The sequence below is a fragment of the Juglans microcarpa x Juglans regia genome, chromosome 4D, assembly GCF_004785595.1.
Source record: "Juglans microcarpa x Juglans regia isolate MS1-56 chromosome 4D, Jm3101_v1.0, whole genome shotgun sequence".
In the NCBI taxonomy this organism is placed as follows: Eukaryota; Viridiplantae; Streptophyta; class Magnoliopsida; order Fagales; family Juglandaceae; genus Juglans; species Juglans microcarpa x Juglans regia.
Window position 1 is genome coordinate 9891856 of NC_054600.1, and position 72089 is coordinate 9963944.

General features: G+C 38.2%; 2 protein-coding genes, 2 long non-coding RNA genes and 1 other non-coding gene across 7 annotated transcripts in view; 3 read left to right on the top strand and 2 right to left on the bottom strand.

The window, feature by feature from the left end:
- Positions 1-9514: 9514 nt before the first annotated feature.
- LOC121260876 (probable aldo-keto reductase 1) lies at positions 9515-14373 on the bottom strand. 3 transcript variants are annotated; one of them, XM_041162936.1, is made up of 8 exons: positions 14245-14373; positions 12647-12860; positions 12023-12190; positions 11647-11850; positions 11337-11509; positions 10959-11055; positions 10544-10700; positions 9515-9846 (listed from the first exon to the last, which is right to left on the bottom strand). In XM_041162936.1, the coding sequence occupies exons 3-8, from the start codon at positions 12164-12166 to the stop codon at positions 9668-9670; spliced, it is 954 nt and encodes a 317-aa protein (XP_041018870.1). In that variant the 5' UTR covers positions 12167-12190; positions 12647-12860; positions 14245-14373; the 3' UTR covers positions 9515-9667. The 3 variants fall into 3 exon arrangements, with proteins under 3 accessions (XP_041018870.1, XP_041018869.1, XP_041018871.1); XM_041162935.1 differs by lacking the exon at positions 12647-12860 and having other exon boundaries at positions 14245-14370; XM_041162937.1 differs by lacking the exons at positions 10544-10700; positions 12647-12860 and having other exon boundaries at positions 14245-14366.
- A 7393-nt stretch (positions 14374-21766) lies between these two features.
- Positions 21767-22174, bottom strand: LOC121259003. Its single transcript, XR_005939497.1, has 2 exons — positions 22108-22174; positions 21767-21925 (listed from the first exon to the last, which is right to left on the bottom strand). It is a non-coding gene; the product is annotated as an uncharacterized LOC121259003 (long non-coding RNA).
- Positions 22175-49593: 27419 nt separating this feature from the next.
- On the top strand, positions 49594-55795 carry LOC121261565 (disease resistance protein RPV1-like). Its single transcript, XM_041163991.1, has 5 exons — positions 49594-50240; positions 52174-53269; positions 53374-53706; positions 53796-54512; positions 55159-55795. The coding sequence occupies exons 1-5, from the start codon at positions 49720-49722 to the stop codon at positions 55747-55749; spliced, it is 3258 nt and encodes a 1085-aa protein (XP_041019925.1). The 5' UTR covers positions 49594-49719; the 3' UTR covers positions 55750-55795.
- A 10735-nt stretch (positions 55796-66530) lies between these two features.
- Positions 66531-66638, top strand: LOC121261770. Its single transcript, XR_005939990.1, has one exon. It is a non-coding gene; the product is annotated as a small nucleolar RNA R71 (small nucleolar RNA).
- Positions 66639-71268: 4630 nt separating this feature from the next.
- Positions 71269-72089, top strand: part of LOC121259050 — a 4753-nt gene continuing 3932 nt past the window's right edge. Inside the window, exon 1 of the long non-coding RNA XR_005939503.1 lies at positions 71269-71280. This is a non-coding gene — a long non-coding RNA (uncharacterized LOC121259050). The remainder of the gene's footprint in view (positions 71281-72089) is intronic.

A 72089-nucleotide genomic window follows, 5' to 3' on the forward strand; every position in this document is an offset into this window, starting at 1 on the left:
CCTCTGGTGCGCATGAGGCACGTGATCGCACTCTCCGGCTTTTCGTGGAGTGTGCGAAGTCCTTTAGCATCGGTTTTCGATGCCGTTTGCAGCAACATCTTCGTCTTGTCTAGACGAACCTCCTAGTGTGATTAAAATTTGGTTTTGATCAACTTGAATTTTTTGGGTAGCGAGAACCAGAGCTCTGATACCAATTTGTTGTGCCAGAAGCATCCAGAAACATGCCCACAAACAAGATAGAGAGAATATTTGAGTGGTTCGGCAATTTGACTACATCCATTGGAGTAGAAATAATTGATTTCAATATGTTTGTACAAAATTACAAACACTCAACAAAACAACCTCTTTATCTCTCAAATGGCTATTCTCTTTATTTCCTCACACACACGCACACACACCAGGCTACAAATGCACTTCGTTCCTCTATTGTGTCTTCAGACGGTCTCTCCAATTTATAGGAGAGGTTTGTACAATTATATGGAGGAAGTGGGAAGATGCGGCAATAGATGGAATGGGCTTCGAAAGCATTCTAGTTCTACTGTAAAAGCTAGACTCCACCCCATGCGCTTGTTCGATGCACATGTGGGGCACTGACTCAATAGTTTTGTATCGATCATTGGTTTGCTCCAAGTTGTTGCATACTTTGATTATCACGTCTCTTATAAGTGGCGTATAAATCGAATTGACATTGTTGACTGATGGTGCAGTATATGGCAAGCATCCATCTCCATAATGTCACATGTTGCTTCATCTTTGTAGAATTTTCCTAGAAAAAAAGGAATACGACAGAGGCTATTTATCTGTGTTTCAGCTTCCTTTCGAATCTAACTGAACTTATAGGGTTGTTGTAACCCCCGCTCATTTCTTCTTACGTAAGCTTCTCACTTTCTTACGTAAGACTCATTCTTTCTGACGTAAGCAAATTCCGATGACGGAATTATGCAACAGTCTGCCATTCTTTCTGGCGACTGCATGCATTGTCATGTGTGCCGAATCATGACGACGTGTCTCTCGAGATATTAGGTGACTTCTAAGGCACGCCCAGTGTTTTAAATGTACTGAAAATATTTATATGAGGTATTTCCAGTATCGTTCAGTTAAACTTGTTTTAAATGAGACAATTATAATATTTTGAAGAGCTCCAAAATATTATAATTGTCGGAGATCATTTTAATATTAATTATTAAAATGATTCCAGTTATTTGAAATATTATGGGATTTAAATTATGTTGAAAGTTTTAATTAATTTAATAGTTTTATTCTCTTAAATATATTAAATAAGACTTTATCATTTGATTAATGATGAAGAAATATTATTTTACAAACTAAAGTTAGTTTAAAATAATATTTACCTTAATTTCTTTAAGTGCTTTTAACTAAATTAACGTTTACACATTTTCAAATCAGTGTTTTAATATCTCAACGTTAGATTGTTTTGAGGACCCCAAGACAAAGGGACTGGATTATAAACCCAGACCCTCTCTCTTTCTCCCTCTCTCTCTCTCTCTCTCTCTCTCTCTCTCTCTCTCTCTCTCTCTCTCTCTCTCCTTCGGCGTATGCTGTACACAGCCCCTATGCCCGAAGCTTCTCCCTTGCAGCCCGGCGCCGCCGTGCGCCGATGACCGTCACCTCCACCACCAACGGCTTGCTCCCACTTCGGCGAGCCTCCCCGTGGCAATCTCTCCCTCTCACGCTCTTTTCTCCTCTCCCTTGGATGTGCAAGGCCCGAACGGGCTTGATGGCCAATACGCCGCCGTGCACCGCCCAATGGCTCCACCGCTTCCATGGCAGCTTCCTTTGCCACCGGCCACCACCCTCTAGCAAAACCAGCACCTCCCATGCAACCATCTTCCCCCTCTGTCGCACACACGCACGCACAAGGAGACCCATGCATGGCTTCACCGTGCGCGGCCTCTAGAGCCGCCGTGCGCGACACCCACGGCCACCCAACACCACCATGGACCTCCTCTTACCTCCCCTTCCTCTTCTCTTAGACCCGAGGCCCATAGCCTCTCCTCAATGCACAGGCACTCCTCTTCACGCACGCACGGATTGTGCACTTTCCACCGCCGTGCGCCGCCACCCACCGCAGATGGCTGCCACCTCCAGCCTCCTCAGGCCACCACCAAGCCAACCCAACCACCCACGGCCCTGATCTGTTACCCATGCACGCTCTCTCTCACTCTCCCACGGCTTCTCCTCCACTGTGCTGCTAGATCCACCGCCGTGAGCCACCGTGGCGCCACCTCGACGCCCCCACGGGATCCACCGCATTTCCCTTAGCCAAGCCCTAGGTCCAAACCACCACTTTATGTGGTGGGTAACCACTGCATGTGATAGATAGTCACTGCGTGTGACTGACCGCCACTGCATATGGCCAGATTCGTTGTGTTACGCTTCTCACAGCCACCAACACAAGGCCTTCACGAGCCATTCCAAGACCACACTTAGCTATCCAAACGCCCAAACAGTCAACGTACGTGGGTTAGCCGTCACGTACAACCCTTCCGACATCATCGGCTGTGACGATCAACGAGCAACGCACGGGTTGTCCCGTCGATGGTATAACCCTCTATATCTCGTTATTTATGTTAGATATTGATTAGTGGATTAGGTTGTGGACTGTGCTGTTAGTATTTGTGGAGTTCGCTGTATTGAGATGCGCTGTGTAGTGCGCTGTGAAGTGTTGGGCATATCTGTGTAGTGTGATGATGTGATGTGCCGTGTATGTGAAGTGTTGGGCTTATCTGTGTAGTGCGCTGTGATGTGTTGGGCATAGTTGGAAATTGTGCTGTGTAGTATTGTGGATTCTGCGGTGTAGTGTGGCTGAGGAGTATGTGTAGTATTGGTGTCGTTGCATGTGGAGTGGGAACAGTACACGCTGAGTGTACTTTGTGTGTGGCGTAGTGTGACATAAAGAGAGTGTATGTAGAATATACTCTCCTAGAATTGTATGGAATGGAAAGAGTACACGCTGAGTGTACTCTGTGTGGCCTGTTATGTATGAAGGGAGAACATATAGAATGTACTCCATATGGTGGAGCGATGCACCATACGGCGGGTATGCCTTAATGGTGATGTGGCGTAACGTGTATGGAGTATATGCAGAGTGTACTCCATGTAGTGGAGCGACGCACCATACGGCGGGTATGCTGTAATGATGATGTGGCGTAACGTGTATGGAGTACACGTAAAGTGTACTCTGTATGGCGTGATGTGTGTAATGGGAGGATGGAGCGATGTACCGTATGGCGAATATGTCATAATGGTGACGTGGCGTAATGTATGTGAATGGAGTACACGTGGAGTGTACTCCAAGTGGTAGAGTGATGCACCATATGACGAGTATGCCATAATAGTGATGTGGCGGAGTGATGCATAGTATGGCGGGTATGCCAAATTGATGATAGGTTGTAGCATGTGAAAATGGAGTACACACGGAATGTACTCTATATGGTGGAGTGATGCACCATATGGCGTGTACGCCATAATGGTGATGTGGTGTGTATGAACGGAGTACACGAGGAGTGTACTCCATGTGATGGAGTGATGCATAGTATGGCGGGTATGCCATATTGATGATAGGTTGTGGCATGTGAAGAGAGAGTACATGGGGAGTGTACTCTATATGGTGGAGTGATGCACCATATTGTGAGTATGCCATAATGGTGATGTGGCGTAATGTGTGTGAAGAGAGTGCACGTGGAGTGTACTTTATGTGGTGGATTGATGCACCATATGGCATGTACGCCATAATGGTGATGTGGTGCGTATGAACGGAGTATACGAGAAGTGTACTCCATGTGGTGGAGTGATGCATAGTATGACGGGTATGCCATATTGATGATAAGTTGTAGCATGTGAAGAGGGAGTACACGCGGAGTGTACTCTATATGGTGGAGTGATGCATCATATGGTAGGTATGCCATATTGATGATAGGTTTTATACGTGGAGTGTACTCCACGAGGTAGCGACACTTCGCGTGACGTATCGCAGAGATAAGGATGGTTGTGTAGTTGATGAGAGTGGAACATGATGAGTAGTGTCGGGAACTGTGAAACAGTGTCCCGAAGTAGTTATGGCCTAGCCTGTAGTCTGAAGTGACAAGTGTCACCGTGATGGACTTATGGCTAGGAGTATGCGTGAAGTAGCAAAACAAGTATAAGAGTACGTAGCGGAAGCATGACTGGGCAACGTCACGAAGTGACGTGGTTCCTAACAGTCAGGCTTATGATGGGTGAAGAGTTATTGTAGAAATGACATAGCAGGAACATGATGAGATGTCACGATGTGACAGGAGTACGTGAGGAACCGTACTCGTGATGAGTTAAGGGTTGATGTAAGAAATGACGTAGTGGGATATCAGGTGACGTGACAAGGTCATGGTATAGCTCAGGTGTAGTCCCAATCTATATGACGTGACATAAGGCGTAATGGTGAATGGAGCATTGTCATGTTAAGTGTTGGGATGAACTGTCAAAAGGGACGGATAGCATGAAGAGTCATGCTAACCGGGTTAAGAGAATGTTGGTATCGGAATATGGCCCTTATCCCTACGAGCAGGTGATCAACATGTTATATGTTGATCTTAGGTGATGAAGGAGTAAGGTACGTGTGTAATGGTTAGACACATGTACCGGACAGATTCACCATATGTAATGGGTAATCTGTCCTGAGCATAGTTACACAGTGCTTAAGCTTCAGAGTTGGCTTAGAGCCGTGTGGCTTGTATGGATGGGAATGAGGATTAGTATGAGCTAGGATGTATGAAGGTAGTGACGGGTGTATTGTCTAGGATTGAGATGCGTGACTTAGTTGGTCTGAGTCATGCATCAAGATGAGTTCAATAAAGAGAATAAGACGAATGTCTTAGTGTTTTAATCCTAAGATGAATCATGGGTTCACTTTAGGGGATGAGCACTCAAGGCTAGACGTCGAGTTTGGAAGAGGTAGTGACTGTAACTGGTCTCCGAAGGTTTTAGCATAGTAAATGGCACGTAAGTGCACGGGATAGAAGGAGAGTGTTTCAAGTATAATGTAGTTCTATTTCTAGTTCAGTTGCTTATGCATTAGATAGAGAATGACGTTAAGGTTATGTATGCATGTAGGTTGCCAGCTGACACGAGCATGAATGGACTGCATGGTATGAAAGTAGCATGGAGTCCAGATAAGTATTACATTCATGCCCTTCTAGAGTTTTTTAGAAATTACGAAAAAAAAATGAAAAGCTTTTCTCTTTAAGAAAATGCTTACGAAAGAAGATGCTAACCTTTCAAATGTATATGTACGTACGGCCCTTCCATGAAAGCCCATTTTTTTACGTACCCAAAGTTATTAATTGTACGCATGCGAATGGATGACTAAAAGATGTATCTATTGTACGTATTTTCTAAGAACGTCCACGAACTGGTATAAATGCACGAAAGAAGAGCTTGAGTCGACGCCTTCATGAATCCTACGAACCGACGCTGTCGCGAGCGCCACGAGGTGATGCTCGTGGATGCCGCGAAGGCCGATGTTCAAGGTGATGCTTACGGATGCCGTGAAAGGCGAAGTTTAAGCCCGTGCTTTATGTTTTATGGATGGTACGAACTGATACTTTTATGAATGTCACGAGGTGATGCTCAGGAATGTTATGAAAGAGGATGTTTAAGCCCATGCTCACGAAATGATGTTTTCTCACGAAAAGAAATGTTTTCTCATGAAAGGACTGTTAAAGGAAAGAAAGAACTGAATGAAAGCTCTAACTCTTTAGAGTTGACATGAATGAATGAAAGAATGAAAGGAAAGCATGAAATGTATGAAAATACGTAATGGCGACATGAATGAATGAAAAGGGGTACCCAATGAATGAATGGGCAGATTGCAATGCTGGACAGTAGTACTGGTAGTGCACCCAGTGCTGCACCCTAACGGAATGGGATTCCAACCCATGGCCACAGGCGAATCCATCAGCCATAGGGCCGCTAACCCTAATACACAGGGCGTAACAGTGTGTACTGGCCTATGAAAGTGAAAAAAAGAATGTATGTATGTATGTATGTATGTACGTATGCACGAATGCACTTTAAGAAATGAAGGCGCTGCACTCTTGAAGAAATGAAGGCGCTGCACTCTTGCAGAAATGAAGGCACTGACGGGGGACACGTTTTACGAAAAGAAAGTCCCTTTTAAAAAGGAAAATCCCGTCCAGTGACATTTTCAAATGAACGCACGCATGCACGCATGCATGTAAGTATAGTATGTACGAATGATAAATGCATGAATGAAAACCTATGTTATTATATTTTAACTACATGAAGTAATGCTTACGAGTCTTTGACTCATTTTAGTTTTTATGTATGTCCCTTCCCCCATAGGGAAGGAAATGAAGTGCACGCGTCGGGACAGATACGGCCCATGGGGAAGAGCACGGAAATCTAAGCACGAGCATTTAAGTGTAAGAGAGGCCTTTTATTATTAAAATTGATGTTTTTCGCTGTAAACCTCTTTTATTGCAAAAGCACATTTTATTTTATAAATGTGGAGTCTTGCACCTTGGGAAGAAAGTAAAAAGTTTTAAATTGGACAGTAATTCCCGTTGTCATTTCTCAAAATATTTTATAAAAAGACCCACCACAAGGACGGGCGTTACAGTTGTGGGTGTTTCTCCGTCTTCAAATCTAATGCATTCGTGGATGTTTCTCTGTCTTTAACTCTAATGCATTCACAAGAGCTTTTGACACAATATTCTCGTAGCTACCATTGTCTATGATCACATTACACACTTTGTTATTAATAATGCAATGAGTCTTGAAGATAGAATGTCTCTGGTTTCTCTCCTCGAGTTTCGGAGCAAACAACACTCATTGAATGACAATTTACTAGTTCTCCCTCATCAACTTCTACTAGTTCCTCTGCTTCATCATCCTTTCTGTCTTTTTCTTCTCTCTGATCCTCTTCATCTTCTTTTATCACATGGACTGATCAACATGTGGGACACTAATTGGAACAGTGTCCAAGTTGATTGCACCAGAAGCACTTCCTCGTCATGGGCTTAGTGTATAGGCTATTGTTGGTACTAACCTTTTGCAGTGTTGAGGTGGTTGGTGCCTTCAAGTTTTGATTGCTGTTGCCCCCCTTTGAGGCTGACTAGACGAGGGTAACTATGAGTTATTAGGTTGTGAGTGTTGGTCAGCACTCTTGGTTTGTTGGTGAAAGTTTACGTTCTTGGTGATGGTTGAGATAATTGTTTCGATTTTCATAGCTAAGTTGACAACTTCATATAGAGTCCAAACGGTGTGCAACAAGACCTTATCTTGGATGGCTAAATGTAAACCTCCAATTTACCTTGTAATCTGTTGCCCGTTAGTTTATGAGAGATTGTTCCAAGGTTCAATCGATAGAATTCCTCGGTGTATTCGTTGAAAGTCCTTATTCCTTGTCTACAATTTTGATATTGTTGGTATAGGATCTACTCATTATTTGGATGGAGGAATCTAGCCCTCATCAATCATTTCATTTATTGCCATGCATGTACTAGTTGTTTGCTCTGTCCCCTCCTATTATTTTGCAGAAAAATTCTTTTCATTAGCCACTATTTATCATCCCACACCCACATCTTATGAAAAACACTCCACATCTTATGAAAACACCCACCCTATGAAAAAGACCGCCACACCCTATAGGTGTCATCCCCACACCTTATAAGTGTGGGGTGTGTGATGTGAACAGTTTCTAATTTGTAGAAAAACTCTATTTTGCATTCGTTCCCATCAACTATGCACCCCACACAACTTATACACACAACTTATAGGCCACCAACTTTACTTATTGTGCCTTTGGGATTTGCATATAACCAAAGAAATTTTCTACTTCCAAAACCAATCAAGAAAATATTTAACCAACCAAATAATCATAAGGGTTAAAAACTTAACCAACCAAATTAATATGGTGGAATGTTTAATCCTAAGGGTTAAAGATTTAACCAACCAAATTAATATCCAATAATATTAAGATTTTTAGAAGAACGATGAGGCCCTTTTAACAATATAAAACCAACTTTTTTATGGCATCCCTGATAACTCATGAAATTTCCTACTTTTTTTTTTTGTTAGCACCCACAAAAAAAAAAAAAAAAATGATCTAAGAATTATTAAGTAGTGTTATTTGAAGGCATTTACACCACACACCATCTACATGTCATAGTTTGATTTGTAAGATTCAAATTTTAAAATTTATCTTTCAAATCAATATATGCCACGTGAATACAGTGTGGTGTAAAGATGTTCAAACATAATTATTATTACGAGTAATATCACATTAATGCTGTGATAGAAACATATTGATATAATAGAATATCAAAAATTTCACATATTAAACTATTATTCCACTTATCCAACTATTATAAGTTGACATTATTTGAATTTTTATTTTTTTAAATAAAAAATAATTAAGAGTAAGAAAAAGCGTTTTGCTACTCATTATTCCCGCTTACCACATACCACATACCATACTTATTTTTATTGAATCGAACTAAAAATTGAATCCATTTTTATATGCAGATAAACGAGTTTGAAGGAGCGGGAGTAGCAATCGAACTAAGTTGTCCACACAAGCTTGCAGACCCAACCTCTGCAACCCTACTCTTCAAGTCATGAGCCGAGACGTACCGAAGAGAACCTAACCCATCGAGCATCCACATTTCTTCAACTCCATGGCACGGCATGGCTGCCCAGTTCCTAACGTAAACACAAAATAGCTGAATATTATGCAGCCAAGTCCAAAGCACAGGCTTCCTCATTCAAAATGGCCACAGCCACCTTCGAATTTCCCACTTCAATCATCAAACAATGCCTCTCAGATTGCTCCGATTCTACTCCTTTTGATTTTCTAGCCGCATTCTTTTGGACACGTGTCACACGTTTGAAGGGGCCCCAAAAAATGGCTCTGCACACTCCCTGTCAATCTATATGACTTTAGCATTTGTCAATATTGTCAATGGAGGGAGGAGAGATGGGCGAGGGCGAGTTGGGACATGTTGTGTAGTTAGTGCACAGTCATATGTTGGGTATGGAGGATCCGAGGAGGAAGAGTTTGGTCAGTAATAGATTGGTTTGAAGCACCAAAGGGTAGAGGGAGGGAAATTTGCACCACTCTTTAGGATGTTTGGCCCTGAGCTGACGTGTATTAGCTTCGAACACATGATCATCCCTAGCGCGGTGGCAGAAAGCTCTGCTGCTAGGTCATCATCGATACATGCGATGTTCGACAAGGATAGAAAGATGGTTCACATCTCATATCATGTCAGAGATGTGGAGGGAGAAGGATTGATTGTGGTAACGCCTTCAACTGAAAAAGGGTTTACTGACTTTGATTGAGAAGGAATTGGTTGAGCTATGTGAGGACCAATCTATCCTGCGACTGGAACCAATAATGCTACTATGTGGTAAAAGACAGTCGCTTTTGGTTTCGATGGTTTTCATTGTACAACATTGGAGTTCTGAGGATGTGTTGATTTGCAAATGGTTTGCCCAATAATTAAATTTATTCCACAAGATCCTTAAAAGTAGTGAAGAACAAACGTCTGAAACATCCAATAACGTGTGATATAAGGCAAACAATACTAATATCATTCTCAAAACGTTTACATAAGCATGCTGCTAATTGAAGTGTAAGTAAAGAGGATCATTTCTTTGGTGGAGTGTTGGCAAACTTCCATTCTAAATGATCTGTGTTAGTATAGCTTCTACTACCGGCTACCTCTTCAATGGGTACAGCATTAGATATCTCTTTTAGAGCTTCTCTTGTAAGTTTGACCTTGAAAGAGCCAATATTGTTATCCAGGTTCTTGATCTTGGTTGTCCCTAAAAAAGTTCAAGGCCAATGTGAATAGTGAGGAAATGCAGGTAAATGTCTCAACTAGCTTTATTTTTTAAAAGGAGATATAAGCAATCATATTGCGTTAGTATCACAATTCCAGCAGAAATTGCAGTGTAAATTGAGCTCTGGATTCTAGAGTTAAAATTGCAAGGACCATGAAGGGATCTGGCACATAGGATAATACATCCTGCATAACAGATGCAAAGGGATCTGAAATCTAAAGCTACTGTATTTGTACTAAATGAATATGATTGAAAACTTGCAAATTAGTATTCTAACGTACTTGATGAAAGAGCGAAGAAGATATTGCATAAAAGCAGAAGTTATAAATACAAATGAATGGACCTAGCATTCTTTTCATCCCAACCATGTAATTCAATGTTTCCTGGCAGTGGGGGAGAGAAATTATGAGGGTATGACTGAGAGATAAATATTTCTGCTTACAAAATTGATGAGAAGGGTAATGGAGGACTTGGACTTAAGCTTTTCCAAAAGACAAGAAAACAAAAGACCTCACTAGTTTCTTTGCAGCTTTTCCAACATTGCAGCAGGTATTGGATAGAACTTAAGCTACTTTTTTTCAGTCACCATTTCAATCACATCTTTAAGGAGAAAGCATCATACAAAGCGAACTTTTGACCAATTTAAACTAATCAGGGCTAAAATGTGAAATTCACTCACCAGGTATTGGTACAACATCATCCCCTTGTTCGAGAACCCATGCTATTGCTAGCTGGGCAGGATTGCATTCATGCTTTCTAGCAAGGCTTTCTATCTGAATATAAATGGTCTTGTTCTTTACCAAATTCTCTCCTTGGAACCGAGGATGATGGTTGGCCTTAAAGAAAAAAGAGCTGGATTCAGTAAGTGTGGTAATATTTTTGCACAAAGGCAGAATTGTTGAAATCCTCAACTACTATATAATATGGTTCCTATAAGAATAAAGCACAAAGCATTTACACGAAAAGTTCTTTAAGGAAGAGATTCTTTAAGAAAAAGAATTAATACCATGTGGAATCAAGTGCTTCTAAAGGCAACTAAATAGCCATTTTTAAAGGATAATAAATGGAAGGGAAAACATTGGTGAAATTTATACCAAGCTGCTATTTGTGGCCAAAGTTTCCACAACTCCTTTGCCAGCCAAAAAGCCACGACCAAGAGGACTGTATGGAACTATTCCAATTCCAAGTTCCCTGTATGCACAATACCATTTAGGGAGTATTGTCATAATTCTAGATAAGATGATTATTATTTACTGAAATACAAAATCTACACAAACACACCTTCAACACAAGCAATAATCTTATATATAACTTTCACAGACAACAGATACTGAACAAGCTGTGCTAGATGGGATTCCTCATATCAAGAATGTATAAACATGTCAGCAAGGAAATTTTTCCAAGGTTTCTTTCAAGTGAAAGCACACATAAGACAATTTTCATAAATACTTGAGCTATAAATTGAACAAAACCTGCAAAGTGGAATTATCTCTTCCTCGAGATCACGAGCCCAGAGAGACCACTCCATTTGTACAGCTGTGATTGGATGGATAGCATGTGCCCTCCTTATTGTGTCTGGGCTGGCTTCAGATAGACCAATATACTTGACTTTTCCCTCTTCTACCAGTTTCTTAAGTTCACCAATCTACAAACCAATAAGATGCACCTAATGAGTTTTGCCACCTAGATCCCACCATCACTAGGCTCAAATAATCAAATACAAGAAAATTTGACGGTTTCAAACTGCAAAACAAAAAATAATACAGAGAAAAATTCACTTACAGTTTCTTCTATAGGTACTTTTGTGTCTACCCGGTGCTGATAATACAGATCAATATATTCCACATCAAGGCGCTTCAAGCTCGCCTCACAGCATGAGCGAACATATTCGGGACTACCATTCACAACCATATCAGAAAACACCAGACTTTGGATGCCAAATTTGGTGGCTATTTGAATTTTCTCTCTTGGCAATTGCTTCAAGGCCTGGAGGATATATAATTTTTGCAGTTAATGTCAGAAAGTTTTATTGTGTTCCTCAATTGTTAACAATTTGCTAACAACAGAACAACATAAAAAACCACAAATTTATTCTCCATTTACTACTAAAAAAATCCAACTTCTTGAGAAAGTAAAAGTAAAAATTGGTAATAAACACCTTCCCAAGAAGAATTTCATTAGTGTGAGGCCCATAAACGTCGGCTGTATCAAAGAAAGTGATTCCCTTACTGAAAGCATGCTTTATTACTGAGATTCCATCCTCATCAGAGAGAGGAGAATTATAGGCTCCACTCAGGCCCATACATCCAAACCCCACCTTTGAGACCTGGGAATAAAAGAACAAAAAAAATAAGAATTACAAAGAAATGAACAACATTTAGTCAAAATTAATGAATTGGAGTGACAAAACAGCACCAAAAAGTTATTCCAATAAAGAAAACTATGAAAGACTAATATCATGATTCCCAAAACTTGTTAGTGACACAAGGATATATATTTTCACATAAATCTGCTAATAGTCTTCCATGATTAGAATTTCTTTCTACAGGTCCAAACTTATATTGAGGCTCTTGGTGAAGGAAGAGCTGTTCGTTGATTACAGAATTTCCAAAAAAGAAAAAAAAAAAAAAAAAAAAAGAACTGGTGTATGCCCATCAAATACATCCAAATTTCTTGGTATTGTTGGATACAGAATAATAAGTACTCTTTTAAAGATCAACTCCAGATGATCTCCTTTGATCACAAGAATGCAGAACGAGACTATTAGGACCTAAAACTTTACCTCAATAGTTTGACAATCTCAATCTGTTTGGCAACATTTATATCTATACAAATCCATCAACACAACTGCCTTTTCATATCTCTTCCCCGAGGTTGATATAATTAAAAGCACCTATAGAAGCTCGGCCTTTGCAGGCTCATGATTTGACCATAGGAAACATTCTTAGAGATGATGCAACTCTTTCTGCAGCCAACAGTAGGAAGTTCTTCTTGAGCTGTTTAGAAAAGTTTAAGACATCATTATTGCAGCAACAGCCCAAGACCCATTTATTTTAACACTTCTCTACAAACTTAATCACAATCTACCCTGTAACTAAATAGCTTCGGATGAAAATCGTTCCTAATTTATGGTGCACTCTTCTATGTCTCCAAATAGATATTCTCATAATAGTTAACTTGTACACATGCTGCACTGTTTACAAGAAAATTAACGTCATAAAAATAACAATACAAAATCCTGATCACTGGAAGGTAACTTGGCAACTCCCAAAATCAGTTTTAATTTTCTTTCATCCTTTCCTTCATTCAAAGATCCAAGATTTCACATTCAAACTCATGGTTAATGAGTAAACTCATGTCTTCCAAAAGATAATGGCTAGGGATAGGCTAGGGATATCAAACTATCATCAGAACTCAGCCATTCAACGGACATGCACATTTGTACATCCCATGGAAATTGAAATTCTTTCTTGTATTGTACATTCCATTTTGTTTCATCATTCAGACTAATTCTGTCTAAGAAAATGAATGTTATTGTTGATGGTACAGGATCAGCTTTCAGATATCAGTGAATGGCATCCTTTTGACATTTTTTATGTCAATGATGGATTGTTCTCAAATTCACTTCCTTGGATACCATTTTTGTGGAAAAGTAAATTTGGCACCACATGTTTATGCTGATTTTGGAACCAGAAAGAAATACTTGTTTCCCAACCAGTCTCATCATTTCTTGTGTCACAAGGTCATTATCTCACCGTATGGGACGATACGCCACTATTTCAACAGAAAAGTAAAACAAAATGAAACAAAACATTATACAAAATGCAGAAAGAAGGATTCACATAGTTTTCCACAGTTTGAAACCATTTATATGTGTCTACACGCATGCATATATCATTTTCACAAGCACGGACCACCTCAGCCAAATAAAAACTTGGAAAGTTTGTCCATCAAAGACCATCTCAACCAGATAAAAATTGTCCAAAAACTATTCAATACTGTCAGTTCCAATAAATAAAAAATTCCAAGAAGCTAATCACAATCTGATCGATAGCAGAATTGTCATCATTAGTTTACAAAATTTTCAAAAATCCCTGGGACTTTAGTCTCAAACTATGCAGATTGGTATTCAAAGAAGAGAAATGATTTAACTAAAAAGAGATTTTATATAAATAAATTCATAAATTGACTAGTATAACTACTTTTATTATAAAATAGATCTAATAATGTATCGTACCAAACATCGTTAATTTATAAATTTATTTTTACAAGAGCCATTCGTGACTATAACACTTCTCAAATGCAATGAACAGATGCAAGTGCAACATTCGTAAAAAAATAAAATTGAAACGTGTATGCAGGACTGAAATTGGAAGTTACCTCCAGGCCCTGATTGCCCAGTTTCACCCTTGGAATTTGGACTTCGTTTCCTTGTGCTCCTTGTGCCATTATTTTAGAACTTGTGTCTCTCTCCTCAAGATTCGTGTCTCAACGTTTCTCAAACGCGTATTTATATTTGTGTGTATATATATATATATATATATATATGTAGAGAGAGAGAGAGAGAGAGAGAGAGAGAGAGGAGTAGGAGTGAGAGAAAGAAGACGCTCGCTGACTGTTATCTGTCCTTTCTCACTGGTAGTAGGATGATTTTTTCCCTCTTCGTTGTAAAATTGAACTGCAATAATAGCTTTGTAATATAAGGAAATTGATTCATACGTACTATTTTTTATAATATTTATATATATGTTTTAAATAAGAGATAAAATATCTCATAAAAATAAAATTATTTTATAGAGAAGCGAGGCTACTATCCAGCTTTTACGGCTAGATGTACTGTTCAGATATATTATTTATTTATTTATTTAATGCATTTAAATATTTTTAAAAATAAAAAAATATATATTAATATACTTAAAATTATTTTTTTAATCATTAAATAAATAATAAAAAAAAATTTTTGACTAACAGTCAAATAGAACTGTCAAATAAAGTGAGTAAAATACTATTTTCCTTTATAAAAATACCCATTCCTACAATATTATTATAAAATGTATCCTAGAATATTATTATAAAATATATTATTATGTATAAAATATTGTGCAACTAAAAATATCTTGTCAGCACATTTCCAACCCGAATTCCTCTCCTCGTACAGTTCTTTTATCCATTATATATTGAGTGTATAAAACATATAATTTATTGTGAAATCACTTCAATTATATAAATATTTTTAATCAATTGTTTATTCTTGTCCAGATTCCCGTTCTTTATTGCTTATGTGTTTGGCTTTTTCTGGACTCGTTGCTTGTGCCAGCACGTGATTAGCACATCGGGAATTACCTTGTGATCACGTAGTTGTGGCTACCTTGAAATTGTGGCTGATTTCAGGCCAGAAAGAAGGGCGGCCACTTTTCATTCTCTCTTTTCGTCATCGATTATTTCATCAGAAATGATTTTTATAAATTTTAAATAGATAAATTTTATATAAATTTTTATAAAAAAATGGATTTTACTTTAAAAAAGTGTAAAAAAAATTATTATTTATTAGTGAGACTTATTATTTTATAAAAGACTTATATAAAATTTATCTATTTAAAATTTATATCTAACATTACTCTTATCTCAATGCCATCTTTTCAATTTTACTTCAAAATTATAACAATTTTTTGTTTCGTTTGCAGTAAAGTTTTGGGAATAAAGTGCAGTGAAGTCCTCCTTTGCGAGTCCCACGATAAAGAAAGTACCCAAGAGAAATTTTTAGATTTTTTAAGAAAATTGAATTCCAATAAATTTTCAACTGTTTCAAGCCAAAAAAAAAAAAACATGACTTGATATGATTGATATAAAAGATTGTGTAAAAATAAATTATAAATTGACGTGATTTAATATGATTGATATATCAAATTGTAATATTATTTTTAATATAAAATAAATTTAATGATCAGATGAAATTATATTAATTTATAAATTTATTTTTATATAATCTATTTATATTTGTAAAAATTTTAATAAAGATTCCACTATCCATGTTGGAATATACAAACTCAAATTGAAGCTTTGGAGTTGAAGTCAAGGGAAGCTAAACAGAGAAGATATGACAGTGAAATTCAGTTCAAATGAAAATGAGATAAATAGTTAGAGTGCTAAGCAAATATCTTTTGTACAGTTAAGTTAGTTAGCATACGTGTCTATAATTAGAAATGATGTAAATGTAAATAAGCAATTCAATTACGGGAACTAACAGATTGATGATTGAATTTGCTCTCAATCTTTTCTTTGCATTTCAAGTTCTTTGTTTTTCTCAATCTTGAAGTTACAGAATTCAACATGGTATCATCGTCCATAAACATTCCGCTGCTTTCTTGATTTTCTTTACACAATTCTGGATTTCTTTCTTCTGCTTCTATGGCAGAATCCTCTCATAATTCTTCTGAAAATTCTTCGCTTCCTTTGGGGAATCCATCTGATGATTCCTCAAGTTACTACTACCTGCATCCATCTGATAATCCTGGAGCTCTTCTTGTATCTGAAATTTTTTCTGGTGACAACTATGTGGCTTGGAGTCGGTCCATCACAATTGCTCTCACAGTCAAGAACAAAGTTGCCTTCATCGATGGGAGTTTGCCTCAACCTAGTTCTACTAACTCTCGACTTAAGACTGCTTGGTTACGGGCCAACAATCTTGTGCTTTCTTGGCTAATGAATTCCATTGCAAAGGAGATTCGAGGTAGTCTTCTTTATTTCAACACTGCTGCTGATATCTGGAACGAATTAAAAATTCGATACCTGCGTAGTGATGGTCCAAGAGTATTTGCCTTGGAAAAATCCTTAAGCTCTATTTCTCAGGGCTCAAATTCAATCACTGAGTATTTTAGTGTTTTCAAAGCACTATGGGATGAATACATTAGTTATCGTCCCCTTCCAACTTGTAATTGTGGATTCTTGGAAAAGTGTACCTGTGCTGTGTTGAAGAACCTTGCTGATCAACAACAAGCTGACTATATCATGAAATTCTTGATTGGTCTGCATGATTCTTTTTCAGCAATTCGAAGCCAACTATTGCTTCTTTCTCCATTACCATCAATGGGCAAGGTTTTCTCTTTATTGATACAAGAAGAGAGCCAACGTTCCTTAACTAATGCAGCACATATCTCCCTTGATTCTCATGCTATGGCTGCTGCACAACCATATACACAAACTTATTCGAATGCTATTAAGTTCAGCAAAGTCAAAGGAAAATCAGATGTCATCTGTTCCCATTGTGGATTCTCTGGACATCTTGTAGATAAGTGTTTCCAGCTTATAGGCTATCCACCAGGATGGAAAGGGCCTCGAGGAAAGAGAATTAATTCTACACGATTGCCCAATGCAAACATTGCATCTTCTATGGAGCAAAACTTAAACAACCCAGCTATGTTTTTTTCTCAAGAGCAAATACAGAATTTGATCACTCTTGCAAATAGCCTATCCACTTCTCCTATCAATCCTAATCCTGCAGCTAACACTGCCTCTACATCAGGTAATAATCACATTCTTTGTTTAGCTAATACCTCCTTAAATCACATCTCTCCTTGGATATTAGATACTGGAGCAACAGATCACATGATCTGTTCTCCTCATCTGTTCACATCGATAAAAATCCCAAACAAACCCTCTTCAGTCCATTTACCAAATGGTCACTCAGTTCCTATCAGTTTTACTGGTACTGTTAAAGTCTCCCCTGATTTAATTCTACACAATGCTCTTTATGTTCCCTCTTTTCATGTCAATCTCATTTCTGCTTCCAGATTGACTAAAGAAAATTCTGTTGCCTTGTTTTTCTTTCAATCTAAATGTGTATTGCAGGACCTCAGCAAATGGAGGATGATTGGGCTTTCTGAAGTCAGAAATGGTCTATACCACCTCATCAATTTTTCTGCTGATACACAGAAGGAAATTCCTGATTCAAAAAGCTCTTTCTTGGCTAACTCATCTACCATTAGTCCTAACATGTGGCATTTTCGGTTGGGACATTTATCTTCTGCCAAACTAAAACTCATTAGTTCTATTGATTCATCTGTAAAAATATCTCACAAACATATTTGTGAGATCTGTCCTCTAGCAAAACAAAAGAAACTGTCTTTTCCTGTATCACAAAGCAATTCCAATAAAGCTTTTCAATTAGTGCATTGTGACATTTGGGGTCCATTCTCCACTATCTCTCATTCTGGCTATAAATTCTTTCTTACCATTGTGGATGATCATACACGTTTTTACTTGGGTTTTTCTTATGAAAGCTAAATCAGAAACTCGAGTTTTACTAGCCAACTTCATTGCATATGTTCAAACTCAGTTTGATACTCAAATACAAACATTTAGAACAGACAATGGCCAAGAATTCAATATGCCTTCTTTCTATCAAGAAAATGGTATAATACATCAGCTATCTTGTGTAGAAACTCCTGAGCAAAATGGTAGAGTTGAAAGAAAGCATCAGCATTTGTTAAATGTTGCTAGAGCTCTCCTTTTTCAATCTAAACTGCCTTTAACATACTGGACTGAATGTGTATTGACAGCAACACATCTCATAAATCGAACCCCCTCATCTGTGCTAGATAATAACACACCATATGCTCTCCTTTTTCACAAATCTCCTGCATATAACTATCTTAAAGCCTTTGGCTGTTTATGTTTTGCCAGCACAATCCATACCAGTCGAAGTAAATTTCATCCAAGAGCCTCAAAATGCTTGTTTCTTGGTTACCCACCAAATATCAAAGGATATAAAGTGCTTGACCTCCTTACTCTTAAAATCTTTGTTTCCAGAAATGTCATATTTCATGAGAATGTCTTTCCTTCTATTCCAAACTTTACTCACACACCTTTTGTCTTCCCTGATTTTCCTCAAATGCATGACTTCACAGTACCCATTAATCCACCAAATCCACATTCTGCAATTCCAGAAACTACTACTTCACAAAATCAATTTTCTGAAGTTCCAGAATCTATAACTTCACAAAATTCTTCTACCATTCCAACATCTGCTACTTCACAAACTAACCCTATAACCTCACAAAATCCATCTTCTGAAATTCCAGCACCTGTTACTTCACAGATTAATCCTGTAATTGTAAGCCTTCGAAGATCTGAAAGAATAAGGAATCCTCCTTCATATTTGCAGCATTTTCATTGTGGTAATACGGCTCAATCTACTTCAACAACTCAAAAATCTTTCAGCTGCTGCATCCCTTCTTCTGGTAAGCCATACCCTCTTGCTCATTTCATTTCAACACATAAATTGTCACCTAGACATGCAGCTTTTACTTCTGCTTTGTCATCTACTTTTGAACCTAAGACTTTCAAACAAGCCAATTCTTATCCACATTGGCAAGCAACCATGTTAAATGAGATCAAAGCTCTTGAATTAAATAACACATGGGAACTTGCAATATTACCTCCAAATAAGATTGCAATTGGATGTAAGTGGGTATATCGTGTTAAATTCAAAGTTGATGGCACGATTGATAGATACAAGGCTAGATTAGTAGCAAAAGGCTACACCCAACAAGAAGGCCTTGATTACTTTGACACATTCTCACCTGTAGCTAAAATGACAACAGTGAGAACAATGTTATCCATTGCTGCCATTAAGAATTGGCATTTACATCAACTTGATGTAAACAATGCTTTTCTCCATGGAGATTTAAATGAAGAGGTGTATATGCAACTACCACCAGGGTATTCTTCACCAACTGATCCGAGAGTTTGCAAACTCAAAAAGAGCCTATATGGTCTAAAGCAGGCCTCAAGACAATGGTTTTCCAAACTGTCATCTTCTCTACTTCAATTTGGTTTTATTCAAGGGAAGTCTGATTCCTCTCTATTCATCAAGCATAATTCAAACAGTTTTATAGCTCTCTTGATTTATGTTGATGATGTGATTCTTGCTTCTAATAATCTCGATGATATAGTCACTGTCAAAAAGTTCTTACATAACTCTTTCACTATCAAAGACTTGGGAGAACTAAAGTATTTTTTGGGGATAGAAGTGGCTCGATCAACCAAAGGCATAACTTTATGCCAACGAAAATATGCCTTAGATATCTTGCAAGATAGTGGTTTTTTAGGTTGTAAACCTGTGGCATTCCCTATGGAGTCTACACTAAAGTTGAGTGAAAATGACTCATCTCCTCCTTTGACAGATCCTGCACAATACAGAAGATTAGTGGGTAGATTATTGTACCTCACTATAACTAGACCTGACCTATCCTATTCAGTACAAGCACTAAGTCAGTTCATGGCTAATCCTAGTCGCAATCATCTTCAAGCTGCTGAAAGGGTCCTCAGGTATATCAAAGCAACACCAGGCCAAGGGATTTTTCTGTCTGCACATTCCCCTCTTCATGTAAAAGCCTACTCAGATAGTGATTGGGGTGGCTGTCTTGACACCAGAAAGAGCATTACTGGCTTCACAGTGTTTCTTGGTGACTCTCTTATATCATGGAAATCAAAGAAACAGCCAACAGTTAGTCGATCCTCAGCTGAATCTGAATACAGAGCCCTAGCAGCTACCACTTGTGAACTACAATGGTTGATCTACTTGCTAGCTGACTTCAAGGTTCCTCATCCACAAGCTATTTTGCTTTATATAGACAGCAAACCAGCTTCTGATATTGCATCAAACCCTGTCCAACATGAAAGAACAAAGCACATTCAACTAGACTGCCATTTGGTCCGAGAAAAATTGCAAGAAGGTTTGATCAAGATCATTCACATTCCATCCAAACATCAGCTGGCAGACATTCTAACTAAACCACTTGGTTCCCTTAGTTTCCACCATCTGATCCGCAAGATGGGAATGATCAATATCCATTCCCATCTTGAGGGGGGGTGTTGGAATATACAAACTCAAATTGAAGCTTTGGAGTTGAAGTCAAGGGAAGCTAAACAGAGAAGATATGACAGTGAAATTCAGTTCAAATGAAAATGAGATAAATAGTTAGAGTGCTAAGCAAATATCTTTTGTACAGTTAAGTTAGTTAGCATACGTGTCTATAAATAGAAATGATGTAAATGTAAATAAGCAATTCAATTACGGGAACTAACAGATTGATGATTGAATTTGCTCTCAATCTTTTCTTTGCATTTCAAGTTCTTTGTTTTTCTCAATCTTGAAGTTACAGAATTCAACAATCCATCTTTGAGAGGAAGTTTGATCTTCCAAGATTTCTTTCATCTCTTGGTTAGCATTTATTTTGATGACAAAAAATAAACATACACTAATATTATTTATATATATATAAATAATTAGATTTCACAAAATTTTATTTTCATATATTGCACTCTATTGTACTTTAAAAAGTGTCAAAAAAATCAAAATTCCCATTCTAAATATTTTCTCAATATTAGAAATCGAACTCTGATCTTTGACATGACAGTGATATATCATATTCTTAGCATTGGACCATGATGCTTTGGGAGTTGAATAAAAGAAATAAATAATTATCTTTTAATTACGCTACACATACAATGCAGTACAAAGGCCACCAAATTTTGAAATATATATATTTTTTATAGGGGTGTTCATCTGGGTTTCAATCGGGGAACCCGGATTTCAAACTCGGGCCGGAATTCGGGTGGATCTGAATTTTTGAAACCTGGAAATCCGGGTGCCGAGATGTACCTTTTTTTTTTTTAAAGGTCCATATAAAGGGTTTAAAAGCATAATTTTTATTTTTTTTATAAAAGCCTATAATTAAAATGTTGAAAAGCATAATTATTCTATATTTATGAAAAAAAATTTTAAAAAGTGTTGAAAATCATTATTTTTTATAAAAGCATATATTTATGAAAAAATTTTCTAGTCATCATTAAAAAGCATAATACTAACATTTTTCAGAATAACAAAAATATATAAAAATGAAAAACTAAAATGCATGCAATCCGCTACATATTACACTATTTTGTTATTTACACATTACATTACATTGCAAAATACACAACTATAAGATATGAATTACAAAATAATTCCAACAAGCAGCAACTTCAAGTGATCTGATTGAGAGAGATCATGCACATTCTGTAAGTAAAAAAGGTTAGCACAAAATTACTAGACATGGGGCTAATACAGAAAAAAGAAAAATACTAAAATGTGTAATGCAATTAAAAATCAGAAAATTAGTACAAAATTAAATAACTATGTATAACTTTAATTATCACCATATTGAACAGAAATTAGCATATATAGATTTCTGGAAATACCTTTATAAGTTGGATTCTGTAAAACTTCTATGCTCTACACATCTATAGAATTGGCTATTGCGGGATGAACAACATTCCCAGTACACTTAGTGCACTGTTGGTTCCCAAGTCACATTTCTTTCGAAGATCCACATTAAAGTTCAATGCATCTAGCTAGTTAGCTACTTTGAACTATAACAAAAGGTTATGATCTAGCTAGCAAGGTTGCATTCCCATTTTCTTTCTCAAAGGACATAAAATGCATTTGGATTCAAAGTGCTAGTTACTAGTGTGTGTGTGTGTGTGTGTATATATATATATATATGCTTATCATATATATATATATATATCTGTAATGATCTGAGTTTTGATCACCCTTATATTACAATCATAATCATAGAAACAACAACAATATCTATGCTCTACTACTACTACTACTAGGAGTACTCCTGCTGCAATATATAAGAGAAGAAATTAATACACATTGATTCAATAAGAATGTTGCATTATTCAAAACTAATGTGGAATCCATGACTTAATTAATGCAATAGCTACCGAGGCAACTTAGAACTTCTTGCTCTCTCTGTTCAGAATTGACCAAGTAAATGCATTTAATTAAGAGAGTATAAAACCTTCTGTTTTCTCAGCCATAATTTTCTTTCTTGTTTTAATTGATATTGTGTCCAATATATTGCAAGACAACAAACAAAAGCTTTATGAAAGATTAGCCTAGCTTAAAATGATGTCCAACATATATCGAAACCATCAGCAGAACAACAATATGTCAGTACTTGTGTTGTCTATCAAGTTCCAGAAGTATCATTTTTTTATAGGTAAGTTGATATTATATTTAGTTGAAACAATCTGGAAATGATTTAACATATCAGATTGAGCTGACATATAAGGAAAAGTTAGATTTCAAAGTTCATGTGAAGATTCGCAGCAAAAATCAGCATATGTAAAATCCATAGAAACAACACTTACAACATAAACATGGAAAATGCCAAGTTATAATGTCCTGCTTCCAATGCTCTGACAGATACGAGAAAAAGGTATGAGCCAATAAAATTTCATTTAGAAAAAAAAAAAAAACCCAACCACAACAATAACAACAATGTTATACACCAAAAGTCTTAGAACACAAATTGAAATGCGATGCTACAAACACCTCGAAGAAAAAACTCCAAAAATGAAACAAAGATCATCAAAATCTTTCAAATACCGAGACTTTTGATGTAACTTTCTCGAACACCCAGCAAACCTACCCACCACTCAGAGAAACGGTGTAACTTTCTTGAACACCCATCAAAAACTCAAAGAACCCAAAGATAGACTTGCCCATAACAGTCTCTCTGTCTCTCACAAAGACTCCACATGCCCACAGATCACAATGTTTAAAGTCACTCACTACCACAAATGAAGTCAACCAAAACAGAAAGAAAGACCAGATCTACTTCCATGAGAGACGACGACCAAAACTTGAAATAGAGAGACATGGCAGCTAGAAATGGACTCTTCTCTTCTGCCAAGTCCTCGCGTGAGAGAAAAAATAGCTGATCTAACAAAATAGAGAGAGAGACAGAAAAAATAGTAGATCTAGCAAAATAACAGCATATACTTTATACCCACAAGAGATTTGTTCAAAGGCATGGATCACAGATCAAGATCGATCGATCGAGAGAGAGTTATTGAAGTGTGAGAGAGAGGGTTACCAAAGTACCGACGTGAGAGAGAGAGAGAGAGACGACGTCAAAACTTGAAGGAGAACTCAGAAGGCTAGGGTTTCATAGCTCGAGGGGGAGAGACAGAGGAGAGTAGAGTTTGCAGAGAGATGAGATTCAAATGACACGGGTGGGGCAGAGCGAGGTAGTTTTTTTTTTTTTTAGTATTAAAACCTGGTACCGGGGTTAAAATCCGATACCCAGGTGTAATACCATAACCGACCCGGATTGGGGCAGTTAGGGGTGATGCGGGTTCAAACCCAGATAACATCCGAGCCAAAACCCGTAACTGGAGCCCTGTTATCTGGGTTCTAGACCGGGCCGGATAAAAATTCGGCCCGGATGAACAGTCTTAATTTTTTTATACAATGGGTGCGGATCGAACCTGACTGTCCCATTGAGAAACCCTAATTTCATACGTGATTAATTCATCAAAAGTTTGTTAAGGTAAACATAAAAAATACAAATAAATATTTTCTACCTTTTTTCGTACAAATTTAATTAGCAATATAATAGAAATTAGTAATGTTATATACAGTCTTGAAGTGTGCAGTCCATGTGTACTCCTAAAAAAATGAGGCCACTATTAAAGAAATAAGTTTTTCATGCTGGTCCTGGATTTACCCACCTTTTTAAATGAAGTATGCGAAAATTGTGCATTCCATGACTGCAAATATCATTTTTCAATAAAAATAAACCCACAAATAGAATAAAAAAAAAATCAAGCACCACACAAGCAAGACATCAAGATTTTTACATGAAAAACCCTCAAATGCAAAAGATAAAACCATGGGACCTAGTCTTTAGTAGATCTTCTTAACTGATTTTCTGCATGTGGTTCCAAAAGAGGTTGTTTTGCTTGTTGCTCTAATCTCATATCATCAATTTAGGTACACCACTTTCAACAATATCAACTGATTCTTCTTGTTTAAAAAAAACATCTTGTTCTTCTAATACATCTCCTCCCATGTTCATCATGCATCACAGAAGAAAGAAAATATAAATCCATATCAACAAGTTCTTCATTGAAAGACTTAAGGCCCACTTAGATACTAGAATATCTTAGAATATTTTTAAATAGTAGTGAAAAAGTTTGAGTTAAAGAGAGAAAATATTTTATTCAATTTTAGAAAAGGATAGAGAAAATGTTGAATAAAAAGATTATAAAGTTAAAAGGTTGTTTGAATATAATTTTTGTTTTAATATTTGAAAAAGTTGTATTATTTTTTATGTTTTGTTTAGAAGTTTGTGAAAATTGTACTAATTAGGTAATGATTAAATGAAAAGGTTCAGAAGTGAAATTGAAATGTTTTTCGAGTTTGAGTGATATTTGAAAATGAAATAGTTGAGAATATTTGAGAATAATTAAGAACAATTATGTTCCCAAACGGGCCCTTAGGCTTTTTACTCTATGTATCTTTAATAGTTTGATCTTCAAACAAAACATATCTGCTTCTTTGTGTTTTCTTCTTGATTGGATCCCAAAATGTGTAACCAAATTCTTCATCATGCATCACTGAAGAATAAAAAATCAATTCATATCAACAAGTTCCTCATTGAAAGACTCAAGCGTTTTACTCTGACTCACATCTTCAATGGTTTGATCTTTAAAGAAAACAATATTTCTGCTTCTCTAAATTTTTCTTCTTATCTAAATCCCACAATGTGTAATTAAATTCTTCAAGTGCAAAACTCAAGAAAATGCACTGCTTGGATTTGCTATCAAATTTGGACCCTATCATATTTAGGAATATGAACAAAAGCCTTATAGCCAAACACCCTCAAATGCTCGATAAATATCTTTCCATGTCCAAACCCTTTCAGGAATGCTACTATCCAAAGGAACTGAAAGAAAAAAAATGACCAAGTCAATTGTTGTCCACATTAACTCATCCAAAAAGGAATTGGGCAATTTTGCATGAGAGAGTATACATCTTATTCTTTCACAAATTATTCTATTCATTGTCTTTGCTATACCATTCTACTATGGTGTTTGGAGAACTATTTCCTCAAGTCATATGTCATGACTTCTGCATACTCTTCAACTGGTCCTATGTACTCACCACTATTATCTGCCCGAATATATTTTAATTATCTTCCAGTTTTCCTTTTAACTTTCACATGTAAGACCTTCAACACATCTAGTACTTGGTCATTAGTTCTCAGCACAAAAGACAATACTTTTCTTGAGTGATTATCAATAAAATTAATGTAATAAAGTTCACCACCAAGACGTTTAGCATTCATAGCGCAAACATCAGTGTGAAATAAGTCAAGAATATCACCATTTATAGTTGGAGGAAAATTATGAAAATAAATTTTTCATTGCTTTCCCGTAAGACAATGTGTGCAAGACATTAGTTGTATAACTTTTATATTGGATAGGATTTGTTTATTTGTAAGAATCTGAAGTCCCTTCTCACTAATGTGACCAAACCTTTTATGTCATAGCTCAGTGGAGATTTCATTCTTAGCAGCAATAACATCCTCATTGATCAACCTTGCATCTTTCTTGTAAATAGTGTTGGTTTTTCTTCCCTGGCTAGAATATGAGAAACCTTGCTAAGTTTCTACTTTCCACCTCTAAGATGATTATGATAGCCTTCACCATCCAATTTTCCAGTTGAAGTCAAATTAAAATGCATATCAGGAACGTGCTTGTCATCTTTGAGAATCAATTTGCACCCAATGCTGGTTTCCAATTGCATGCCTATAATTTCACACTTTGCATCATTTATCATCCTAGCCTTACCGAAATCACTACTAGTATAGGAAGAGAAGAAATCTCTGCGTGGGATAACACAAAACAAAAAAAAAAAAAAAAGAAAAAAGAAAAAAAGAAAAAGATGTTGTATCAATTACCTAAGAAAAATTCTGACAAGCAACATTAGCATGAGCATCATCGCAAATAATGAATGCATACCATTAAATGTAACCCTTGCAGTTTCTTTTTCTTCTTTCTGTTCTTCACCTTTTTCTCTCACCTATTCCTCTTTTAATGTTTTGCCCTCTTTCTTTATATGCCCAAGCTTACCAAAGTAAAAGGATTTTATCTCTTTTCTTGAAGTGGGCTTTCCTTGACTTGTCATTGTTGTAACAAGTGCTTTTATCCATGAGGTTTTATGCTTTTACTTCCTCTCTTACTTTTTTGTAACAAGTGCTTCTAAATAAGAAGAAATACCATGTTCTTTCTTTCTTGCCCCTTCATTGGACATACTATTTTTTTACCATACTCATATCATCACACCATTGGTAGTTGAATTAATGAGAGACACAACCAAAGCTTCCCAATTGGTTAGCAAGGGACTCAATAAAAGTAAAGCTTGAATTTCATGGTATATAACTTGTTCAACCATTCTTGAAAATTATTCAAATATTCTGCAACACTTTGTCCATCCCTGTACTTTAAATGTACAAGTCTTCTTATTATAAAAGCTTTATTTTGTGTAGTCTTTCACTCATAAAGACTTTCTAATTTCATTGAAAGATTGTAAGCTTGGCTCATGATGAAAGACACTTTGATAAACCCATTTCTTGATATGATCAAGAGCTTTGCTGTTCAATTCCTTCCATTCATCATTAATTTTCTTTTCTGGTTTAACATCAGCCAAATCAATAGGCTCAAATAACTTTTCGCAAAACAGAATATCCTTCATCCATGCCTTCCAAATTGAGTAATTGAAAGAAGTGAGTTTAATCATGCTACCATATGAATACTCTATTGCTAGGGTGAACATAGAAATAAAGTGGAATATTTTCTATCATTCTTTGCGCAAATTAAATTAGCAATCTAGCAAAAATAAATCCACAAATGGAATAAAGAATAATAGGATCTAATCCAATTAAAACTTCCACTACCAACAATAATAGGCTTACAATTTTTTTTCTCTAGAACAATCTCTAGAGGCTATCGGTATGAACAAGGTATTTGCAGTAAACAATAAGAGATGAATTTCAATGATCAGCATAATTCAAAACAAAGCTCTCATCATTAGGAATAACATACTAAAATTTCATCAAAATCAGACCATAGGTAATCCCTCAAAAGTCTGATGGAAGTGTGAGAAAAAGACAAATTCTCTCTCTCTCTTCATACATACGGCGGTGCACACCTCCCTCTCTTTCTTTTCCGTCTTTTCTTTTTGTCTCTCGTTAACACATATGACACATCACTTTTTTTTTAAAAAATTTACCTTTTAGAATTCCCGAAATGCCACTTAGGTGGCTTACATGGGCTTGTCTCATATGGAGGGACCCACCTAAAAAGTTATATATATATTGATATTTAGTGAATAATTTTATATTAGTAAGGCAATTATTATAACAAAAGGAGCCTTTCTTTAGCTAAATATATTCTAATGTAAAAAAATTATGATGTGTAAAAGAGTGTCCTATTATCTTACAAATGCTTTTTTCAGGTAGCTTGGTTGCACGCAAAAACTAGGCATTACACCTGAAATAATTGATATTGTCAAAATATTATTCAAACCACTAACTAATGATTAGTAGGATTGGTGTTGGATTTCTCTCAATAGATACAGAGAATTACCAGAAATTTGTTAGCCCATGAAGATTGGGTAACAAGCTGATGGTTGAATAAAATATTCTCAGAGATATATAACTCGAATGAAAAAGGTTTAGGGGTTTATCAATTGTTCACTTTTCCCTTTGCTAAATTGTCTCACTAATTGGCAAATGAGAATCTTGTATACTCATAATTACGGTTACCTCTGTCAACCCCCAAGCCCTTGGTTCTGTCTTTTGTCAAATCATGATCTTTGTAGTGGCTTACGCAAGGGAAAAGCATTCCTATTTCTAAATGCCTCTATAGTTTATTTGTGGGGATGTAACTGTTCAGGCATGTTTTGTAACCATTAGGTCAAATTCGCCGAGTGCCTATAGAGGAAGAAAATGTGGTGCTGGGGTGTGTTTGTAATACCTTCGATGCCAAAGTCAGAATGTATTTTTCAATGGAGAAAAGAGAGAAAGGACTAAGAATGGGTTTAGAGTGATCAACTCTCATGTATTGTATATTCCCGACCATCAGGGTCTTGTCTGCTCAGACTGTCATACTGTCACATTTAATGCAACAATCTCTTGTATGCAACAGGATCCTCTGTAGGAATCTTGGGCTCACATTTCATGTTGGCACATTAAATGCAACACGACTCTTATGCGTCACTCTAACCAGGGCCTTCTTCTTGCGATACTGGACTAGTCCAAATGCATATAGTTCAAGGCCCAAATATCCTATAGACCTAGGCCCAATTCTGTGGGGGAAAATTTCCTTTCCAGTTACCCCTTCAATTCCTACTGCATGAGCGATGGGAACTATTCGTTATGTCCTATGATGTTTCCAAGCCCCATGACCGTTTCCTACTATGGCTCTCACCCTGATGCCCAGGATTACGTGCGACAGTTTATCTCCCATATATGTCCTATCGTGCGGTAGGAGTTATTGACCTTATTTTTGGCATCCCGAAAGGTTTGACACTTGTCACCATTTCTCCATAGCTAGTCGAATCGGTTTAGCTGGCTTATTGATACCCCTGGCTTGGGTGGGTCAGTGACCCTTCTCTTCTGACATGTCATTTATTTCCCTTTTGGTGCTCCCGTGCTCTCCCTTTCCCGGTTCCTTTTTACCGTCCTTCGGTTAGGCTTAAGTCCTAGCAAACAACTCCCAACTACTAAACACTACTTTCTTTTTCAGAGCACCCATAAAAAAATATAAAAATAAAAGTTGATCGAAGAATTATTCTTACAAGTAGTATTTAATGATGTGATAGAAACAGATTGATAGGGTGGAATATAGAAAATTTTGCATATTAAACTATTATTCCACTTATCTAATTATGATAAGTTGGCATTATTTGACTTTTGATTTTTTTTGAAATAAAAAATAATTAAGTGCAATAAAAGAGTCACATTTATGTTTGACCCAAATATTGAATCCATTTTTATATAAAGGGGGTTGTCCACACATGCTTGTTAACCCAACCCCTACAAATCTACTCTTCAAGTTAGGGGTCAAGACTAGGATGGCAAATAATGTTAACAGGTCATGTTCGTCTCGTGTCGTGTCATGGCATAAGCATTATACTATATGGGTCAACACGAACACGACCCGTTAAGCTTAACTTGTCAGAATTTCAAACTCTACCACGACCCATTATATAACGGGTTGACATGATATGACTTGTTATAACCTTTTATTAATTATTCAGAAAATGGGTCAATATAACACGATCCGTTTCAACCCGTGTCATATTAATGGGTTGAACTGACCCGAATAACCCATTTGACCTAATTTAGTGATTCATATAATTTCACATAAAAATTAAAATCACAAAATCTTCCAAAAATATAAAACTAATTACTAGTGAAAATATCAATATTTTTCATATTTTAACATCTAATAGAATGAATATTACAATCCAAACAATAAACTACAAATCCAAATAAAAATTCAATATTACAATCCAAACAATAATCAAAATCCCAACAATACCAAATATTAGGATAAGTCCAAAATTACAATACAAACAATACAAACATAAACATATTATAATAATATTAAAGTTACAATCCCAATAATAATAAACACAAATCTAAATATTTGATTGGTTTATAGAAGGAATTGAAGCGTCCTCCTTGCTCTTGTTGTTGATATTCAATCCCCATAACATCTTCAATTAGCTCTTCCAGTTTCATTTCTTGTGTTTCTATTTAAAAAATGGCATCAGTAAAGCAAATAAAATTATTGTATTGAAAAGCATTACAATCCATAATTTAATAAAATTAAAAATAACGCTACCTTACTCGCCATATAACCATTCTCTCTCTCTCTTAAAGAAGAGGACGGTATCCCAATTTTATTAATTCCCCTCACTTATGGCGGAGAAACACCGTGGTAACAAATCAAGACACATGAGATTTATAGATATTGAAAGAAAAAATCATCCCGTGTATCAAACTTAAAAAACAGCCTATACAATAAATTAAACCACTAAAACCATGAAATAATCTAAACAAGCCTATCATATAAATCTGAATCAGTAGGACAAAAGACAAAACAAAGTAGGAAAAAACCAACAAAATCTAGTAAAAACGTAATGAAGGTAATCCAGAGTAATCCATACAAATTAGACCTTTCAACCTACGAGGAAAATCCTCCAATCTGTTCCAAGCAAAATTAGACCCTACCGCACCTTGTTTAGCCAACCAATTTGCCACTTGATTTCCTTCACTGAAAATATGTTTTATGGAGCTAGACATGGATGCCCTGATATCATTAAGTTCCTCCCAGAAGTCCTCCAAGTACCACACCCTGCATCTTCTTTGGATCCACCATGAGACTGCAGTCAAAGAATCAAGTTCAATTTCAACAAATTTTATATCCAAAGAAATGCAAACCTTAAGACCATAAAGAAGGGCTAATAATTCAGCTTTATTATTAGATGCAACGCTGACATGTGAAGCAAAATCATGAACTAATTTGCCACGATCGTCTCTAATGATACCACCCACACCAGAAGAGCCTGGATTGCCAAGACTGCTACCATCTGTATTCAATTTGAACCAACTAGTCTGAGGTCTTGTCCAAGCAACTAATCAACACCTGCGAACTATAGGGGTGCCAGTAGAAATATTCAACATTAAAGCACCTGCAAATCAAAGTTAGACAATCTAGAAATTTTATGTGAGTCATGACATAATAAACCAATCCAATTTTTAATAGAATGCAGTAAATCAGATAAAGATTCAGTAAGACCCCCCATGTGCGCCAAGCATCTACTCTTCCAAAGTCTCCAAATGATAATCATTAGAATGATCCTCATAATTAAACCCACTTGAGCAGAGGATTTGGCACGATGAAACCAAGAGGACACCGTATCCTTCCATGTTCTGCCAATAGGAACACCAAACATGACTCCAAAGAACTACCACACCTTATAGGGTATCTCACCTTCAAATAAAACATGATTTTGGCCTTCACAATGCCCAACAACACAACAATAATTGCACCGAGAAACAATTGGAATACAAATACGGCAAAGACAATCATCAAAACTTAAAGCCAAATACTAAGCCTTTCACATAACAATAGAAATTTTTAGCAGAATCAATTTATGCCACACCCAAGAATACCATTCACATTGTGATCCCCTGATACGAACACAGTCCCAAGCCGACTTAGTAGAAAAACAACCATTATCAGATTTAGTCCATATTAATACATCTGAACCAGTCTTGCAAGTGGCTAAAGTATCCAAGATATCATCAACATTTTTCAAACCAACTAACCCCACAGGAAAATCAACATCCCAACTATCATTCAATTTACACTCCTTTACGCGAAGTAGAGAATGACCCACTAAATTCATATGGTCAATTAGAGGCCCACAGTCTTGTCATTTATCATGCTAGAAAAAAAATTACCATTCTTAATCCTCCATTTCGCATTATTCAAGACAAGAAGAATACTTCTAACAATCATTTTTCAAAATCTAGAACCCTTATTAGAATCAATAAGAATATATTTGTCTTCAAAGAAATTTGCCCAAAGAGAATTACCTTGAATTAAATTCCAAGCAAACCTCATATGTAGAGCTTTTTGCATGTCATCAAGATTTCTCAAACCAAGGTACTCATCAAACGATTAGCCTCCCCCCAGAGAAAGGTACTCATAAAACGATGTAATTCTTTGATAGTTGATCGAGGAGCCTGCAAACAACAAATAAATGAATAGCCATACTAGATAACACATGCCGTAATAAAACTAGTCTACCTCCCGCAGATAGAAGTTTCATCCTCTAACCACTTATTTTCTTGCTCACTTTAGTCAACATTTACTCCATGTGCATATGCTTGAGTCTATCCAAGATAATCGGGACCCCCAAATATTTGAAGGGGAAAGAGCATTCTGAAAAACTTGGTCTCCGCATAATCTCCCTCTTTCGAGAGAACGAAATATGTTTAGAGAAAAACATAGTCATCTATTCTTTATTGATACTTTGTCCTGACCATCTCTAATATTGATTAAGCACCACTAAAAGCTCCCGAATAGATCTCATGCTACCATTTGTGAAGATTACCACATCATTAGCATACATTAAATGGGAAATAATAGTCGTACCTCTAACCTGTGAAAATTGGCCAAACCGATTTGCAGGAGGCCCTCGTTGACTTGTTGAAGTCCTGGGATGAGGTTGGCCTTCTTCAGCTCGAGGTGGCATTTGCTTCCCAGGCGAGGGAAAGGTTACAAAAGTCAATCGACAACTATTAGCAGGAGCTTGAGCGGTTGCGGGCCGAAAACTTGGAGCTGCGCAAGCAGCATATCTCTGATGATCAGTCATACAAGTGGCTTTCGAGGCAGTATGAGAAGGCTTCCTAGTCTCTGACGGACAAGAGAAAGGCCCTAGAAGATGAAAGGAAACGAAGGAGGGATTTTGAGACTTTTCAGGCCAAGGTAAGGCGCACTTTGGAGGCCTGTGATGCTACTATCCGGGATCTACGGGTGGAGCTGTCGTATGTCCATAGTGTCCATGATGATGCCTGGAACTTCGGTTACACTGACGGCTTGGAAAGGATGAAGACTCATATCCTCTGGAATCCCTGATGCAATCTGAGGGCTTTGAGTGTACGATAGCTTCCCTTGGTTGAAGTGTCCTTGGAACGGGCTGCTCTCCTCGAAAGGGATCTAATCCCAAGCACCCTTAGGGGTTGCTCTGCCATACATAATCCCGCCCTCTGATGGTTCATTCTCCTCAGCTGCACTCCAACTGGCTCTTTTGACGGGTCTTGCACTTCACTGTTGTTTGAGGCTCCAGTTTCAAACCTCCTCTTCCAAAGCTCAACCTCACTTTCAGCCTTCATTTTTGTACACTCCTGCATGCAACACCTCTTCTCAAGCCCAACAGTTTCTCACACCCCTTCATTAGTACGTCTTGGCATTTGCTGTCACCGTACTGCTCAATTAGTTGCCTCGTTACATTCCTTGTTGATTATCTTTGAGGTAACCTCTGGCGTTATCGGCATGTCGTAATGATAAAGACCTTTGTCTGCCACTTCTACTGGGATTTTCTTTGAGGTAACAATTGGCGTTATCAGCATGTCATAATGATAAAGATCCCTGATCACCACTTCTACTAGAATATGATCTGATCAGGCTTCGATTTTGTAACGCCCGTCCTTGTGGTGGGTCTTTTTATAAAATATTTTGAGAAAGGACGACGAGAATTACTATCCGATTTAAAACTTTTTGCTTTCTTCCCAGGGTGTAAGACTCTACGTTTATAAAATAAAAATGTGATTTTGCAATAAAAGAGGTTTACAGCTAAAAACATCAATTTTAATAATAAAATGCCTCTCTTACATTTGAACCTCGTGCCTAGACTTCTGTGCTCTTCCCCATGGGCCGTGTCTGTCCCGACGCGTACTTCATTTCCTTCCCTGTGGGGGGGAGGGGGGAGGGACATGCATAAAAACTAAAATGAGTCGAAGACTCGTAAGCATTACTTCATGCAGTTAAAATATAAGAACGTAGGTTTTCATTCATGCATTCATCATTCGTACATACTATACATACATGCATGCGTGCATACGTGCGTTCATTTGAAAACGTCACTGGACGGGATTTTTCTTTCTTTTCGTAAAACGTTTCACCCGTCAGTGCCTTCATTTCTGCAAGAGTGCAGTGCCTTCATTTCTTAAAGTGCATTCGTGCATGCGTACATACGTACATACATACATTCTTTCTTTTCACTTTCATAGGCCGGTACATACTGTTACGCCCCGTGTGTTAGGGTTAGCAGTCTTTTGGACCTGGATCCCGCCCGTGGCCACAGGTTAGGAATCCATTTTCATAGGGGGCAGCACTGGATGCACTACCAGTACTACTTACCCGGCATTGCAATCTGTCCATTCATGGGTACCCTTTCATTCATTCATATGGCCGTTACGTGTCTTCATACATTTCATGCTTTCATTCATTCATTCATGCCAGCTCTAAAGAGCTGGAGCTTTCATTCAGTTCTTTCTTTCATTTAACATGAGAAAACATTTCTTTTTATGAGAAAACATCATTTCATGAGCATGGGCTTGAACGTCCTCTTTCATGATATCCACAAGCATCACCTCGCGGCATTCACAAAAGTATCAGTTCGTACCGTCGATAAAACATAAAGCACAGGCTCAAACTTCGCCTTTCGTGGCATCCGTAAGCATCACCTTGAACGTCGGCCTTCGCGATGTCCACGAGCATCACCTCGCGGCGCTTGCGACAGAGTCGGTCTGTAGGATCCACGAAGGCGTCAGCTCAAGCTCGTCTTTCATGCATTTACATCAGTTCGTTTTCTTTGAAAATACATACAATAGATACATCTTATAGTCATCCATTCACATGGGTACAATTAATAATTGGGTGCGTAAAAATGGGCTTTCATGGAGGGGCCGTACGTACATATACATTTGAAAGTATAGCATCTTCTTTCGTAAGCATTTTCTTAAAGATAAAAGCTTTTCCTTTTCGTTTTTTAATTTCTAGAAAACTCTAGAAGGGCATGAACGTAATACTTACCTGGACTCTATGCTATTTTCATACCATGCAGTCTATTCATGCGTGTGTCAGCTGGCAACCTACATGCATATATAACCTTAACGTCATTCTCTATCTAGTGCATAAGCAACTTAACTATAAATAGAACTACGCTATACTTGGAACACTCTCCTTCTATCTCATGCACTTACGTGCCCTTTACTACGTTAAAACCTTCGGAGACCCATTGCGGTCACCGCATCTTCCAACTCAGGTTTTGCCTCGAGTGCTCATTCACTAAAGTGAACCCATGATTCACCTTAGAATTAAGACACTAAGACCTCTGTCTCATTCTTCTCATTAGCCATGTTCCGACGCATGACTCAGACCAACTAAATCACGCATCCCTTCTTTAGACAGTACACTCATCACTATCTCCATACATTTTAGCTCATACTAATCCTCATTCCCATCCATACAAGCTACACGGCTCTAAGCCAACTCTGAGGCTTAATCATCGTGTAACTCTGCTTAGGACAAATTACCCATTACATATGGTGAATCCATCCGGCACATGTGTCTAACCAGATTACACATGTACCTTACCCCTTTATCACCTAAGATCAACATATAACATTTTGATCACCTGCTCGGAGGGACAAGGGTCATACTCCGATACCAATATTCTCTTAACTCGGCTAGCATGACTCTTCATGCTATCCGTCCCTTCTTACAGTTCATCCCAACACTTAGTGCGACAAGGCTCCATTCACAACTACGCCTTATGTCACATCATATAGCTCAAGACTATTCTCAAGCTACACAGTGACCTTGTGACATCACCTGACATCCCGCTACGTCATTTCTACGCCAACTTCTAACTCATCACGAGTACGGTTCCTCACGTACTCCTATCTCATCGTGACATCTCGTCACGATCCCGCTACGCCATTTCAACACTAATTCCTCACCCATCATAAGCATGACTGTCAATAACCACGTCACTTCATGACGTTGCCCAGTCAAGCTTCCGCTGCATACTCTTATACTTGTTCTGCTACTTCACGCATACTCCTAGCCATAAGTCCATCACGGTGACACTTGTCACCTCAGACTGCAGGCTGTGCCATAACTACTTCAGGACATTGTTCCACAATTCCTGACACTATTCACCACGTTCTACGCCCATTAACTGCACAACCATCCTTATCTCTGCGACACGCCACACGGAGTGTCGTTGCCTCGTGGAGTATACTCTACATATACTCCCTTTCCACATGCTACAACCTATCATCAATATGGCATACCCGCCATACGATGCATCATTCCACCACATGGAGTACACTCCGCGTATACTCCATACATGTTATGCCACATCACCATTACGGCATACCCGCCGTATGGTGCATCGCTCCACCATACGGAGTACATTCTACATGTACTCCCTTCATACATACCACGCCACATCACCATTATGGTGTACCCGCCATATGGTGCGTCACTCCATTACATGGAGTACACTCCACGTGTACTCAAATCACACACCACGCCATACAAAGTACACTCTACGTGTACTCTTCCCATTCCACAATACGCCAGGAGAGTATACTCTATATATACTCTCTTTATGTCACACTACACCACACACAAAGTACACTCAGCGTGTACTGTTCCCACTCCACATGCCACTACACCAATATAATGCATAGTCCGCAACCACACTACACCGTACAGTCCACAACACTGCACAACACAATTCCCAACTACGCTTCACACTTCACAGCGCACTACACAGATAAGCCCAACACTTCACTACATAGAGTGCCCAACATTTCACATCACACTACACAATGAGCCCAACACTTCATATACACGGTACATCACATCACCACACTACACAGATATGCCTAACACTTGACAGCGCATTACACAACCCATCTCAATACTACACAGTCATTCCCCTAATACTAACAGCACAATCCACAACCAAGTCCACTGATCAATATCTAACATAATTAACGAGGGATAGAGAGTTATACCATCGACGGGATAACCCGTGCGTTACTCCCTGATCGTCACAGCCAATGACGTCGAAGAGGTCGTATGTGGTGGCTAACCCACGTACATTGACTGTTTGGGCATTTGGATAGCTAAGTGTGGTCTTGGAAGGGCTCGTGAAGGCCTTGTGATGGTGGCAAGGAGTGTAACATGGCGGATCTAGTAGTGTACAGTGGTGGTCAGTCACACGCAGTGACTGTCCATCACGTCCAATGATTACCCACCACGTAAAGTGGTGGTTTGACCCTAGGGCTCGGCTAAGGGAGGTGCGGTGGAACTCGTGGTGGAGTCGATGTGGCGCCACGGTGGCAGATCTGGCCGCACGATGGAGGAGAAGCCGTGGGAGAGTGAGAGAGAGTGTGCGTGCATGGGTGACAGATCGGGGCTGTGGGAGGTTGGGTTGGCTTGGTGGTGGCCTGGGGAGGCTGATGACGGTGGTTACCCACCGTGGGTGGTGGTGCACGGCGGTGCACGGTGTGCAACCCGTGAGTTAGAGAGAGAGGGAGGCCGTGCGATGGAGGAGGGCTACTGGCCATGGGTCACATGAAGGGGGAAGAGGAAGGGAGAGGGAGGCTCATGGTGGTGCCTGGTGGGCAGGGGAGTCCCGCACGGCGGCGCTAGCAGCGTCGGTAGCTGGAAGCCGTGCGAAACCCATAAATGGGTTTCTTGCGTGCGTGCGACGGAGGGGGAAGGGAGCTTCCCGAGGCTTGGGTTCCATGGGAGGGGTTCATCGGTGAGAGGGGAGGCTGTTGGTGGCGCTGGTGGCGCTGGTAGGTGGCACACGGCGGTGGAATGGGCATCATGCCCATTCAGGCATTACACTTCTGAAAGGGAGAAAGGGAGAGCGTGAGGGAGAGAGGTTGCCATGGGGAGGCTCGTCGGAGGAAGAGGAGTGCGACGGTGCCGGCAGTGAGAGCTGGCGGCACCGGGCTGTGCGATGGAAGCTACGGTGGAGATGGACTGCATACAGCGTACGCTTGAGGGGCGAGGGTGGAGAGAGAGAGAGAGAGTTGGGGAAAAGTGAGGGGAAAGAGAGAGGGGTCTGGGTATTTAACCCAGTCCTTTCGTCTTGGGGTCCTCAAAACGATCTAACGTTGAGATATTAAAATACTGATTTGAAAATGCGTAAACGTTAACTTAATTAAAAGAAATAAGAGGAATTAAGGTAAATATTATTTTAAACTAACTTTAGTTTATAAAATAATGTTTCTTCATTATTAATAAATGATGAAGTCTTATTTAATATATTTAAGAGAATAAAACCATTAAATTAATTAAAACTTTCAACATAATTTAAATCCCTTAATATTTCAAATAACGAGAATCATTTTAATAATTAATATTAAAATGATCTCCGACACTTATAATATTTTGGAGCTCTTCAAAATATTATAATTGTCTCATTTAAAAACAAGTTTAACTCAACGATACTGGAAATACCTCATATAAATATTTTCAGTACATTTAAAACACTGGGCGTACCTTAGAAGTCACCTAATATCTCGAGAGGCACGTCGTCATGGTTCGGCACACATGACGATGCTCGCAGTCGCCAGAAAGAATGGCAGACTGTTGCATAATTCCGTCATCAAAATTTGCTTACGTCATAAAGGAGGAGCCTTACGTAAGAAAGAGAGAAGCTTACGTAAGAAGAAAGGAGCGGGGGTTACAGGTTTGCTTGCGCCTTCACAAATTTTTGTCATTGTTGTTTCACTTTGTAACTTGTCTTGTTCTTTGTAAGCTTGCGGCTTCACGTTATAATTTGTCCTTTGTAAGCTTGTGGCTTTATGTTGTAACTTCTGATCATTAATGAAATAGGTTTATACTTTGTTGTGCCAGGTTGCTTGTCTTTACGTATTCTTCTCCGGTGTTTTCTTCTTTTTATTCTTTTTTTTTTTTTTTTATGGTCGACCTGGGGGGTTTTGTAGCAGGAAATTATGGGCTTGGCATTAGGTGCGTGTGCGTCGGGGGGGGGGGGGGATTGCCTTCATATAGAGTTTTACGGTCTACCCCGCCAGTGCCTAACCTAATCCTGAAGACCCCATTGGCCGACAACTCTTCCGCTTATATTGTCTTCGTTCGCTCATGTTAGATAGTTGTTCTCTTTGGGTCTTTAGTGATATTATTTGACGAGGTCGATGTCTCTTCACTTATTCCTTACGCCGATTTCTTCCTTCTTGTCGTCTGTCTCTTGGATGAGCTTTACCCATCCTAGTCCTTTAGTTCTTCCATTTTGTGTTGCAGTACTTTATTTTGGTATGTAATTGAAAGAAGAGAGAAATGACATTAACATATGTTGGTCCTCGCTTGCTGTCGTCAACTTGAAGGGGATGGAAATTACCCCTTAAGAGTTAAGTCACGTCAGGGAGACTTTGAAAACCTCCTTGGGAGGATAGGCCAAGAAACATTCTGCTAACTTGCCTCTATGCCCTTCTAAGTAGCACCATAGCCGTGGAGTTGAATATAACTAATTCGGGCTGCTCTTTGCTACAATGAGGGCCAGGGTAGGTTATTCAGGTAGCTGTGGGGCTGGTATCGCTCTTCTCCATGGGGAGACAATGTTTTCTTTGGCTCGACTCGTATCCTTGGTCCGCGGGGAGGTAGGTTGTCCAGACAGTTTGGGACTGGATTTGCTCCCACCAGTTGGCATTGTGGATTTAATTCCTGATTGAGAGATAAACATGTCATCATAACTTTATCCTTAGCTTTATAGTAGTTAGACTTCGCAAACCTTGGCCCTTTGGCCTATGATGCAATTTGTTTCTCGCTTTTTACCAGGTTGTTGATGTCCTCGTTCTTTGGTGTAGTATTCGGGCGGTTGTAGGACTCTGATTGCACTCTGTCGGGGAGGGGTCAGAATGCCTCACGCCAAGCTATCCGTTTGCCCCCCGATGAGGTAAATCAGACAGCGATGTGGCTAGTCTGCTCCTTCGTCGTGAAGGGGGTTGGGGTAAGTATTTGGGCAGCCTCGGGGCTAGACCCGCTTTCCTTCATGGGAGGGACAAGGTAGCCTCTGGCTCAACCCGTCCCTTTGTTTATCATGTGAGGTAGGTTGTTTGGGCAGTCTGCGACTGATCCCACTTTTGCCCATTGACACCACATGGAAGCGTAAGTTTTGCATCAGGCTAGCGCTGATCCCACACTTCATCGTAGAGGAGGTCGGGGTAAGTTATTCGAGTAGTCATGAGGCTAGTCCCTCTCTCTACAGAGGGAAAAACAAGGTGGCATCTGGCTCAACTTGTCTCATTAGTCTACGGGGAGGTAGGTGTTCGAACAGTCTATAACTAGACCCGTTTCCTCTTGTTGATGCTTACGAGGAAGGTAAGTCTTTGTCTTTGAGTAGCTGAGGACTACCCGCACTCCATCGGGGAGGGGTTGGAATGCCTCAAGCCAAACCACCCTTTTGCCCCTCGAGGAGATAATTCGGGCAGCGATGTGGCTGGTTTGCTCCTTTGCTGCGATGGGGGTCGGGGTAAGTATTCGGGCAGCCTCGGGGTTAGACCTGCTCTCCTTCGCAAGAGGGACAAGGCGGCCTCTGGCTTAACTCGTCCCTTTGTTCCCTGTGGGAGGTTGGTTGTTTTGGTAGTCTGCTAATGGATCTGCTCCCATCCATTGAAACCACAGGGAAGGGTAAGTTTTGGGTCAGGCTGGCCTTGAACCCACTCTTTGTTATAGCGGAGGTCTGGGTAAATTCGAAGTTTGGGTCAAGTTGGTGCTTATCCCACAATTTGTTGTGGCGGAGGTCTGGGTAAGTTTTTTGGATAGCCTCAGAGCTAGACCCACTCTCCGTCACGAGAAGGACATGGTGGCCTTAGGCTCAACTTGCCCTTTTGGCCCCGCTAGAGGTACGTTGTTCGGGCAATCTATAATTGGATCCGCTCCCGCCTATTAACACTTACGAGGAAGGTAAATTTTTATCTTCGGGTAGCTGAGGGCTGACCTGCACTCCTCCATAGGGGGATAGAGTAGCCTCTGGCGTGACTCGTCCCTTTGGTGTCCGGTGGGGAGGTAAATGGTCGATGGAGATTTTGTTGGTAGAGATTACATTGATAGAGATTTTGTTATGTCCCTGAAACTTAACATTGAAACACAATACTTCTTTTATTAGAATTTGTAGTGTATGCACGAAAACACGAATTTACAATAATTAAGTTAGCTAAGAAATTAAATTTTCGTGGATGTTTGGCTTACTAAGGATGTTGCAGCTCGTTTCCTTGGGAGTCTCGAAGCCGGTAAGAGCTCAGGCTATAGGTGCCTTCCCCTCGGGATCGCAACTTTCCCTCATCTTGCGTCTTTGTTCTTGTTTCTTTGAGTATGAATGTTCTCGGATGCACTCGCTTGTTGAAATACTGCTCGACCCTCCTTTTGTTGGTAATGGTTCTTATCTCTACCTCCAATCTGACTTCTTCCAGCAAATCAAGTTGTTCTTCCAGCTACCTGTCATTAGAGTCTTGCTTGAAGTGCTGAACTCTGTAGGTGGGGATCTCTATTTCTTTTGGCGGCATTGCCTAGTAGTCATAAGTGAGGGTGAAAGGAGTTTTCCCTGTTGGTGTTTTCCTCTGCCCATGCCCTTTTCGTAGTTGAGTGGCTTCTTGAACATTCCCATCAACATTTTGTTGGTCACCTCCACTTGCCCGTTAAACTGCGGGTTGCCCAGAGACGAGTACTAGAACTCAATCCTCAACTCCCATAACCAGTTACGTTAGTGATTGGAGTCAAATTGCCTCCCATTGTCCGATTTGATAGTGTGTGGGATGCTAAACCTGCAAATCACCTTCTTTTCATAGGAACTGTGTGATGTTGTTCGCCATGATGGTTGTTATGGCCTCGGCCTCAATCCACTTGGCGAAGGAATCTACAGCTACTACCACGAATTTTACTCCTACCTTGCCAGGGGGAGTGGGCCGACTAGATCAATTCCCCACTGGGCGAAGGGCCAAGGTGAGGTGATTGACGTCAATTCTTTTAGTGGGCAGTGGGGCACTTTGGCGTACTCTTGGTACTTCCGGCATTTTCGATCATACTCCTCAACATCTCGTAAGTCATGGGGCCAGTAATACCCCTCCTTTATTACCTTTCCGGCTAGTGCCTTTCTTGCTGAGTGACTGTCATAGATCCCTTCATGTATTTCTACCAACACATACTGAGCTTCTTCAGGGGAGATGCACCCCAAGAGAGGCGTCGAATGGACCCTTCAGTACAAAATTGCCTCGATCAGGGTGTAGCTTGTCACTCGGTTCCTAATCTTTCAGGTTGCTTGCCTGTTGTTAGCACCTCGTTGGCGTCCAAGTACTTGAGGATGTCCCTCATCCAATCTGGGGCTTTGGGATGTATCTTCATCACCTCGATCCCTATAGCGGGTACTTCGACTGTTCGGATCATTGTTTGCTTAAGCAGGGGGAGTCTTCTTGCTCGAATGTGGCAAGTGCGAGCCATTCCGCTTTCTGGTTTTCTGGTCTTGGTACTTGCTGAATCTAGAAGTACCTGAAGTGGGGGCGCTTGGCTTTTACTAGTGCCAAGTATTTTTTTAGTTTTTCGTTCTTCAGGGTGAACTCCCCTTGTACTTGATTGACCACCACCCACGAGTTGACTTGCACTTCAATTTTTGCAACACCTAGAGGCTTGGCTACCACCAGCCTTGAAAGCAATGCTTCATACTCCACCTTGTTGTTTGTGGTCTTGAATGCCAACTTGATGGTGTAATTGTGCTCTTCTCCCTCGGATGTAACAATATACTCTCCCCCTCCCCCTCCAGCCTGACAAGATGAGCCATCCATGAACACTTGCCAAGGCTTCACGGGAGGTGCATGTTCGCTCTCTGCCATCACTTACCCCTTGATGGTATTCTGTTGCATGTAGTTTTTGCCAAACTTACTAAGCTCTATTGCCTAGTTCATAAGCCAGCTCGAAGCATTCGGCCTTTTTAAGATCTTTTTCAATGGAGTTTCTGTGAGGACCGTTACTGAGTGAGTTTTGAAGTACGAGCATAGCTTTTGCGTAGTTACCACCAGTGCGAAGGCAAGTTGCTCTATGCGGGGGTACCTAGCTTTTGCCCCAAGATATACTCAGCTAGTGTAGTAGACCAACCTCTGGACTCCATCCTCTTCACATACTAACGTTGAAGAGACTGCTTGGGGGGAAACTGACAAGTACAGGGTCAGTGTTTCCCCACACCTGGGTTGGTTGAGGAGCGGGGGGGCTTGTGAGGTACTTCTTGAGAGCCTCGAACGCCAAGTCGCACTCACCGTCCCATATCTATGCCTTTCGTAAAGCCTTGAAGAAATGCAGACATTTGTTAGTGGATCTTGACATGAACCTATTGAGAGCTGCCACTTGCCCAGCCAGTCTTTGCACCTCATTTATGCTTCAAGGTAAGGCCATGTTAAGGATGGCCTCCAACTTTTTGAGGTTGGCTTCGATTCCATGTTGAAACCATGAATCTCGGAAACTTCCTTGATCAGATGCCAAAGACACACTTCACAGGGTTCAACTTCATTTGGTACTATCTCAGTATTGCGATAGCCTCCCTTGGATCGTGCAAGTGTTGTTCTGGAGTTCCACTTTTAACCAACAGGTTGTCCATGTAGACCTCCATGTTTCTTCCTAACTAAATTTTGAACATACGGTTGACCATCTGCTGATAGGTGGTCCCCGCGTTCTTCAGCCCAAAAGGCATTGCCGTGTAGCAATACAAGCATTGGTTGGTGATGAATGAGGTCTTCTCCTCGTCCTCCATATTCATGTGAATCTGGTTATACCTGGAGTAAGCATCCATGAAGTTGAGCATACGATGACCCGCCGTGGAGTCAACGATTAGATTGATGCAGGGTAGTGGGAAGCTGTCCTTCGTGCAGGCTTTGTTGAGGTTGGTGAAGTCAACACACATTCTTCACTTGCCGCTCAGCTTTTTCACGAGCACCACATTGGACAGCCATTCTGGATAGTGGGCTTCTCGGATGAATCCAGCAGCTAACAGGCGGTCTACTTCCTCAACTATGGTGATGTTCTTTTCTGCACTAACACTTCGGCGTTTCTGCCTCACCTCTTTGGCCTTTGGGTTTATGCTAAGGCTATGTTGTATGACTTTGGGAGCCTATTATGGGCATGCATTCGTGGCTCCAAGCGAATACGTCTTGGTGCTCAACGAGAAGTTGTTGCATGGCGCTCCATGCCTCAGGTGTCAGTTCGCTGCTAATCCTTGCCATAGCTTCTGGTCGATCCAAGCTTAGGATAATGAACTCCAACGACTCTTTTGGTTCCACCTTTCTGAGCCTCTGCTCACCTCGAATTTCGCCTTCAGCTGGGGCACAGACTGGCAACGGTGGCAAGGTGCAATCATCTACCGTAGGGCATACTGCGTTCACCCTGCCACTTGGAGGCATCCCTTCTTGGGTATGTTCCCACCTCTCTTCCGTCGCTTCTCCTCCTCCAATCCTAGGAGTTTGGCTTTCTCGTTGGTCAGCTTCCATATTCATCAGCGCTAATGGTGAGCTTCCGAGTTGTCCGTAACGAGTTGTCGCAGATGCAAGATCTACAAGGATCCCACAGATGGCACCACTATTAACATTGCGTTTTGCGCACATTTGGACCAAGTTTTGGTAACTCAGGTCTTCAGAACTGGGCCTATGAAAATAGAGAAGAAATGCATTAGGAGAGGGTGGCCTTGGGATCGGAGTCTTTGATGCCAAAGTTAGTAGAGTATTTTGGAAGTTTGTAAATAATGAGAAAGTCTAGGGATTAGAAAGTTTTTATCGTACCTGGAGTTGCTATTTATACTAGAAGTCTGGGGGGACAGATTGTACCTGCCCCTGTGGAGTCCATGTCTCTTTTACTATTCCTTTTATCAAAATCCTTTAATGTGGTGTGTCTCTACAACGGCGTCATTCATGTGGGGTGTAGCTCGGGTAGTGGTGCCATTAATGCGGCATGGTTCCCTAATTTGCCTTACTCTGTTGGCATTTTGGTGGTCTGTTGACGTTTCCATGTTAGAAGATCAAAAGTCTTCTGTCTGTCCCACTCTGCCCTGTATGAGTCCCCATGAGTGGGGTGAGGCTGAGCGGCGTTAGGTCTGTCGATCCCATCAGCCATCATTGTTTACTTTTCCTTACAGACAACTTACTTTATGGGCAAGTTTGAGCCTTAGGATCGGGCTGTGACGCCCCCAATCCCCGCATGGGATGGAACGAAGACTTAGAGCTTCGAGACATGCAACACAAGGTTACATACCCCCGTTTATAACAATTAATATACAATGCATCCTAGTATGCAACTAGCAGTATGCAATAATCGAAGCAGAAATAAAAGGTTAAGGTGGAAAATATGCCAGAATAACTAAAACATCCGAACTTCATTAGATAATCATCATCTTCGAAATACTAAAGTAGCATAGACTTATATATAAAGTTATATCATTATCTTAATGCGATTTAAATCATAAATGACTTGGGTTATGAACATCAAAATTAAGTCCAGCTTCCTCTCCAAATCCAACTCCTCCTCAATCATGCAAATCCAATACTCCATCAATCTCATCCTGGTCGATTCCTGACACAACTTCTATCATTCTGAGTGGAATGATAGTGGTCCCATAAAAGGGTGAGATTTACTCGAAATCTCAGTAAGTTAAACAACTAATTGACGTAAAGATAAATCAATCATGAAAAAGATAAATATGCAATGCATGAGATGCAGAAAATAAGTATACATGTCTCCCATCCAGATTCCTCAATATATTTTTTAAAAAAATGAAGACACGGGTTTTTACTCATTAAGTAATTTCGTCATCACTTTTTTTAAAAGACATAACTTCTTCATAAAAATTTCACCATCGTAGACTTACTTCATTATCTTAATTAATAACATAACGTGTGATAATGTCACAGTTCTCCATATGCACTGTGAGTTCCTGCCGGTGACCGTAGTATAACTTATGTTGAAACTACGTTGTCTATAGACTCGTTCTCAATGCATTGGTAAATAACATAACATCATAAAAATTATAACATGTACACCTACCAGCGTTAGGTGTCATAACATGTTGACTTCGGTCCGGTGTTCTTTAAAGAGAACCCATTCGAAGCCTGTTGGCTATTATTCGTCAATTTAGGGGTTACCACTCCATTATTATATACTCCAGATTGGACAGAGGAGTTCTACCAGGATAATTCCTCATCCTGGCCTTTGGGGTCGTGACAAAATGATTTTCATGTTATACTTTAAAAAAAATATTTTTCATGACATGTGCATATGTAGTAAATTTCATAAAAAAAAAAAAAAATGGCATTTATAAATATAATATGAAAAATGGTGAAAATGCCATATGTCATGTAAGTATGCACTTGATGTGTCATATAACATGATAATTTATGCTCAAAATGATAATTGAAGAATAAATGAAGCATTTATCAATAATTCATAAGAAATTTATCAAGATGTAAGTTAGAGGTCAACTTACAAACTTCCGGAAAAATTTGAAATTAGTGTTGTAGCTGCGTAAATAGTGTGTATACTAAGTTAGGGTTAATATTCTTATGGATGGGGTCAAGATCAAAGGTTTCAAAAAAATTGGGTATTTACTAAAAATACCTCTAAACTTTTAAAAATTGTCATTGAGGCCCTAAATTTTCACTTATTGCAAACGAGCTCCAAATTTAACCAAATTTCATGGATTTTGTATTTTTGGCATTCTAAAACCATCCATGTCCATAGATTTTCAAAATTCAAAGTGGAACTTGTCCAAATAGTCTCACCCCGTGGCATGCATCCTAGTTTATGCCTATGTGTATTTCAACTATTGATCCCAATGAATACATGCATATGAGATTTTCTTTAATCATATGCATTATCTTTAAAGCCTTATGGCTTCCTATACTTGGGCCAAAGCTAGCCTTGATTTCTTAAGGGCTTGGTTCAAGGTTTTTCTTTGGCTAGGCTTATGAATGTACTTGGGTTCTAAAAAACCTCAACAAAATTACTAATAGGTTTGCCTCTCTAATCCTTAGCTCATTAAGACTAAGTACTAACATTAATGCTAATTCCATTATCAACCTTAATAAAAGTGATTAATCCAAAAATAAAAGTCCAATTTAAAGTACTTAAGGGTTAATCAATAGTTAATTAAGCGGGGTGTTACACCGGGCATCGGGGCGAAGCCCATTACTTCCTAGTCGAGTGCCCAGTGGGCTTATGAAGTGGAGGAAATTCCCTTACACTACCCATTTTAAAGTATAAAAGGTTTATCTTGGCTTATCGACAAATTTTATTTATTAAGGGAAATGGAAATAAACTTAAAACAACCTGAAAACTACAAAGAAAAAAAAAAAAACACAAAATAACCATACGTTGAAACAAAGTTGATGTTTATCAAATATGAGACACTTATGCCTATTCATGTATAGTTCATTTTTCTAAAATTTAAGCTCCATAAAAAATAACAATTTTCAACCACAATTCCTAAACAATATTTCAACAAAGTTATCAATTTGATCATGCTATATATAAGACGTGCTAGGTGGTGGAAACCCACCAAACCAAGACCAAACTTAGGCCTAGTTTGGTTATCATTATATCTCATCTTATCATTACAATTTTTTTAAACTGATTCCACATAAAATATAATAAACAATTCAATATTTTCAAATCTTTAAACAAAAATAATATTAAAAAATCACATTCCGATAATATTTTATTCAATTTTCTTATATATGATCTCAAACTTTCTTCATTTTATTAAAATTTGATAAAAATCACATTCAATTTTATTCATTTTATTAAAAGTATGCAGTCAAAGTCTTATATATGATCTCAAACTTTCTTCATTTGATAAAAATCACATTCAATTTTATTCATTTTATTAAAAGTATGCAGTCAAAGTCTTATATATGATCTCAAACTTTCTTCGGTCTTTTTTTTCTCCTTATATGACCGTCTTTTTTTGTTTTTTTTTTGTTTTTTTGTACTAATATATATATATATATATATATATATATATAATATATATTGACGCACGTGGCTGTCACATGTTGCCTAAAAACCAACGAAATGATTACAATTAGAACCAACGAAGTGATTACAATTAGAATTCACGCTAGCCATTTAAAGAACAAAACAATTATACCTAATCAGCATGCCATTGTCAAAAGTAAAAAATGTAAAATTAACATAAAAAAAACCAAAACTTAGAAACTTATATAAAAATTTAAAAACATTATAAGAATCTAAATAAATCGTAAAAGGATTATCGTGGCTCAGTGAAAGAATATTATTTATAATGGAAAGTGGAAATAAACTGATAATAACTTCCAGAAATTAGGAAAAAAAAACCACCAAATAATTTGTTGGTTCATATGAAATAAATAATTTTCTTAATATAATTATCAACTGGAAGACATGGCTGGAACTCAAACTTAAAATCCGTCCATTCACCAAGACCAAGGTTCATCGATTCGCAGTGTCTCTTTCAAATTTTCTTTGGTCTCTTTTTCTTCTGATTAATTAGATGAAATTAAGATCACCATGCAACATAAAGATCCCGTTCACACACACACACATATCAAACTTCAAATTGGTTGACATGTTACCCTCTTGCTGTATTAAAACTAATCACGTAATTTCACTCGTTAAAATACATAGTTTGCATTTTAAGAGAAACTATCAACATGCCATGTTGAAAAATCTAAAAAAATTCAATTAACATAAAATAAAATAAAGTAATTGACAAGAAAATCAAGCTAAAGTTGAAAAGAAAGCCTAATATTATACAAATGTTTTTTACTCAAAATACATTGGAAGAAAAAAAAAAGCACAAAAATAACTTGTAAGCTATTTACCAAACAACTTTCTTAACAAAAACACGGTCAGATATTTACCAAATATAAATTTTATGCCTATTTCCCATTACATTTTGCAAAAACCTAAATTTAAGATGAAGAATAAAATCTTGTCATGACGTTTGCCAAACCATAGATCAACTAGAAGTTTGGACTTAAAGTAGTCAATCATGTGATCATGCCATGGAAGACGTGATTGGCAGTGGAAACCCGCCGGCCAGGACCATTAATGTTCATCAATTGACCAAGTTAACTGATCTCAAATTTTCTTCCGTCTTTTTTATATCTTCTAGGCTGAAATTAACATCAAGCTGGCCTCATTCCCACTAATGGTGATGTTTGATAGTTTGGAAAGCAAGGGAGCCTCTTTCCTATATATATATATATCTCTAGCTAGCCTGTTAGTGCTAACTATTCTCATAATTCTCCAAGTGATCTCCAAATTACTAGCAAACATTTCTTTAAACAAGTTTTGTTTTTCTAGTGTCCAATGATTCCCCTAAGCACTCAAAGAGCCTCATCATCAGTACCGCCGTCTTCTTCCACTTCACCAAGACCTCGATGGATACATGATGTTTTCCTCAATTTCCATGGCGAAGACACCCGCAAGAGTTTTACAGACCATTTATATATTGCTTTAGAAAAGAAAGGCATTATCGCCTTTAAAGACGATGAGAAACTTGAGCGAGGAAAGTATATTTCTCAAGAGCTCTTGAAAGCAATACGTGAATCCATGTATGCCATCCCCATTATCTCAAAAAACTATGCTTCCTCAAGATGGTGCTTGATTGAACTTGCCCAAATTGTCGAATGCATGAGAGAGACGGGTTTGACAGTTTTGCCTGTTTTCTACCATGTTGATCCCTCTGAGGTACGAAATCAAACTGGGGCTTTTGCAGAAGCTTTTGCTAGGCATGAAGAAGACCCTAATATTGATATGGAGAAGATGCAAACGTGGAGAGTTGCTTTGAAAGAAGTGGGCAACATATCTGGATGGCATTTTCATCTTAGGTAACATTTTTTCTTTTATTCTTATCGCGAGAGCATGGATATGTTGGAGATTCTCAAATTAGTTTGTACCCCAATAAAATTGGATTCCAGTCGGTTGTACCAATCAAATTTAATTGGATCCATATAAATACACATGTTAGCCTCGTGTTGATCAGTTACCGATCTAGTTGTGACAAAAATTATAAATTCTAGATGTGAAATCTAATATTTGTTTTAATTAAATAAATTAAACATTTGATCCTTATGATCTATTACTTTTTTGTAAGAGAAGTGCTTTTGCCACGATTATGTTGGATACAAAATTCAATCTCGTCTAAATCATTACAATTTTTTTAAAATTCTCACATAAAATACAATAAAAAATTTAACCTTTTTAAATTTCAAAATAATATTCTAATAATATTTTATTTAAATTTCAGTTTTCATCTCAACTAATCTCATTTCAACTTACTATCCAAACCTCCCGTAAGAGATTTCACAAAAATAAATTTACAACCTGATGTGGTTTTACGTGATACATAAGATTTATACGTAAGATTGTAAAGAGATTTTATGTTATACTCGTGATTATTGGCAAAAAAATTGTAAATTCTGTTAGGGGCCTACCTAGACTTGCCCTACCCCCTAGGGCTGCTACCCACACCATACGGTGCGGGGTAGCGGGTGGACTCCCAATCCGCACCTCCCAACCCACTTCAATAATGGACTACAGTTTACTAGGCCCAAAAATTATTTTTAAGTCTAAAAGTGATCAAAAACATATTTTTGGACTTAAATTTGTAAATATTACTATAATTTAAAAACTATGTAGTTTTTAAATTTGCTAGTGTATATTTTGTGTAAATTGTAGTGTAATACAAGAATATCACACTTCTTAAGTGTGAGACTTGTATTTTCAGGGCAATCTATAAAAAGGTCATCTTACTACACTACATACAAAATATTAAGTAAAAAATCTACTTAATACATATTAATATATTTATATATAGTAAAAATAATAAATATTTATGTATAAAAATATATTTATATAAAGAAAATTTGGGTGCGAGGCGGGGGACGTGGTGGGGCCCATTGGGGCCATACTGCCCCCCACCCTCGCCCCTGCCAGTGTCTTGCCCTGTGGGGTGGGGTTGCTGGCCCGGCCATGTGGTAGCGGGGCAGCGGGGTGCAGGGCCCCGCTACCCACCCTAGTACCCCTACCTAAATTGTCTGTTTGCTGGCCACCATGCGAGCAACCTACTCGCCCAACAAGCAGGCGAATATTCCCCCTCTCAGTAATGACCTGTTCACTAGCTACATTACACTATAAATTAAAAGAAAAACTAGACAGACATTTAAGCCAATGATGCACCCTCATTGAAGTGAGCATTTCTATGGCTTCCTTTCATCCTTAGAGCTACAACTTCCTTCATCTGGTCGCTTTACTATATGCATTAGTTATTTTTTACTATATATCATTACATTGCTCATTAAGCCGATTCCCTTGTACTTTACTATCAGTTATATGAAACTACGTCATGATGCCTTGTCCCTTTGGATTTGGCATCAACAACAACTCCCAGATCATCAACGTACCAAGAAACCCTAATTCCTTATCAAAACCTACAATTCTCCTATGGATTCTAATTTAGAAACAACACCCAAACTCTCCTAATTCTCACCAAAAAACAATGGAAATCTAAGGGTCAAAAGTTAAACATTATTAGGGTGCTATAATATTGTAGATATAAGAACGATAATCTAATTTTACTGATAACCCTTACTTATGGTAGAGTAATACCTTATACAAAGGGAACATGGAGGTTACAACCAAAATCTCAAAACCATGCTCCTTATAATGTGCTGTATAGCACATTAATACATTATCATACATTTGGCTCTTGAAAGGCTATCACTATCTCATAATAATTAATAATCTTGTCATTTTTCCCAGGTATGAATCAACAATTGTCCAAGAAATCATTAAAAGGGTACTTCAAGGATTGAGTCGTAACTTTGCAACTCTTTCTAGAAACCTTGTTGGTATAGAATCTCGTGTGGAGGAAATTATGAACATACTTGGTATTGGATTGGATGATGTTCGAATTATAGGAATCCATGGTATGGGTGGAGTGGGTAAGACAACTTTGGCAGAAGTCATTTATGATAGAATATCTTACCAATTTGAAGCTAGCAACTTTATTGCCTGTATTAGAGAACAAACAAGAAATCGTGGTTTAGGTTCTTTACAAAAACAACTTCTTTCTAAGATCTTCATGGAAAGGGAAATAAATATATTGGACGATCGTGAGGGAATGAATATGATACGGAGTAGACTATGTTATAAAAAAGTCTTTTTAGTCCTTGATGATGTGGACAAAGAAGAACATCTAACAGCATTAGCAGGGAGCCATGATTGGTTTGGTCCGGGGAGTAGAATCATTATAACAAGCAGAGATAGCCATTTATTGAAAATACATGGAGTGAATGGTATCTATAAGGTTAATGAGTTGAATAATGATGAAGGGTTGCAGCTGTTTAGTTTGGCAGCTTTCAAGAAACCCTATCCTAAAGAAAATTATGTGGATTTATCTAAACGCTTTGTGAAATATGCTCAAGGCCTTCCTTTGGCTCTCAAAGTTTTAGGGTCCTCCTTGTTTGGTAGAGGAACAAATGCATGGAAAGGTGCTTGGGATCAACTGAAAGCAAATCCTAATAAAGGAATTTTAGATATACTTAAAGTAGGTTTTGATGGATTAGAGGATTTGCAAAAGAAACTGTTTTTAGATATTGCTTGTTTTTTCAAAGGAGAGGTCTTAGATAACATTTTAATGGATATATTAGAAAGTTTTGGTTACTACCCATACCTCAATATTGATATTCTCATGGAGAAATGTCTTATAACCATCTCATCTAAAAGGTTGAGGATACATGATTTGCTACAAAAAATGGGTCAAGAAATAATTTATGATGAATCCCCCGAAGAGCCTGGCCAGCGTAGCAGATTGTGGCATTATAAGGATGTCGTTCACGTGTTGAAGAATAATACTGTAAGTGGATTAATCCAGATATAAATGTACAACATATTTTCATTCTAATTCTTAAGTTTTTTTGCAAATATTTCTAACACAATTTTATTGTTCTTGGTTTTTAGGGAACTGACGTGATTGAAGGCATAGTGCTAAACTTACCTAATCAAAATGAGGAACGATTCAGTGTTAAAGCCTTCTCAAAGATGAAGAAATTGAGAATTCTTAAAATTCACAACACAAGTTTTGTCAACATGAGTTTTTCTAATCTCTGTGATAAGTTATTGAATCTGTATTGGCACGACAACCCTTTAAGATTCATGCCAACACATGGGTTACGGGTGCTGGAATGGTCTGAATATCCTTCAAAATCCTTATCAAACAGCTTTCAAGCAGACAATCTTATTGAACTTAGATTTCCATGCAGTCACATCAAGCAACTGTGGAAGGGAATTAGTGTAAGGATCTTTCTTCTCATTCTTCTTTTTACTAATGGTACTAAGCTTGTTAATGCTTTTTTTTTTCAATATTTATTGTTTTATAACAGAGTTTTGGGAGTTTGAAACGCTTTGATCTTAGTGGCTCTCAAAACTTGTTGGAGACACCAGACTTCACCGGAGTCCCAAGTCTTGAGACACTAGACCTTGAAGGTTGTACAAGTTTATCTAAGGTCCACAAATCTATTGGCGTTCTCAAACGGCTTAGACGATTGAATCTACATGCCTGCAAATGCCTTAAAAGCTTTCCAAATGAGATTAGCTTGGAGTCTCTTGAACATTTTTATCTTTCTGATTGTTCAAGATTTGAGAAGTTCCCAGACATTGTGGGAAACATGACTTCATTGCGGTTACTTTATTTGGATGGTACTTCCATAAAGGAACTACCCCTATCATTTAAGAGTTTATGCGGGCTTTCCATATTGTCTTTACATAACTGCAAAAGGCTCTCAATTTTTCCGAGCGTTATTTGTAGTTTGTCATCTCTTAAAATCCTGGATGTATCTGATTGCCAAGCACTTGGTGGAATTCAAGACATGAATGGTGAGGGGTATCTGGATCAATTGTATACAGGTGGAACTGCTATCAAATTCACTAAGTTTTTTGCAGTGCCAGAGTTTTGCTCAAATGCTTGCTCTACACAAGAAAGGTTTATGACTAATGATGACTCTATTGGAGGCTTCTATATTGGTTATGATGACAGAGTCTACAATATTAGAAGCATGAATCATGAAGAAAGTAATTTGCAAACAAAAGGCTATGACATTGTGAGTCTCTTTGATCTCTCTCTCTCTCTCTCTCTCTCTCTCAATGAAATTGAATTTCATTGATAATAGAAGACATTACATTAAATCACTAATTATAGTGGATTGAATACATAATGGATTTTCTTCCAATGTATACTTGTCTTCTACAAAATCTAACCCAACTCGTGCCAAAATATGTGCTGCCATATTTGTCTGTCTATTTGTATGAATAACATACTATGAACTGAGGGCTGTTAGCACTCCTTTGGCATCTGTAATTAGTAGACCAGCTAAACTGAAACCTATTTCAGCCTTGTTTGCCATCGAAACAACTTGCATAGCATCCCCCTCAATTACAACCTTGGACAGCCCCATCTCTTTGGAGAAAATTGCAACTAACAGAAAACCATAAGCTTCTACAGTAAAAGAATCACAGTTTATTGATCTGGGAGCATGTAATGTGCCAATCACTTGCCCTTGGGAATCTCTAGCAATTACTCCAATGCCAATCCTTTCTTATGAAAATTTTGTAGCAGCATTCCAGTTTACTTTATAAACTCCCTCATTTGGTTTCTGTCATGATCTCTTCTTAAGATGTTTTGTGGGAGTGGTTATTTAATATACTCCAATTAACATCTTTTCGTTTTTGTTTTTACTTCACGTGCAGGAAAATAATTGTTTTAATCCCAAGTTAATGTGTGGCTCTTCCCTTGGAGCTGAAATTCCAGAGTGGTTTAACATAAGAAGTTTTGGTTCTCATGTAACACTTCAAATCCATCCAAACATAGATAATAATAGTAAGTGGGAGGGATATTCTCATTTTACTTTTTATGAAGTTGATGATGAGATAGAGAATTCAGATCCAATGATTTTCAAGGGCAGTCATCCTGATGAAGGCCAGTTTGTTGAGTTTCTTTATCATTTTGAGACTAACGAAGGTGCTCTAAAAGAACCGTTAGTGCTTCGTGCCCCTAAAGACCCTTCTATTGGGCCAATTGGGTTTGGGGTGTATATACCAGCCAAGTGGTTTTTAGAGCAATCAAATAATTTGGACGGATGGAGCTACATTAGAGCATCAGTTAAAACAAGTAGCTCGAACGTGAAGGTGAAAGAGTGCGGGGCGCACCTTCTATATCAACATCCTCATTTTGAATTCTATAATACCTTTAGTTCTCATAGTTTAAAATTAGAAATTAGGCATCATCTTTGTTGTTGTTTGGAAATGGGTAGTCATATTGTGGTACCTATTCGTTTCTAAGGCATGGTATGGAATTAAAATATGTGAGGTACTGGGCGTTAGTACTTAGGCCAAGTTGTTTATAAATTATACGTGTGTAAAAGAGTTTATAATATTACATACAGAATTAGCAAAGTTTTAAAAGAGTAATTCTACTTATGGCCTCGTTTGTTTTTACAACTCATCTCAATTTATCTCATCTTATCTCATCTAATCATTAAGACTTTTTCAAATTCTTATACAAAATAAAATAGACAATTCAAAATTTTCAAAATATCCAAAAACAAAAATAATATTTAAAAAATATTTTTTAACAATATTTTATTCAACTTTTAACTTTTATTTCAACTCATCTCATCTATGAAAACAAACAAGACTAAGTCTTCAACACCACACACCGTGTTGGCCTTCTTGGAGAATTTTCCATCGTTTACCTTGGAATATTTTAAACGAAAGTCCTCGGATCATAGCCCTCTGATGGTAAAGTTATCTCATTTTGCTCCCAAGTATGGGCCATCGCCATTCAGGTTCCAAAGTATGTGGTGTTTGCATGATTCATTTCAAAGTTGTCTGAAGGAAGTATGGGATAGACCTGTATATGGGTCGAGTATGGTGAAACTGGTTGCTAAACTTAAGCATACCAAGATTGCGCTTCGAGCATGGAATTTAGCTATGTTTGGGCGTGTTGATCAGAATATAAAAGAGTTGGAAGATAGGCTGGAAGGCTTGGAATCCCAGCTGCAGTTGAATTACTCGGAGGACATTGAGTCTGAGTATCTTATTTCCAAGATGGAGCTTGAGGTGTGGGAAAAGAGAGAAGAAGTCCGCGTGGCTCAAATAGCAAAGAAGAAGTGGTTAAAGGAAGGGGATAAGAATTCAAAATTTTTTCATGTTGTGGTGAATCAGAGACGATGGAGCTCAACCATCACGTAGATGGTCCTTGAGGATGGGATGGTGCTAAGCTCTCCAGAAGGAGTACATACGAGTGTTGTGGAGTACTTTCGAGGGTTTCTTTCTGAGGACACAGAAATGAAAGTGCCTAATTTGCATGCCTTATTGACTTCAGAAGTATCATTGCTTGAAAATGACAAGTTGTGTAGGTTTCCCACGGAAGAGAAGTGCATGCAGCAGTATTTTCCATTTGCAACAAAGCAGCCTGGGTCCTGACGGGTTTGGATTGTCTTTCTATATCTCATGTTGGTCTACAGTTAAAAATGATGTTATGGAAGCGGCAAGGGATTTTTTTAGTGGCACTGAGCTCCCATTATTCTATGCCTTCTCTTACATTGTTTTAATTCCGAAGGTGCTGAATCCGAAAAGCTTTGAGAAATTCCGCCCTATAGGTCCTTGTTCAGTGGCTTACAAGATCTTCTAAAAAATCATTGTATCACGGTTGAAGGGTATTTTGACGCGACTGATTTCTCCCTAACAAGGGGCATTCATCCCAGGGTGCAGTATCTTTGAAAATATATCCCTTACACAAGAGATGATGCATGGCTTGAAAAAGAAGACCTAGGGAGGGAATGTCATGGTCAAAATTGACATGGCGAAAGCATATGATTGGGTGCAATGGGATTTTTCATTCCAAGTGCTTACGGGTTTTGGTTTTTCTCAAAATTTTTGTTGACTGGTTCGTTCATGCGTTGGTTCTCCATGGTATTCGATAATGATGAATGACTCATATCAAGGTTTTTTAAGTCAAATAGAGGGCTTCGACAGGGTGATCCTCTATTGCCATATCTATTTATTTTGATGCAACAAGTATTATCTTGTTTCCTTTGACAGAAATTTGAGAACGAATGCATTGGAAAATTCTACCAACCGAGGGGGCCTCTGATGATTTCACATTTGCTATACGCGGATGAAGTCCTAGTTTTTTTAAACGGGATGAAGAGATTGATGCATAATTTAATGAAGACATTTACTGTGTATGAAAAATGGTCTGGGCAACAGATTAGTAATGCTAAATCTGCACTTTTTATTGCACCATATGTTAGTGTAGCAAGGCGTTGTGAGCTATTAAGGAGCACTGGTTTTAGGGAGGGCCATTTTCCGGTGACTTATCTAGGGGCATCATTGGTGGATGGGAGGCTGAAGGCTTGTCATTTGGATACGCTGGTGGCCAAAGTCAGAGCAAAAGTTGTTGGTTGGAAGGCTAGATTATTATCATAAGGGGGTTGGATGGTTTTGTTAAGGCATGTTCTAACTAGCATGGCTTCTCACCTTCTTGTTATCATGGATGTACCAAAGGTGGTTCTCTCCAAGCTAAATACTATACTTTCCACTTTTTTCTAGGGTGAATATGGAGGCAAATCTAAGACGAAATGGTGTGCTTGGTCTCGGATCAGCGAGCCAACTAGTGAAGGAGGTTTGGGATTGAGGAGTTTCTCGGAGATGCAACGCGCCATGCATATAAAGCTGGCATGGTCTCTTTTGTCAACAACTTCTTTGTGGGCTGAGTTTATACTGCACAAATATGGAAAGGGAAGGCATTTGTCATTGGTGGTTCCTACGAGTGCAAGCACTCTATTATGGAGATCAGTTGTCTTTGTTTTTCTAGAGGTTTATGCGCATTCAAAAGTGAAGGTGAACGAGGGGCTGGCGTCATTCTAGCTTGATAGATGGGTGCGGGATGGGCCACTGTGTGACCTGGTTACTTCAGTTGAACAGCCTCTTCTGAAGATCAATGATGTTTGGCTTGGTAACCAATGGGATTTCGAGTTACTGGTACATTTGGTAGGTGAAGAGTTGGCTGATGAAGTTGTAAGGAAAGTCTGTGCTGGCAGAATGGGTGAGGAGGTTCAAATCTAGAGGCCAAACCCGAATGGCCAGTTCTCTTCAGCTAGTGCATGGGAGCTAATACGGGTTAAGGAAGAGCAGTCCCCTTGGATGGATTGGATTTGGAATAAGTGACTACCTGGGAAGTTCTCGATGTGCATTTGGAGGGCGAGGTATAGGTGCCTCTCGGTTGATGACCGAATTCGTAGCCGTGGGGTTCATCTAGCCTCGAAATGTGATTGTTGTGGGGGTGCCGCACATGGAAACTTTGGATCATAATCTTGCAACTGGTGAGGTTGCTCAACAGGTGTGGAGGATGGTTGTAGTAGCACTGGGTGTCCCGTGTATGCAGACTGGAACTTGGTGGAGTCGAGTAACAGCATGGTTTTCGTGCGCAAAGAGGTCTACACAGAAGGGCCTTCTTATTGGCTTGCTCCCTAGCATTTTGACTTCATGTCTATGGAGAAGACGATGTAGAGCAAGGATGGAAGGGATTCAAGGTAATGTGGTGGGCGTTTGGAGATCTATCCGAACTTTGTTGGGAGCTATAGTGATCACTGAAAACAACGTTCGTGATACATTTGATGATTTATGCTTATGGGAATTGGCCATCCCATTGCGTCGGCGCCCTGGTAAACATGTTCGGCTCATAGCTTGGCAAAAGCCACCTGCTGGATGGTGGAAATTAAATGTGGATGGTAGTTGTAGGGGTAATCCAGGTACGTGTGGCGGTGGTGGAGTGGTGCGATGTCATTGAGGAGTGCTACTTGGTGCATTTTCAGAAGATTTTGGTGTTGGAACTAACACTGAGGCCGAGATGCATGCCCTTTTACACGGCGTGAAAATGTGCAAGCAATTGTGTGGTTGTCAAATTGTTTTGGAAAGTAATTTGAAGGTGATAGTGGACTGGCTTAGTGCTCGTCATTGTACATTATGGTATTTATGGGACTACTAGGATGAGCTACTTCACAAGCTTGAAGGTTTATCCTATCAAGTAGTTCATCAATTTCGAGAGGGAAATCAAGCAGCGGATTTTCTTGCAAGAAGAGGTGAGGCAGGCCAAGTGGGATTTTATGGCATGGATGAGTCGTTGCCTGGGCTATTGCGGGGTATTGTCAGGTTAGATAAAATGGGGTTGCCTACAATCCGAGGGCACACATGGTCACACTCTTAGATGTTGAGAGTTTTGTTGGTTTTTTGGTGGTTTTGTTTGGTTTGGTTTATTTTTAGTTTCAGAAGTTTCTGTAAGTTTAATTGGTATTGTTCTATGTCTTGGGATTTTATGTTTCATGGTATTCTTCTGCCATAAGTGAGGACTTTTAATAAAATTGGGAAGAGGTCACTACTGGACATGTGACCTTACCTCTAAAAAAAAAAAAAAAAAAAAAAAAAAAACCCAACCCAATCCCCTTTCCCTCTCTAACTCAGTCGAATCCAAAAGAACAATTTCATCAAATAAGAAAGTTCCAAAAATTCAAAGAACCTATGTAATCATAACGTTTACGTAGAAAAAAAAATTACTAAAGTATCCAAATACATCTTGAATACAATAGGAATTAGGAAAAAAACAACAAACTTCACAAAATATCTTATTCTTCTATTCGATTTCCAGTTTCACAAACTCTACACTTCGTCTGCCATAGTTATCAAATGGAAAACCAGAAAACAAACAGTGTAGCTACTCTGTTTTTAGTACTCTCTCTATGGCAATCTCTCTCTATCTCTAAACAAATACCCGACGAGGATTAACGACCGACGAAAACTATCGTCTGGGGCCGCACACATCTCACACAAGTTTTCTCTTGCCAAACTGCTCCATAGTTCTTCATTGTCTTCATTGTCTTTGTTCTGATAAGTGAGCAACACTCAAGAGAAAAAACAAAAAACTAGAAATAAGATATAAACAAGAGGAGGAACAACGTTGAGAGCATAATTAATCATTTATGACATATCCCATAAATTTCCATTTGATTGAGATATCATTTTCTGCCTCTTCATTGTTCATGGACTTTTAGAGCTCTTGTGTGTCTGTGAAGTTGGATCTTCACTAACAAACATGAACTTATCAGTTGAGGAGCATAACAAAATTAGGACGAAGAGTTCGGCAAGTTTAGGATGAAAAATGATTTTATTCTCTAGCAAATAATGTGATCAAAGAGTGAAGGATTAAATTGCCCTCCAAAATCTCTATACTCAAAAATATCTACTAAAGATCAAATCATGTTGAGGTCTTGGGTATTAGATTGAAGTTAGGTCAGGTTATAGTTCAACATGAAGACCTATAAAATTCTCAAGAACTCAAATAAGGGAAATGTGTTATAGCTGCAGATCTTTGAGTGCATCAAGTGTGTGATTAGGTTGCTATTTGTTGGTTTCAAGATTTCTCACAAGACTTTCAAATGAGTAGCTCTTCAAGAAAAACCAAAAATGCTTTACTCCAATTCAAAACCATTACACTGGTAGCTTTCACACTATCACACTTTAAAAGACTTTTTCTTACTTGAAAAAAATCTCGATGATAGGCAGCCTTTTCCAATGCAATTTCACTTTGTCTTTGATCTTTGGCCCCTTTTTCATGTATTTTACCTCCCTTATTATTATTTTTTATTTTGCAAAACTATAATGGATAGAGTTTCTCATTTGCTCTTCCTAGGCCATTAAGATAAGGTTCATTGAAGTTCTTGTTAGCTGCTTGGATGAAAACCACTGACTGATATCAAACAAAACAACAAAACCATCTGCTTGTGTCTATTAAGGTCATCAATCAATAGCTTCAAAATACATTGCCTAAGTTTGAGTTGCTAAGACTTTTACATGGTCATGTGTTGAACTTAAACTTAAACTTAAACCAGTGGGAATTAGTGTAACCCAAGACTATAACAATCTAATCTTAAGTAGAGAGGTTTGAAAACAACAACTTTTATTTTATTTTTTAAAGAAACACAGCAACTTTGCAGAGAAATTAATCATTAGAGACTAAATGGCGGAGGACTCTCCTTACCTCCCAACTCAAAATGAGAATTGTCCTCAATGAGTAAAAGAGATGGACAAGTAAGCAAAAAGTAGTGCAGTAAATAGGAGAAGAAAGTGAGGGATGTCACCTGATTGAGAGAAAAGAAGCTAGAAGACCAGAAAAAGAAAAAACAAAACTTGAAAAAACAAAAACAAAAGGCAAAACACACAAAACAAAAAATAAAGTAAAGGAAAATAACAAGAAATAAACTAAACAGTACTAAAAGAAATGGGCTCTTAGAGAGAGATGGTGGTGTCCTCTGGAGAGAAATTGGTCAAGAAGGGTTTAAGGCGATGCCCATTTACTTTAAAGGCATTTCAATTTTGAGGGTTGATCAATTCAACTGCACCATGTGGAAAAACAACATAAGGTCCACTCCACCTAGACTGAAATTTTCCAAGAAAGAGATGAAGGCAAGAGTTATAAAGTAAGGCTTGTTGACCCAGTGAAAAGGTTTTCCTCTAAATATGTTGTCATGGAAATGCTTCATGTGCTCCTTGGACAGCTTGGAGTTATCATAAGCATCCATTCCGAGCTCATCCAACTTTGCAATCTGCAACTTCCTCACAAAACTAGCTTGGTTAACATTAAAATTGAACTGTTTAATAGTCCAATATCTTATGTTTGAACTCAACTGGTAGATGACATGTCTTGCCATACACCAAACAATAAGGAGACATGTTAAGGGAAGTTTTGTAGGCTGTTCTATAAGTCCAAAGAGCATCAGTCAATCACAAGGACCAATCTTTTTGAGTCGGACTGACGGTCTTTTCAAGAATATGCTTGATTTCCTTATTAGCTAACTCAGCTTGTCCATTCGTTTGAGGGTGATATGGGGTAAAGACCTTATGATGGACACTATACTTTTTCATGAGGGTAGCAAAAGATTTGTTACAGAAATGGGTCCCATTATCACTAATAATAGCCCTAGGTATGCCAAATCTAGCAAAAATGTTCTCCTACAAGAATTTAAGCACTACTTGATGGTCATTTATCTTACATTGTATAGCTTCAACCTACTTAGAAACATACTCCACAACAACCAAAATGTATAGATATTCAAAAGATGAGGGGAAATGTTCTATAAAATCAATCCCCAAACAATCAAATATTTCAATGACAAGAACAGGTTGCAAATGCATCATATTTCGTTTAGTGATTGCACTTAAGCACTGACATGACTCACAAGTTTTGCAAAAATTATGAACATCCTTAAACATATTAAGCCAATAAAATCCACTTTGCAAAATCTTTGCTGCAGTTTTGTTAGCTGAAAAATGACCACCACATGCTTCAAAATGACAAAAAGAAAAAACACTAGAAATTTCAGCATTTGGCACACATTTTTGAATTATTTGGTCTGAACAATATTTGAACAAATAAGGATCATCATAGAAAAAAAAAAATTTACCTCTGATTTGAACTGGCGGAGATCCTGGGCACTCCAATTAGATGAGGTTCTTCCTGTAACCAAAAAATTAACAATGTCAGTATACCAAGGTACAACACTAATTGAAAATAATTGTTCATCAGGAAAAGAGTCGAGAATAGATGTTGGTTGCTCTGTTTCAGCAATTGTGAGCCTAGACAAATGGTCAGCTACCACATTCTCAACCCCTTTCGTGTCCTTGGTAATAATGTTGAACTCTTGGAGTAAAAGTACCCATCTAATCAGTCTCAATTTTGTATCTTTCTTTGTCAATAAATATTTCAGCTTTGCATAATCGATAAAGATGACCATAGGAGAACCAAGAATATAGGCACAAAACTTTTCTAAAGCAAATACTATTGCACATAATTATTTTTTAGTAGTAAAATAAGTCTTTTGAGCGGCATTTAAAGTTTCACTTGCATAGTAAATGACATTAGGAAGTTTTTCCCTACGTTGTCCAAGCACAGCTCCTATAGCAAAGTCACTAACATCACACATAATTTCAAAAGAAGGTGACCAATCAGGAGGTTGAAGAAAATGGACAGTGGTTAGAAAGTTTTAAGTCGACAAAAAGCTTCTTGGCATTGGGATGTCCAATCAAAATCTACATCATGCATCAATAAGAGACATAGAGGCTTAGAAATAGAGCTAAATTCCTTAATAAACCTCCTATAAAAACCAACATGACCATAAAAAGATCTAATGTCTTTTATTATCTTAGGTGTCAGAAGCTTAGAAATCGACTCAATTTTGCTCTATCTACTTCAATTCCTCTACATGAAACAATATGCCCAAGTACAATGCTCTGTTGAACCATGAAATGACACTTCTCCCAATGAAGCAACAATTGCTTCTCTTCACACCTGTCCAAAACAGATTGCAAATTGGTTAAACAACTCTCAAATAAATCACCAAATACAGAAAAATCATCCATAAATACCTCTTGAATGTTCTCAATCATGTCACTAAAATGCTAAGCATGCATCTTTGAAAAGTTGTTGGTGCGTTGCATAAACCAAAAGGCATTCTCCTAAAGGCAAAGGTACTAAAAGGACAAGTAAAGGTTGTCTTTTCTTGATTCTTTGGTGCTATTTCCAGTTGACAGTAACTGGAGAATCCATCCAAAAAGCAATAAAAAGCATGTCCAGGAACTTTTTCTAAAATTTGATCAAGAAAAAATAATAGAAAATGGTCTTTTCGTGTGGCTGAGTTGAGTTTCCTATAGTCTATACACATCCTCCACCCCTTGGTTACACGTGCAGACACTAGCTCATCTCTCTCATTTTTCACTCAGGGTCACCCCAGATTTCTTGGGCACTACCTAAATAGGACTAACCCATTTGCTATCCAAGATGGGGTAAATAATACCCACATCAAGCAACTTTAGCACCTTATTTTTAACCACCTCCTTCATTGTGAGATTTAACCTTCTTTGCATTTGTCTAGAAGACTTTGCATCCTCTTCTAAATAAATCCTATGGGTACACACCAAGGGACTTGTACCTTTTATATCAGCTATTGTCCACTCAATGAACTTTTTATATTTCCTAAGGACATCTAGCAACCTATTTTCTTGTTCACTAGTTAAAGGATAAGAAATTACCATAGGGAATGTGCTTTGTGGTCCTAAGAAGGCATACTTCAGCTCCAATGGAAGAGGTTTGAGGTCCAAAGTTTGAGATTGCTCCTCTAAAGGCTTGAGAGTTGCTGTCAAGGGTGGAAGTTGCTCAAATTTTAATCTCTATGGTGATATAACTTGCTGACCCGTTGAGGAAACATGAGATGAGTCATAAACATTATCAAATAATTTTAAATCATCTTCCAATTCCTCTAAAGAATCAGTAAATTGAAGGTAAGATGCAAGATTTTTATCAAAGAAAGTTTCCAGCAAGTTCACTTCATGAACTTCCTCAACTTCTTGTGGGTGCTTGCAAAGATTGAAAATATTTAGTTCCAAAGTCATATTTCTAAAACTCCACTTCTACAATTTATAAGAGCATTAGAGGTGGCTAAGAAAGGTCATCCTAAGATAATAGGTGCTTGGAAGGTAGAATGAGTAGTCAATTGCATGTCAAGTACCACAAAGTCTACCAGGTAGTAGAATTTGTCTACTTGAACTAAAACATCTTCCACAACACCTCTGGGAATCTTAATAGACTGATCAGCCAGCTGCAAAGTGATAGAAGTAGATTTCAACTCACCCAACCCAAGCTGAATATAAACATTATAAGGCAACATATTCATACTTGAACTTAAGTCTAACAATGTTTGGCCAATTTTAGAACTCCCTATCATGCAACCTATGGTAAGAGATCCTGGGTCTTTGTATTTGGGAGGAGTGTTGGTTTGGATAATGGCACTAACCTACTCAGTAAGAAAAGCTTTTTTTTGCATATTCAATTTTCTTTTTACGGTGCATAAATCCTTTAAGAATTTACATAGGTAGGAACTTGTTGAGCAACATCTAATAGAGGGATATTAATCCTAACTTGCTTGAAGAACTCCAGGATTTTAGCTTAATGCTTATTTTTGTGCAAAGGGGCTAGCCTTTGAGGAAAAGGTGTGGGTATATTGCTTGGAACTTTTTCAGGTTCTAAGGGTTCTTGTACATCATTTTCAAAAGGAATTTAGAAGTTTTACCATTCTTTTCTACCCCTTGAGCTAGTATGCCAATCACCCTACCATTTCTCAAATTTGTAATAGCCTTGACTTGCTTGACATTAAAATCTTCCAGCTACACTTTGAATTTGTTGGTTTTGGCCTTGGGGGTTAGGTTGAGGTTTTGCAGGAACTTCCCTTTCTCGAGTACTCAAGGTTGTAGTCAACCTAGTGATTGAATCTCGGATGTCAGTGAGTGCTTGTGAATGTTGACTATTGATGGCAGCTTCGCTTTGCATGAATTGATGAAAATTTGTGGCCAGTCGCTAGACAGTTTCCTCAAGGTTCTTTTCCTGAGTTGGAAGCGTGTGGTTGACATATTAAGATGGTCCTGGCCCCCCTGGGGCTGTGTATGGTGCAAATTGTGAAGGTCCAATTGTGTTGGGCACAGACACAACAACTTGTTCACCCCTCCAACTGAAGTTAGGATGATTTCTCCATCCCGGGTTGCAGGTGTTCGAATAAGGACCTAAAAAAGCTTTAGAAACCATATTGACAGCATTAGATTGATCCAAGAGAACTTCCTTAAAGGCTGGGATGGTTGGGCAATCGTTAGTTGAATGCCCTTGGTCCTCAGAAATACTACAACTATTGGTCATTTGAGGTATAGCTTGTATCTCATTCACCTTCTTCAGTTCTATTGTTTCTAACTTCTTAGAAATCATAGCTAACCTAGCATTCAAATCATCTACCTCCTTCAAATTATATTTCCTGGCCCCCGAGATGGCCCTTGAATTTTTAGACCTATCATAAATATCATATGTATCCCATGATTGTGCATTTTTAGCTAGATAATCAAAATACTCGAAAGCTTCATCAGGTTCTTTATTAAGACATTTCCTATTACACTTGGTTTCCACAAATTGTCTCATTTTTTATTGCAAACCCTCATAGAAAAAACTAATAACACACCAATTCTCGTAACCATGGTGAGGGCATGCATTTAACAAGTCCTTGAATGTCTCTCAACACTGATGGAAGGTGTCAACATCTTTTTGAGCAAAATTCAAGATTTGTCTCTTTAAGGCATTAGTTCTATGCATCGGAAAAAACTTTTTCAGAAACTCGGTTCACATATCTTGTCAAATTCCTATAGTTCTAGGCCTCAAAGAGTTCAACCACATTTTAGCTTTGTCCTTTAAAGAAAATGGAAACAATTTTAGTCTAATCACTTCCTCAGTGCAAGTTTGATCCATGAAAGTTGAGCAAACTTCCTCAAATTCTTCTATATGCAAATATGGATTTTTCAGACTCCATGCCAAGAAAATGAGGTATTAAAGGTATCATTCCATGTTTGAAATTAAAAACATTTGCATTAAAAGGAAAAATGATGCAAGAAGGTGTGCTAGTCCTAAAAGGCTAAAGATACTCTCTAAGTGTCCTGTTGTGATAACAACCATCATTTCTTCATGCGTTGTGCTTTGTGTTTCAGAAATGGAACTAATGGAAGTGGTTGCAAAATCAGAGTATGTGAGTGACTTAGTCCCGACCAATCTATCCGTAGGATCACGAATCCAATTAGACATATGAATTCCACTGCCTCTCTAAATGTATTACAGTAGTAGGACTATGGACTTAAGTGCAAAAAGTAAAAATGAAACAAACTAAAGAAATGAAAGTTCAGAGGTCACCAAAGTTGTGAAAAGGTTCGCAACAACAGAAACTTCATCTCTGTAAAAGAAAATCACTCTAATAGACATAGATGCACCGGGCAACAGTGCCAAAAACTTGATGCTACTCCAGGATCTTATTCCACAGGGACAAAGGGTTTATGTCAAGTGTTGATGGAATGAAGTTCTAGTATATGAACAAATGAGGATTGCCATGAACATAGTTTTTGTATTATTAATACTACTGAAAATAAAATGTAAAATGGATTATGTACAAAGGTAGAAAAGGGTTTATGATTTGTAAATGAGAGGTGTCATTCTAAGATGGTATTTGCTAGTGTGAAATGTAAAATGAAAATTGAAATTTTGCAACAAAAAAAAGGGAACAAAGTTTGCAGTAGAAAATTATGATTTAATAAAAGAAACAAACACCTAGGCTTTAGGTCTTGCTTTAGTTGGTTATGATTCTTGCAATCTCAATCTCTATTAGTTTTCTCGATTACTAGTCTAGCCAACGTATTTATAATTGGAGGATCTGACTTTAGAAGTTCATTTGCAAAGTTCTTCAACATATTTTTTGAAATTCATAAATGGAAATAAAAATTCAAGTTAGCATTGAATCCTTGCATTCTTTCAAGCATCTGATGTGCCTTTTGTTCGCAACAAATCTTGAGCAAGAGATTCAAGCCATTTCTGAAACAAATTTATCCACAATGCAGTTAATGGAAATGAATAAGAGCAAAGAAGATTTCCATTGCAAGAAACCACAACCAATTCAACCTATTCCATCAGCTTAGGTTATAAAACTAGTTTTCCATACTCAATGTAAAAACAAATGTAAATACTCCAAAAAACATTGTTATTCAACAAAAACAATTCTAAGGAAGAAAATCCCCTTGTTAATGAATAAGAGCAAAGAAGATTTCCATTGCAAGAAACCACAACCAATTCAACCTACTCCATCAGCTTAGGTTATAAAACTAGTTTTCCATACTCAATGTAAAAACAAATGTAAATACTCCAAAAAACATTGTTATTCAACAAAAACAATTCTAAGGAAGAAAATCCCCTTGTTCTATTTAGAGAACAAAGCCCAAGAAAAACTCCAAAGTCTGGAAAAGAAAATAATAAAAACTCGCCTTTCGCTAACACCCCCAGCCTGTATATAGCCCTTTCCTCAAATACTCCTAGCCGCAATCCCGTATTTGCTGCTCGCTGGGACCACATCCTCATTCCTTTTCTTAGAGGCAAAAATTTGTGTATTCCAGGGGCCAATTTTCACGTTCGTATCACTCCCAGCGAAACCCACTTTCACTTTCACCTGCAATCCATCGTTTTTTGCCCAAGGACCACATCATTTCAGCCCCAATTTCCTTTCTTTGTTTTATTCTTGGGTCCACCTCTCTTACTTTTTGTTGTCCTTCATTCTTTCCCGTGCCTAAGTGCTCCACTCTAATTCCCTTAGGAAATATCGGCTGAAATGAGGAAATGAAACAAGTCCATGCCGTATGACTCTCTCTTTAATTTTCTTTCCAAAAATACCCTATAGCTTATAAACATAATATAAGTGTTCATCATTTGAAGGGCAAATATGAAACTTTTGTGTGCAAAATATTGGCATCAATTAATTTGGCATCCAGTACTAGAATTTGATGCATAATTAAGTGTTTAACTCTTTTGATGAGATAAATTACTAACTTAAACTACTTAATTATGCATTTCTAATGCAATCACAACAACACGAGGGTGGTAAAGGATTCGTATTTCAGACCCAAGCTGTTGAGGAGGGAAAAAACCTTCATCTTGTCACTCATGGGACGTCTGATTGCAACTAGGTGGTTGCACACAGTCTTGAAGCTTTGGAAGTGATCTTGCAGTGACGTCGTGGCTTCCTTCCTCATGTATGTCAATTCGTGAGTAAGTTTGAACTCCCTTTGTTGGGATTCTTGGGCATAGACTTCTTGAAGGGCTTGCTACACTTGATATGAAGTCTCAAGCCTGACCACCAAGCCAAGGGACTCCTCGGAGAGGGTACCGATAATCCATCCATTGAGTAGTCGGTCAGATTTCCTCCATCTTAGGTATGTATAACTCAATTCTTTGTGACTGGTTCTTGTGGCTTCGTCGGGGATGAGATCATCCTGTGGAGGGGAGGCAGCGTCTATGAGGTGTCCTATGAGGTCTTGGCTCTTAGCCAAGGCCACGACCTGCTCCCGCCATAGGGGTAATTCCCTTGGTTCAATCGTAAGGTCACAAAATTGTTGACCGAAAGTGAGATTGATGCCATGGGAGTAAGGATCTCTTGCTCGCACAAGGCTCTGATTGTGAAAAATTCTTACATGCCGTGAGAGTCTATTAAGAGTCCTTGTGTTATATATACATGTACAAAGAAGTATTTTGTGTAACATTACAAAGTTTGAAAAAGTAAATTAAGAGGATTCGGTGGATGTGATTTCCATTCTAGTGCATGTAGTCGTTGGGTGTAGAGTTTCCTTGTGTGGAATTGTATCCATTTTAGGAGTGTCTGAGCATTTTCCTTTATTTTACGTTGTCTGGTGACCTAACTTTTAAAATCTTGAGATAGCTCTCGAAGATTAATATTTTTACTTTTCATCTTAGATCTTTTCATTCCCAATCACTCGTAAATATATCACATTTACGCGGGTTCATATAGCAAGCACTTAAAATATGTCATATAGTATTAATTAATCGAGAATACATTGGAGCAAAAGCACACGACACTCGATGGAACTGCAGTATTATAATGGAGTGTTGGGAATTTGGACCTCCCAAATTCATCCCCTAGTATCCACCATTTGCAGAAATATCAAGAAAAATAAAAATAATAACAACACAAGAATTTATGTGAAAAACTCCCCAATTGGAGAAAAACTACTAGACCCAGACAAGAAAATCCACAATATGAGAACTTTTTCTCCTCACCCCAAGGACACCCACAAAGCATCCCCACTAGCAAAACTTTAACTCTCACCTCTTCCCTTTCTTACAAAAGGACAACAGAGGAATTTTTCTAGAGTCACAAGTTACTAGTTAAGCTTATGATAGGTGCACTTAACCAAGAGTCTAAGCCCTCTTATTTATAGTCCATGAGCCTTGCCCATTCCTCACTTCCCACCAATGTGGGACTCCAATGAGCATCACCCAAAAATCTCCACCTTGCGACTTTAGTTGATCCCACAGCCATGCTTCGGCTCAATGAAGATCTTCATAACTTATGCTATCATGCTCCACCATAAAAGCATACTCACTCAAAATAAACCAATTCCAAGCGTTTCACTTCAACCCATGTCGAAAACAACCTTGCTGAAAATTATGGTGTAACTTCCACATTTGGCTTTCCTTCAAGTTCATTAGCCATCGACATGAATTTCCACCACACAGCCTGCATTAATGCCAAACTAATGCCTGTGTGCAAACTTGTGGACCAGCTAATATTAGCACATCTCTATTATGGAAACCGGCCTACCATGAGATACATGTCCCTTTTCAAAAGACATCGTCTTCCATGGAAAGAGACACAATGTTAGCTTCATTACCAATATCTCCATTTACTGACTTAGAGCCACTTGCCAAACATGCTCCTTGTAGCCACTAGCCATTTCACCAGTTGCTAGTACCACTGCTAACTTCAGGAGTTGGTCTCTTTAACGCCTTGTGTAACCATGATTGAATCAAAGCATCCTTGACTTGAGCTTTCCACATGCCAAAATTGATTCTCCCATCAAATTTCTCCACCTCAAATCTGATAGGATTTCAAGCCCTACTTCCTGACACTGCCTTGATGAATTTTACTGTAGAAATGAATAGTACTCACTAAATAAGTTCCCAGGAAAGATTGAAGGGTCACAATGGACTGCTTAAATCTCATTCTCCTAGACAGAACTTCCTTAGACATTACATATCCACACTACCACACTAAAGCTTCTCCCCACCAAAAAGGACCAAGGATTTGATTGTAACACTCGAGCCCAACACGAAAGTTGTGTTCAATTTTTTTTTTCTTTTATATATGGAGGAAAAACCTATTTGAATTTTAGTGAGTATGTTTGGATATAGGTTACTGGTCCAATTTTTTATATTGTCGGAATATGAACTTTTATTAGGTTTGATATTTAGGTTTAGTTCAGTTAATATTTGTTGGAACAAGTGTAATTTTTTTCGTATCGAGCCGACATAGTTATGGAACGAATTAGACTATGTTTCGGCACTGTTTAGTTATGACCCTGCCACAAGTGATAATAATGGATACGGCCCAACAACTAGTTATAATAGTGGATACGGCCTAACCACGGGTTATAATAGTGGATATGACCCAACCAGGGGTTATAATAATGGATACGGCCTAGCCACAGGTTATAATAGTGGATACAGCCCTGCCACTGGTTAAAGTAGTGGTCTCTATTTTGAGTGCACACCTTGGTGACAGAGTGATTTATGTTCTGCTTGGCTATCCGCAGATGCACAATCCTACCACGGGGGTTATACATGGTCTCTGTTCTGATATGATGTTCTGATGATGATGATGATCATTTGTGCTATGCCAAAGGATATTTTTGAATGAAATCATTTCAGAATCTTCGCTATGATATTTTGATAACATGTTCTGCTTTAGCACTCTAAAAATGAAAATGTTTTGTTCTGCATTTTTATCTCTATAAATGCTTATGTTTACACACTAACATATGTTATCTACTTACTGAGTTGTTGATAACTCATCCCTTATCTCCAAACATTTTTCAGATAATCTTGATGGTTCTGTTGGAGAGTAAGAGTAGGCAGTATTAGAGAGGTTTGATGTTCACAGAGGAATAAGTCTTTGAGGATACAAGTATTTATTTGAGAGTCTTAG

Excerpts from the sequence above, each read along its gene's own strand:
- LOC121260876 (XM_041162935.1), bottom strand. The coding sequence starts at position 14,313 with ATGGCACAAGGAGCACAAGGAAACGAAGTCCAAATTCCAAGGGTGAAA. Across the intron at positions 12,191-14,244 it reads TGGGCAATCAGGGCCTGGAG|GTCTCAAAGGTGGGGTTTGG; the intron begins GTAACTTCCAAT and ends TTTTATTCCCAG. Across the intron at positions 11,056-11,336 it reads GAGATAATTCCACTTTGCAG|GGAACTTGGAATTGGAATAG; the intron begins GTTTTGTTCAAT and ends TTGTGCATACAG.
- LOC121261565 (XM_041163991.1), top strand. The coding sequence starts at position 49,720 with ATGATTCCCCTAAGCACTCAAAGAGCCTCATCATCAGTACCGCCGTCT. Across the intron at positions 53,270-53,373 it reads ACGTGTTGAAGAATAATACT|GGAACTGACGTGATTGAAGG; the intron begins GTAAGTGGATTA and ends CTTGGTTTTTAG. Across the intron at positions 53,707-53,795 it reads AACTGTGGAAGGGAATTAGT|AGTTTTGGGAGTTTGAAACG; the intron begins GTAAGGATCTTT and ends GTTTTATAACAG.